At 44.5% G+C, this 72089-nt stretch overlaps 1 protein-coding gene across 2 annotated transcripts; it reads left to right on the forward strand.

The window, feature by feature from the left end:
- The first annotated feature begins 3191 nt into the window (after window positions 1-3191).
- Window positions 3192-48870, forward strand: LOC143982544 (cytochrome P450 2G1-like). Of its 2 annotated transcripts, XM_077481382.1 has the most exons (9): window positions 3197-3632; window positions 3747-3909; window positions 18668-18817; window positions 24375-24535; window positions 29696-29872; window positions 35257-35398; window positions 37277-37464; window positions 40444-40585; window positions 48450-48870. In XM_077481382.1, exons 1-9 carry the CDS (start codon window positions 3321-3323, stop codon window positions 48629-48631), a joined length of 1617 nt encoding a protein of 538 aa, XP_077337508.1. In that variant the 5' UTR covers window positions 3197-3320; the 3' UTR covers window positions 48632-48870. The 2 variants fall into 2 exon arrangements, with proteins under 2 accessions (XP_077337516.1, XP_077337508.1); XM_077481390.1 differs by lacking the exon at window positions 18668-18817 and having other exon boundaries at window positions 3192-3632.
- The last annotated feature ends 23219 nt before the right edge of the window (window positions 48871-72089 follow it).

Raw genomic sequence — 72089 nt, forward strand, 5'->3', positions numbered from 1 at the left:
ATAAGGCGAAACGTTCGCCATCCGTCTTGGCGGGTCGGATGAGATCTGATGAAAATGGACACGCTGTTTGTTTTTGTCCAATCTCTCCATAGAAATCAGCGGTGCTCTGACAGGCCCCTCCCCGCTCAGTGAGCAGAGACGGACCTGTCATCCTCCGGCTCAGCAGAGATCAACAGGGCAATCTCCCGCTGAGCTGGGTGATGCTGCTGAGTGATCCACCTCATGTGGAAAGGGTCTTAAGGCACAACAGTAACCAATATTTAAAATTCATTATCTTTATTTATACATGATTAAAAAGAAACAAAGATTGCATCTATTCTATGTGAGCTGCTGATATCTTTCATGTTCAGGATCAGGTTAACAGATAAACAGGTTGCAGGTCAGGGCACAAGGACAATACCAGGGCAAGGTGTGTGTGTGCACTTGCCGGATATTTATACTATGGCCGCTATCAAAGTCATGTGACGTCTGATTGCAGAAGGTAATACTTGCTTCACACTGCCAGGATCCCTCCGCTGGTGGCGCCAGTACTGCGGCCCAAAGATGACATAATTTCAGCAGGAAAAAGCTCTTCTGACAGCTCCAAACTGCTAGGAGACACCTGTTGGTGGATCTCAGTACTGCATGCCAAATGACGGATATTACCAGCGGATGGAACCTTTCCTGACAGTATTATTTTAATTAGGAGTGGGGCATTTATTTGTAGGCGTGGCGTAGTAGGAGAAAAAATTGCGGCGCAAATCATACTGCAGCACAAAATGGGCGTAGTTTAAACTATGCTAAATGTTGGGCGTGGCTTAAAGTGGTGTGGTTACATATAGTCTGAGATGAAAGAGGGGTGGAGAGAGAAGAGGAAGAGAGGTATGGAGAGAGAGAGAGAGAGAGAGAGAGAGATAGAGAGAGAGAAAAGCAAGCCAGGGGAAGGGGAGGAGAAAGAAAGAAAGAAAGAGGGGAGAGAGAAAATGAAGTAGGGAAAGTGCAGAAAGGATGAAAAGAGAAGGAAGGAAAGAAAGAGAGATGGAGGGAGGGAGAGAAAAGGAAGGAAAAAAAAGAGCATCCTACACCTCAATAGCAATATGTGTATTCCAGAAAGTTTAACAGACACATACTGAGAGACAGAGAGACGTAAAGAGTCAGACAGACATACAGACACAGAGACACAGGCAGAGAGACAGAGAGAGACAGACACAGACAAAGAGACAGAAAGACAGATACAAAAAGTCAGACATACATACAGACACAGGGAGACAGACACTGACAAAGAGACAGACACTGAGAGACAGACAGACAGACACAACAAGTCAGACAGACATACAGACACAGGGAGACAGACACTGACAAAGAGACAGACACTGAGAGACAGACAGACAGACACAACAAGTCAGACAGACATACAGACACAGGGAGACAGACACTGACAAAGAGACAGACACTGAGAGACAGACAGACAGACAGACACAACAAGTCAGACAGACATACAGACACAGAGAGAAAGACACTGAGAGACAGACAGACACAACAAGTCAGACAGACATACAGACACAGAGAGACAGACACTGAGAGACAGACAGACAGAAAGACACAAGTCAGACAGACATAAAGACACAGAGAGACAGACACTGAGAGACAGACAGACAGACAGACACAAGTCAGACAGACATAAAGACACAGAGAGACAGATGGAGAACCAGACACAGACAGAGAAACAGACAGAGAGACAGGCACAGAGACAGATACACAGATACAAAGAGTCAGACAGACATACAGACACAGAGACACAGGCAGAGAGACAGAGAGAGACAGACACAGACAAAGAGACAGAAAGACAGATACAAAAAGTCAGACATACATACAGACACAGGGAGACAGACACTGACAAAGAGACAGACACTGAGAGACAGACAGACAGACAGACAGACACAACAAGTCAGACAGACATACAGACACAGAGAGAAAGACACTGAGAGACAGACAGACAGACAGACACAACAAGTCAGACAGACATACAGACACAGAGAGACAGACACTGAGAGACAGACAGACAGACAGACACAAGTCAGACAGACATAAAGACACAGAGAGACAGATACTGAGAGACAGACAGACACAAGTCAGACAGACATAAAGACACAGAGAGACAGATGGAGAACCAGACACAGAGAAACAGACAGAGAGACAGGCACAGAGACAGACACACAGATACAAAGAGTCAGACAGACATACAGACACAGAGAGAAAGACACTGAGAGACAGACAGACACAACAAGTCAGACAGACATACAGACACAGAGAGACAGACACTGAGAGACAGACAGACAGACAGACACAAGTCAGACAGACATAAAGACACAGAGAGACAGACACTGAGAGACAGACAGACAGACAGACACAAGTCAGACAGACATAAAGACACAGAGAGACAGATGGAGAACCAGACACAGACAGAGAAACAGACAGAGAGACAGGCACAGAGACAGACACACAGATACAAAGAGTCAGACAGACATACAGACACAGAGACACAGGCAGAGAGACAGAGAGAGACAGACACAGACAAAGAGACAGAAAGACAGATACAAAAAGTCAGACATACATACAGACACAGGGAGACAGACACTGACAAAGAGACAGACACTGAGAGACAGACAGACAGACAGACAGACACAACAAGTCAGACAGACATACAGACACAGGGAGACAGACACTGACAAAGAGACAGACACTGAGAGACAGACAGACAGACAGACACAACAAGTCAGACAGACATACAGACACAGAGAGAAAGACACTGAGAGACAGACAGACAGACAGACAGACACAACAAGTCAGACAGACATATAGATACAGAGAGACAGACACTGAGAGACAGACAGACAGACAGACACAAGTCAGACAGACATAAAGACACAGAGAGACAGATGGAGAACCAGACACATACAGAGAAACAGACAGAGAGACAGGCACAGAGACAGACACACAGATACAAAGAGTCAGACAGACATACAGACACAGAGAGACAGACAGAGATACAGAGACAGACAGACACAAGGAGACACAGAGTGACAGACACATGATGGCAGTGTGTGTGACATGCACACCATGACAACGTGCAAGCAGGATCTCCAGGAAGGACGGCTCCAGGATAGAGACACTGATATTTGGCAGTGCAGAGGAGACATCACATTCAGGGAGTCCATGATATACAGTACTGCATCTATGTAATCTGTACATGCACACAACCCCCCTAGTGGGGCCCCTTTTGGCTCCAGGCCATAAAGGAAATGTGAGAAGCACCAACCCCTTACATACTTCCTTGTTTTATGTCATACACATTATTATCAGTAAAGCTGCCAGAATGTAAAGCTCATACAAACAGGCAGGACAGGACAGGCCGCAGATGCAAACAGGCAGGCGAGGACAGGACGCAGACATTTGAATTTGTCACCATCAGGATGGCGCTGGGAGTAGGGACAACACTTCTGCTGGCTACTGGAGTCACTCTTCTAATTTACCTTGTGTCATGGTGGAGAAGGATAAAGCACAGTAATCTCCCCCCAGGGCCCACACCTCTGCCTCTGCTGGGAAATGTAATGCAGCTGAGCATCTCAGAGGTGCCCAAATCTTTAGTAAAGGTAATATTGTTTTGTATGTTCATTATCTCTGGTGATGGGAGGAATGTTTAACAGCAGTCTTTTCACTTGCTGCTCTTTCATTCTGGGCACAACATATGCTATCCTGGCATACAGATAAGTGAGACCTATGGACCTGTGTACACCTGCTACATGGCCAACATCCCTGTGGTTGTGCTGGTTGGATATGATGCGGTGAAGGAGGCATTGGTAGATAACAGTGATGTGTTCAGCAACCGGGGAGAGTTCGAGGTGCTCACTATGTTATTCAAAAATTATGGTAAGTAATTACATTTTATGGTAAGTACATTCTTTTTTTTTATTATCTTGCATGCTTCATGGAGGAAACCGCAGTGCCCATGCATTTTGTGTAGTCTTTGATTGGGGGAAGCTTGCATACTAATAACTAAGCTGCTTGTTAAAAATGCATGTTGATTTTTTGTTACCAAATCAGAAAATGAACACTTAAATTGTTACTAAACCAAGGACCCTGCATTCACTATATCTGGTCTCCCACAGTATGCAGAACATGGGAATGCAACATTTTCGTAAATATAAACTGCTAAATAACTTTTTCCATCAGCGGTATATAGCAGTCTTATGACTTACTTGAGCGCTGTAAAACGCATTAAAAACACACTGGAATGCACCAAAAACACACTGGAATACATATGTCCTTATTTAAAGTTAAGAAAAAAGAGGGGGGAAAACAAAAAAACTCTCTAGCAATACACACCCAACTGAGCATGTGCAGCCTGACTCCTAATGCTGTGTTCTATCACAAGATGGGTTGGAGTCAGTTAAAGGAAAGGAGAATCAGAGAAGACAGGATCACATAGCCTTTATACACAGTGCAGAAGATTAACCCCTTAGGTTCCACAGTGAGTATAACAAGCATGCTTTACTGCATATACAAACTGATTTTACTGTTGTGGGTTTAGTAACACTTTAATAATTTAAAATTATAAAAAAAAAAAACTGAGGTCATTTCAAAATTCTATATCATTTTATTGTACATCCAAAATGTGTGAGCACTATATGTGTAGCACTTCAACTTTGCAGTGCTGGAATACTGGCTGTGCGTTCCTCTGGGGATTCTTACTACATGGAGTTTGCATGTTCTTACTATGTTTGTGTGGGCATGCCCTGTTTTCCTTCTGCAGTGTAATGCCCCGTATACACGATTGGAAATTCCACCAGCAAAAGTCCGATGAGAGCTTTTGGTTGGAAAATGCGATAGGTGTGAATGCTCCATTGGACTTTTGCTGGCGGAATTTTGGCCAGCAAAAGTTTGAGAGCAGGTTCTCAATTGTTCAATCAGAAAAAGTTCCGCAAAATTCATACACATGCTCGGAAACAATTTGACGCATGCTCAGAAGCATTGAACTTAATTTTCTCGTATTGTTGTCGTATTGTACACCGCGTTCTTGGCGGTCGAAAGTTCAGTGAGCTTTTGTGTGACCGTGTATAGGCAAGCCAAGCTTGAGCGTCATTCCATCGGAAAAACCATCCAAGATTTTTCAGTAGGAAAATCCACTCGTGTGTACGGGGCATTAAAGCATCATAACCTTGTACAGGTAGAACTCTCCATCCTGTTGTTACAGCAGCATATTTTTTTTGCCAATCTGTATGTACCAACAATGGAAATGTTTACCTGTATTCTGTCTTAGGGTCAGTTTACACCACATGCAGTCCAGTGCGTTTTTTTTTTCTGCATTAAAAACACAAGGAAAGTAAGTTATATGATTTTCAGTGGCATAGTTCACACCAGTGCTTGCAGTTCCAGAAAAAAAAAAGTAGAACATGCACTGAACTGTACTTGAGCACTGTAAAACGCATTAAAAACACACTGGAATGCACCAAAAACACACTGGAATACATACGTCCTTATTTAAAGTTAAGAAAAAATAGGGGGGAAAATGCACTGAACTGCATCAAAAATGCACCAAAAACACACCAAAAACGCATCAAAAACGCGTCAAAACCATGCATGCAGAAAAACATCTGAAATGCATCCGGACTGCATTTTTAAAGTGTGAACCGGCCCTTAAAGATTGTTAAGACCTGCTCCACTTGAATTTCCCGCTCGCCTTTGCAGTCTACTGGTGAATCAGGTGCCTGGTTTTATGAGCCTATCTCCGCTCTGCATCCACAATCATCATCCAAAAAAAAAAAAGTCTGCACACTGACATCACTCTAGTAATGTTTATTCTACCAACCAACTTACTGGTGGTCCCTGCCTATGCCCATTCCCATCAAACCTTCACCTCTACGATTAAAGCGGAGGTCCACCCTAATGTGGACCTTCCGCTCATTGGAATCCTCCCCCCCTCCGGCGCCACAATTGCCACCTTTCAAGGGGGAGGGGGGTGCAGGTACCTGTACAGTACAGGTATCTGCACCCACTTCCGGCGTAGATTCTGCAGAAGGTATGCCCCTTTTCCGCAGAATCTACGCCCCTTTCTGAAAGTCCCCCGCTGCCTGCTGGGAAACACACGGATCCCAGAGACAGTGGGGACTATCCTTATTGCGCAGCGCGACTCGCGCATGCACAGTAGGGAACTGGGAAATGAAGCCGAAAGGCCTCACTTCCTGATTCCCATACCCAAGATGGCGGCGGCAGCACCCGAGAGACGATCGAGAGATCGGCTTCGGGTGCCGACATCGCAGGCACGCTGGGCGGGTAAATGTCACTATTTTAAAAGTCAGCAGTTGCAGTATTTGTAGCTGCTGGCTTTAAAAAAAAAAAAAAAAACGCGGACTCCCGGCGGACTCCCGCTTTAAGCCCAATAGGGTGTAATGTGTGAGAGAAGATCACAGAGGAATGGCCTTAGACGAGGACCACCAGTAAGCTGGTTGGTACAGTAAATATTAGTGGAGTGACATTATCAGTATGCTGACTTTCTTGGATGATTGTTTTAATTTGCATTAATCACCCTTGTACAGGGGTTGACAAATTTGCTTGGAATCTAGGAGCCAGCTAAAAAAGTTAGGAGCCGGGTCCGTGATGGCGATCCGGACCTGTCCCTGGCCTGACATGGAGACAAGTGAGGGGAAGATAGCCCCCAGCCCCCCACCTGTCTCCAAGTCATTGCCCCCCATAGCTCTTAGAGGGACATTTTATTTATTTTTTTCAAATGACAATTTTTTTTTTTAAATTGCATTTTAGTGTAAATATGAGATGTGAGGTCTCTCTGACCCCAGATCTCATATACAAGAGGACCTGTCATGCTTTTTTCTATTACAAGGGATTTTTACATTCCTTGTAATAGGAACAAAAGTGACACACATTTTTTTTTTTTTTTTTTAAAGAACAGTGAAAAAAATAAAAATAAAAGTTAAAATAAAAAAAAAATATTTTAAACGCGCCCTGTCCGGCCAAGCTTGCGTGCAGAAGCGAACGCATATATGAAAGCGGTGTTCAAACCACACATGTGAGGTATCGCTGCGATCGGTAGAGTGAGAGCAATAATTCTAGCCCCAGACCTCCTCTGTAACTTAAAAAGTGCAACCTGTAGAATTTTTTAAATGTCGCCTATGGAGATTTTAAAGGGTAAAAGTTTGTCGCCATTCGATGAGCGGGCGCAATTTTGAAGCATGACATGTTTGGTATCGATTTACTCGACGCAACATTATCTTTCACAATATTAAAAAAAATTGGGCTAACTTTACTGTCTTATTTTTTTTTTTTTTATTAAATACATTTTCCCCAAAAAAGTGCGCTTGTAAGTCCGCTGTGCAAATACGGTGTGACAAACAGTATTGCAACGACCACCATTTTATTCTCTAGGGTGTTAGAATAAAATATATATATAATTTTTAGGGGTTCTGAGTAAAGGGAAGAAAGATAGGCTGGCAGACAGGGAAAATTAGCATTACATCCATTAGCATTGCTGGTTGTAATTCCAACGGCCACCACAAGAGGGCGCCAGATTACAGAAGGAACCATAGGATCGTAGAAGGCCTCAAAGCCGGGGGCTAAATTACCGGCCGGCGGCGGCGCGGCCCGACGCGATCGCGCCGGGGGGGGCCACGGAGACAGCATACCCCCAGCTGTGCTGCCCCAGGCGCCAGGTCTGGAATTCTAGTCGCAAATGCGACCGGGCGCCCGGGTTTTGTCGAGCCCTGCCCTTGTAGTACCACTTACATTGTACAAAGGGAGCAGATCCCACTATATAAAACAGCAGTATTAATAAATAGCTACTTACTAGAATGTTCATAGGATGCATCTCCTGCATATAGAAAGACATGGCAATCTACTTTGTTGCCAAAAAATAAAAAAATGGTCACTATTGGTCAGTTACCTAAAAGGATTAGCACTGACATAAACCTGAACTCTGGGTATGATGTTATTTACATATAGAGCTACGCGATTCTGGTTAAAATGAGAATCACAATTTTTTCGCTTAGAATAAAGATCATGATTCTCGTGGCATAACATCATCTTTCGCAATATAAAATCGTTTTTTTTTTATTCATCAAAGTTTATTCTTTCCCCAAAAAGTGCATTTTAAACACCATTGCGCAAATACAGTGTGACATAAAGTTGTGCAACAACCGCCATTTTATTCTCTAGGTTCTCTTATAAAAATATATAGAAAGGCCAGTATGGTGGCCTGAAATTATGGGAGGAGCCCGGTGGAGTATATAACCAGCCCGTTCGCCTGTCTTCCTCGTCGGTTCCGGTGCGCGATATCTGATACGTCAGACATCAAGGGCCGACTATCCAGACCAGATGCAGTGAGCCTGTTCGTGAGTTCCCGCGTTATTCGTTCCGTCTCGACAACTCGTCTTCCCGTACATCAGCGTCCGTGGGTTTCGCCGTCGGAGTGTCGTCGTACCCATCGAATTTGTCGTTTCACGTTGGGCCGGCTGTCGCAGGTTTGGCTTCGGCATCCCCTTTTCAATTATGTATTTCGATGTACCATCAACATTCCCTGTACTCTCGACCCGCTCGCTTCTTTTAAATCGAATGTTTTACTGTGGCCCTCGTACGCATGTCACTATTTTCTATTTTCGATGTAGTCGTTATCACTTTTCGACACGTTCGATTACGCCACGTCAGGCGATTCATTCGCAGGTACGGCATTCGAAACCATTCGTCTGCCCGAGCATTTCTATTAGTATCGGTCGAATCGTTCGACTCACAGCCGACTGCTTGTTACGACAAGGCAAGCAGTCCACACGTTTTGCTTTGTCTGCTCCAGTTCGAATATATGTCTCTTCATTCATGCAGTTATGTTATGTATCTTATTTTATCTCATGTCAAATCATTTCACTCCCAGTCATTTCTACCGTTTCAAATCATTTCTGTCACTAGTCGCGCTCCGGCGCGAATCTTGTCGCACCTCTGGTGCACCGATTCGCTTTGAAGTGCCCCAGGGTTCGGCCTCATTTCTGTACATGCTCCAGAGACTGAATCACTCGCAGGTTCACGCACTGATTCTCGTCTCTGTCATGGCATACCATTTCTGTCACTTATTACGCTCCAAATTCGAATCCTGTCGCATTCCTCTATGCACCGATTCGTCCTGGTGTGCCCAGCGGCTACGCCTCATTTCGGTACATGCTCCAGAGACGGATTCTTTGTAACCTACAGTCCAGTCGTTGAATCCTGTCTCTGTCATGGGACATCATTTCTGTCACTTATTACACTCCAATTCAAATCCTGTCGCATTTTTTATGCACCGATTCGTTCTGGTGTGCCCAGCTGCTACGCCTCATTTCAGTACATGCTCCAGAGACGGGTTCTTTATTGCTACCATCAGTCCAGTCGTTGAATCTTGTCTCTGTCATGGGATATCATTTCTGTCACTTATTACGCTCCGATTCGAATCCTGTTGCGTTTATTTATGCTCCGATTCGTCCCGGTGTGCCCAGCTGCTACGCCTCATTTCAGTACATGCTCCAGAGACGGATTCTTTGTTGTAACCATCAGTCCAGTCGTTGAATCTTGTCTCTGTCATGGCATATCATTTCTGTCACTTATTACGCGCCAATTCGAATCCTGTCGCATTCCTTATGCACCGATTCGTTCTGGTGTGCCCAGCTGCTACGCCTCATTTCAGTACATGCTCCAAAGACAGGATTCATCTGTTTGGTTCAAAGGCTCATCCTCTGATTCTTGTCTTTGTCATGGGTTTTTCATTTCATTTCACCTATCACGTTCCGGTACGAATAGTCACATCGGTGTACCAAATTCGTCTCGGCGTGCCCCAGGAATGGCCTCATTTCAGTACATGCTCCAGAATCCGTTTCGTGCTCGGTCGCAAGTTGTGGCATGGCGATCCGGATCTCTGTCATGGCAGGTTCTCTCATTTCACTGTCACATACCGCTTCCCGGCTTGGGTCCAGTTGATTCTTCAATGTTTGGATGCCTGCCGGGGGGCCTTGCTCCTCGGCCTCATTTCATTATAGATTGCCTTCAAAAGGGAAACACAGCTTCGTTTAGGCGTGTCTCGCTGTTTTCTCCACATACAAGCGCAGACTTCGTGCAATCGTTGCAAACACACATCCAAGCGTAGACTTCTTGCAATCGTTGCAAGCACGCATCCAGACATAGACTTCTCGCAATCGTTAGAAGCACGCATTCGTGCATAGATCTCTCGCACTTATTACTAGCACGCATTCGAGCATAGACCTCTTGCAATCGTTGCAAGCACGCATTCGGGCATAGACCTCTTGCAATCGCTGCAAGCACGCATTCGAGCATAGACCTCTCGCGGTCATTACAAGCACGCATTCGAGCATAGACCTCTTGCTATCGTTGCAAGCACGCAGTCGAGCATAGACCTTTTGCATTCATTACAAGCACGCATTCGGGCATAGACCTCTTGCAATCGCTGCAAGCACGCATTCGAGCATAGACCTCTCGCGGTCATTACAAGCACGCATTCGAGCATAGACCTCTTGCAATCGTTGCAAGCACGCATTCGAGCACAGACCTTTTTGCATTCATTACAAGCACGCATTCGGGCATAGACCTCTTGCAATCGCTGCAAGCACGCATTCGAGCATAGACCTCTCGCGGTCATTACAATTACGCATTCGAGCTTAGACCTCTTACACTCATTACAAGCATGCATTCAAGCATAGACCTCTTGCAATCGTTGCATGCAGGCATTCGAGCATAGACCTCTGGCGATCATTGCAAGCACGCATTCGAGCATAGTTCTCTTGCAATCATGGCAAGCACGCATTTGAGCATAGACCTCTTGCAATCGTTGCAAGCAGGTGTCCAGGCACAACTTGTTGCAATCATTGCTGGCAGGCACTTCTGGCTTGCTCAATAGATTGCTTTAGGGAAGACCTGGATACCTTCCTAAATGTACGTTGTATTACGGGGTACTTATATCTATAGGTGTAGTTGATCCAGGGAAAAATCCGATTGCCTCTCGAGGGGTCAGGAAGGAATTTTCCCCGGCTGTAGCAAATTGGCCTATGCTCTGTTGGGGGTTTTTTGCCTTCCTCTGGATCAGCTGCGGGCGTAGAATTGGGTGTCGGGTTGTGTGATACCTTATTTATTTTGATTTGGTTGGACCGGATGGACTTCTGTCTTTTCCGGCCTGGCTACCCATGAAGCCTACCATAATTCCTTGCAGTCGTTGCAGGCACAAGTCCTGGCACAACTCCTTGCATTAGTTGCAGGCACGCATCCTAGCATAACATCTTGCAGTCATGGCAAGCACGCATCCTGGGTAACATCTTGCAATCATCGCAAGCACGCATCCAAACATGCGTTCAAGCACAACTCCTGTAGTCTTCGCAGTGCACATGCGGTAACACGAATGGCTCACAGTCACTACGTATACATCTCCAGTGACAAACTCCCGGGCAATTGTCGCAAGCACATGTTTAAACACAACTTAGTCACGCCAAGGCTCATGACTTAGCATAACTTCTTGCAATCATTCATTGGCAAGCACGTTCTCAGTGGCACACAAACTGGCTACACGTCTTTTTCAGCAGCACTTAATTGGCCTCTCGTCTCCCGTGGCTTTCTTACAAACCATTCACTGTTGTCTGTCTATCCGTCTCTTCCTTAGGACAGTTGAGTTCAGCTTCCGTCCCGCACCAGGATCATGTTGTCACACGCAACTGGCTTCTTCCTGTAGCACGCCCAGGCTATTTCTAGCCAGCGTTCAACATTTCTTATCCTTACAGTGCACGGAGAGCCATCTGTCGTTACGGCCCATACAGCAAGATCCCCACCTCGGGGCATCCAGAGGCATCAGCCCATAGCCAACGGCAAACGCTCGCCATCACAACTGCCATCTTTAGGGGCATATTATATCCTCGCATATTCTCCAGTCTAGTCGTCCAAAGACACCTACAGTCCCTACACGGCATGTTGAGTTCGCTATGCGCATCATCCCTCAGGGTCGCGCCTTGTGTCACACTTATTGGTTTTACTGTCCCTCTCACAGGATCCAGAGCAAGTCCTCAGCCTGGATCCCGCGGCAATAGCAGTCCTTGCTATGCGGGAGGAATTCCTATCGTCTGGGAATGGCGTCTCCCTGTTCATTCCCTCCGTGTCTTCCCTTTCGCCCCAGTTGATGACCGACGCAGCGGCCTCCACGGGCTTGCGGCTGTTTTTTGGCCACCTCTGGCTCGCAGCTCCCTGGCCTCCCCAGTTACTGGCAATTCCTGGCTGCGCCAAGGCGCCCTCTCTGTTGGTTATGTCCTTCCTACGTCGACTGGTCCAGCTCTTGTTGTTGTTTCAGTTCAACATCCATTCTTCCTTTATCCCCGGTAAAGTCAATCAGGCAGCGGACGCCCTCTCCCGCTTTAACCTTGTCTCGTTTTCGTTCAGGTACCCGGAGCCGGACTAACATCAGCAGCTATCCCGGACTGGTCTCAACTGACCCTGGATTAGCCCCTCACCTCCTAGCGGCTACCCAACTCATTTGATCACTCCCTTTCCCGCAATACCCTCAAAGCCTATCAATCAGCCTGGAGGGCCTTTAACCAACTTCATCACGTATCACAGTACAGAGACGTCCCGTGTCAAGCAAGTCATAGCCTTCATTGCCTACTGCCACTCGCAGTTGGCGTTATCCTTTAATACGATCCGGCTATACCTGACCGGTGTACAACATTTCACGTCCCTCCAGGACCCTACCGTACCCTTCCTATTTTACCACGCCGTTCGGGCTGTTATGCGCGGTATCCAGAAAGCGCCAGCCGATGGCCGGCACCAAAACGACTGCCTGTCACAGGAGACGTTTAGAAATATGTCAGATTTCCTGGCCACTTCACCTTTTCGGTCTCCACATTAGTGTCATTTACAAGCAGCCATACACCTGGCCTTCTACGGCTTCTTACGGCCAAGCGAGTTTTATTTGTTGTAGCCTCACAGCACGCATGCTGTGCGAGCACCACCTGGTCCGATACGAAGACCATTTCGTCTTACACTTAGCAGTCTCCAAGACGCAGCAGCTTGGCTCGGGTTCGGACATACACCTCTATAAGTCCAACAACCGCTGGTACCCGGTCGCCATTCTCACGCGCCTGTCGGCCCTTTTTGGCTGATCAACCAGGAGTTAGTCCTCTTCTGCCATTTCTCACTAAACCTCTGAACGCTGCCCGGTGGAACGTGTCAGGATACTCCCGGGTATCCTTCACCTCTGTCCTACTCACATTATCAAGAAGTTGGGCAGATGGAGGTCCACCTGTTTCGCCCGCTACATACCCAATCCGCAAGCGGAGATGACCCAGGCCTTTGTCGAGCTAACCCAGTAACAAACTTGGATCAATAAAATGCAACCCCTACCTGAATGTTTTTGCCCCCTTATTTTGGTATACCGTACGTCAGACCAGGGCACACTTTCAGGTCCATTTCAAGTAAGCGAGTTTATGTTAACCTTGTTTGTCATCCTTAACCGTATCGGTCAGAGGGCTCCACACCATAAATAGAAAGGCCAGTATGGTGGCCTGAAATTATGGGAGGAGCCCGGTGGAGTATATAACCAGCCCGTTCGCCTGTCTTCCTCGTCGGTTCCGGTGCACGATACCCACCCACCCATCCCCTTTTTCAGGGCATTTCTCAAGCATCATACTCCTCATGAGAGTACTCATTTCACTCCATTCATATTCATTTCATTTATCACCCACTTTCTATCTAAGGTATGCCCCCTTATTTTGGTATACCGTACGTCAGACCAGGGCACACTTTCAGGTCCATTTCAAGTAAGCGAGTTTATGTTAACCTTGTTTGTCATCCTTAACCGTATCGGTCAGAGGGCTCCACACCATAAATATAATGTTTGGAGACACTAAGTAATTTTCTAGTAAAAAATACTGATCTTAACGTGTAAGCAACAAGTGTCAGAAAAAGGCTTATGCCGCTTACACACGACCGGACTCTTTGACAGCAAAGGTCACACGGAACGAGTCCGTCAGACAATTTGATCGCGTGTGTGCTCCATCGGACCTTTGCTTGCCAAAAATCCAGCGGACTTTAGAAATAGAACATGTTTTACATTTTCCCATGTGTATGCTAATCCGACGGACAAAAACCGACGCTAGGGCAGCTATTGGCTACTGGCTATGAACTTCCTTATTCTAGTTCGGTCGTATGTCATCACGTTCGATCCGTCGGACTTTGGTGTGATTGTGTGTGTCCAAGTCAGTTCATTCAGAAAGTCCGCCGAAAATCTGCCGAAAGTCCGTCGGGAAGACTGTCGGACCTAGTCCGTCGAAAAGTCCGGTCGTGTGTACACGGCATTAGTCTTTAACGTGGTTGTAAAGACAGAAGGTTATTTATCTTAAGGCATTCTATGCCTTAAGATAAAAAGCCTTCCGTGTGTAGCAGCCTCCCTCAGCCCCCTAATAGTTAACTGAGCCCCATCCCTCTCCAGCAATGTCCACAAGTGTCTTAGTCGTCCGGGACTCTCGTCCTGATTGGCTGAGATACAACATCAGTGCCATTGGCAACCGCGTCTGTCAATCAATGTCAGTTAACTAATCAGGGGAGAGAGGGGGTCGGGGCTATGTGTCTGAATGGACACACGGAGCTGTAACTCAGCTTTGGTGACCCTATGGCAAGCTGCTTTCTGTGGGGGCACTTGACAGGGGGGAGGAGTCAGGAGCAGCGAAGAGGGACCCAAGAAGAGGAGGATTCAGGCTGCTCTGTGCAAAACCAACTGCACAGAGGAGGTAAGTATAACATGTTTGTTATTTTTTTTAAAACAACAAGAATTTACAATCACTTTAAGTGGTTAAACTGACCTAGTTTACAGACCGAAGTCCATCCCTTTGATCTAAAACAGTAATCTCCAAACTGCGGCCTGAGGGCCAGATGCATCCCTTTGCTTGCTTTTTTTTGGCGCCCGTGGCACTATCACTCCCACTGATACGAGACACTATTCTACTATCTGACGCGGACAATGGAGCATAATTTCTCCCACTGACACCTTTAATGGGGCACTATTCCTCCCGATGATACCAACGATGGGACAGTATTGATTTGGGTAGAGATCCAAAGGGATGAAACTAAGCGGAAAATAATACTGGGAGTATGCCACAGGGCATCTAACCTGAGGGAGGAGGGGGAGGCGGACCTCCTATCACAATTTGGATTGGCAGCAAGGATGGGAAGTGTTATCATAATGAGGGATTTTAATTATCCAGACATAGACTGGGTGGAGGGAAGCACGCATTCGTCTAAGGCTCACCAGTTCCAAAATGTCTTGCAGGAGAATTTCATGGATCAGATGGTAGACACACCAACTAGAAATAAAGCGTTACTAGATCTACTGATTACCAACAATACAGACCTGGGTTCGCTTTAAGAGCATATTAAATAAGGGCATTAGCCAGTGCATCCCATTGGGTTATAAATTTAAAAGAATGAACAAAAGTCCTGGATTGCTTAATGTCAATGTAAAAATGCATATAAAAGCAAAAGAGAAGGCATTCAAAAAAAAAAAAAAAAAGCTTGAGGGATCATCATCAGCATTCAAACTTTATAAAGAATGCAACAAGAAATATAAGTTGCAATTAGGGTGGCTAAGATAGAACAGGAAAGACACATAGTGGAGGAAAGCAAAAAAAAAAAAATCCCAAGAAATTCTTTAAGTATGTAAACAGTAAAAAAGGAGGACAGACCATATTAGCCCCATAAAGAATGAGGAAGGACATCTGGTTACAAAGGATGGGGAGATGGCAAAGGTATTGAATTTATTTTTCTCTTCAGTCATCAAGGAGATCGGGGGCTTCAGTAACCAAAACGGCAGTGTTTATCCTCGTGACACATCACAGGAAGCACCTCCATGGTTAGGAGGGGACAGAATTAAGATTAGACTTGGAAATTTGGCATTAATAAATCACCGGGACCAGACTGCATGCACCCAAGGGTACATAGGGAACTCATAGTCAAAGTACTTGCCAGATCTTTGTTCTTAATTGGACCCCAAATCCCTTCTTTGCACTTAAAAGCATTCAAAACACCAAGTTTGGCTGTTTTGAATGCTGTCATCTTTTTAAATCTGGCGCCACATTTTGAAATAAGGCTTCCATTAACCGGAAGTGATGTCATGACATCGCTTCCGGGTTACTAGATTTGAGACCCGATCAAAGCCGATTCCAGCTTTGTTTGGGTCTCCAGCCATCCAGTGGATGTGCAGGCTGGTTGCTCGAACCTCCTGGTGGGACGAGCGAGCCGCAGAAAGTGGCCGGAGGGGGGAGAACGTCCCCTCTCGCTGCTTGCAATAACTGCCAAGCAGCTGATTAGTTTGTTAGTTGTTATTATAAGAAAGCCTACCATCAGCTTCAGCTGTAGGCAGCAAGGGGTTTAACCCCTGAAGCAGAAGGCTCCATATTTGCGTTATGTCAGCGTGAAGGGGTTAAAGTGATTTGAAACCCTTACATATACCCAGTGAAATGACTAGCCTCGGGTGATACACAGAAATGAAACAAATTATCCAACATATGTTGTGCTTGTTTATCTACAGCAGCAGTAGCAGAGAGAAATTACATTTAGTGCTCTAGATTGAACAAGCACACACTATAGAAGGATATACTTTGTTGATAATTAATGTCTGAGGTTTACAACCACTTTCATATCCATAAAAGCATCTTCTCTGCTCCACTTTGATCCTAGTGTCAGTTTAGTATTAAAAGCCAGATTTCTCCAACTTTAAAGCCAACTCTGTGCCCACAGCTTGGATCCACCCATTCACCATCTCCCTGGGAGCATCCCTATTGACCTCTGTTATTGAACAAACGGATGAGGTGGTGCTTTCTTTAGGGGGGAGCTTAGAACTGAAGCCTGGAAACCTAAACCCTCAGTAAAAGTCACATGAAGATCAGAGGGTGCACAAAAGAGGTTTGAGATGCCAACTCCCATGGCTCAGGGCTCCCTCCCTATGCCTCCCTCCCTCTCCCAAGAGTCCCTCAGTTTATATTTTCTGCTTCTTCTCCAATGGTGGTAATAATGCAGAGAGTGGTGTTGACATCATGATGTTAAAACCTCTCTCTGTATCACTATATTGTGAATCAGGTCCATGACGCCCTGCTCACAGCATGCTCTGAAGGACGTTATTCAACCTTTAGGAAGACGTATTGTAATAGATTTACCCCAGATGACTGTGCCATAGAGGAGGTGGGTATTGCATCCATTACCACACTTTTGGAGTTTGCATGCTCTCCCTGTGCCTGCGTGGGTTTCCTCCAGGTACTCCGGTTTTCTCCCACACGCCAAAGACATGCTGGTAGGTTAATTGGCTTTTGTCCAAAATTGTCCCTAGTATATGAATGGGAGTTGGGTGGTTGAGAGTAGGAACCGATGTGAGTGTGAAATGTATGTGTGGAACACTGCATAAATTGACAGCGCTATATGGGTACCTTAAATAAAACAATAATAATATAATAGATGAGCATCTTAATGAGTCACAATGTACAGAGATAGGGACAATTGTAGACACACACCCACACTCACACAGGTTGAACTGGATGGACTTTATTCAACCTTACTAACTATGTAACTTCTTTTAGGCTGGGTTCACACCGCTGCGGGGGGAGATCCGGATGTGATTCGCACCGCAAATCACATCCGATCTCCGTAGCACTGCGAGTTCAGCCATACAGATAGTATGGCTGAACTCGCAGCGGTCCCGCAGCAAACTCGCACAGGACCCTTTTTTGGGTCCGCAACGGAATCGGATCGCATGGGGGTTCACACCATGCGATCCGATTCCTGTGCGAGTCGGCAGATCGCACTGCGATATGCCGACGGATCTGGGGGTGTCATTAACATAACATTGACACCCCCAGCCGTCCGCATAGGGCAGTGTGAACTGCCGGCGGGAGGTGAGCGATGCGGGAAAACGCCGCGGATTCGCGGCGTTCCCGCATCGCAATAGTGTGAACCTAGCCTTAAACAGAAAGAATGGGTCACACACTGATGAAGTTCTGTAACTCCGGTCAAGTTTATTGAGCGAACAAAGATGAAAAACAGCACACAATGCACTGCACACCTCCCACCACAAGACATCCTACTATCTCTGTCATGGGTAACACCTTAGACGCATGGCCTGAGGTGACAAGTGTGCAGTGTGTGCTGTCTGTCATCTTTACTCAATAAACATGACTGGAGCTCCAGGATGTCATTGACGTGAGCCCCATTCTTCCTGTTTACAAGCAGTTTGTGGAGCAAAAGCGGGCACTTGGGGGTTTCTGCACCCATCTGGACCACAGAATCAAGGAGAAAACTGCCAACTTTTGGAGCAGTGGAACATTTTGGTTAACTGAATTTTTTTTGAGAAATATATTGTGTGACATATCTGCTTTAATGGTGACTGGGTTGTAATAAATAACCAAAAATATTCAAGTTACTTTTTTTTTTTCATTCAAATTTTAAGAAAGAAAGCTAGCATCTGGTGGTTTCCTAAGGCCATAGATATTTTCTAATTCACATGTTTTGAACTAAGGCCACTTGTCTAGTCCCAGGAGATGCATCCAGACTATTCACTCAACCAGATTTCAGAAGTTTTTTGCCAGGGCAGTCTGTAGACAATCACTCTCCTGCAATATTCTAGGGATTGTCATGAGTAATGGAGAAAGGTGGAAGACGATGAGACGCTTCTCTTTAATGACCTTGAGAAATTTTGGAATGGGGAAGAGAAGTATAGAAGAGAGGATTCAGGAAGAGGCTCAAAACCTGAGAGAGCAATTCATAAAAGAAAAAGGTAGGTGACAGAAATGAGGTGAATTTGTCATTATTCTCAGCTGCCATTCCTCAAATGCATAGTAGAAAATACAAGCAAATTGATTGGTTTCCTTTGTTTTCTTTGTTCCTTAACCACTTGCTTACGTAAATGTATTTTATTTGGATTTTATGTGATAGACCAACACAAAGTGGCACATAATTGTAAAGTGGAAGGAAATTTTTTACAAATAAATATGCGAAAAGTGTGACGTACATTTGTATTCAGCCCCCCTGACTCAGTACTTTGTAGAACCACCTTCCACTGCAATTACAGCGGCAAGTCTTTTTGGGGATGTCTCTACCAGCTTTGCACATCTAGAAAGTGATATTTTTGTCCATTCTTCATTTCAAAATAGCTCAAGCTCTGTCAGATTGGATGTAGAGCGTCTGTGAACAGCAATTTTCAAGTCTTGCAACAGATTCTTAATTGGATTTAGGTGTTGACTTTGACTGGGCCATTCTAACACATGAATATTCTTTGATCGAAACCACTCCATTGTCGTTCTGGGTCCTTGTCCTGCTGGAAGGTGAACCTCCGCCCCAGTCTCAAGGCTTTTGCAGACTCTAAAGCCCCGTACACACGAGCGGACTTTTCAACATCCAAAGTCTGACGGAATGATTCCGGCAGACTATTCAATCGTGTGTGGGCTGCAACGGACTTTTGATTCGCAAAAGTCTGACAGACTTTAGAAATGGAACATGCTTCAAATTTTTCCGCCAGAACTCTGCCGGACCCAGTTCCTACCGAAAAATTTGCTTGTGTGTATGCTATTCCGACGGACTAAAACCGACGCTAGGGCAGCTATTGGCTACTGGCTATGAACTTCCTTATTCGAGTCCAGTCGTACGTCATCACGTTCGAATCCGTTGGAGTTTGGTGTGATTGTGTGTGGCCAAGTCCGCTCATTCGGAAAGTCCGTCAGAACTCTGTCAGAACTCCGTCAGAACTCCTTCGGAAGTCTGTCGGACATAAGTCTGGTCGTGTGTACGCGGCATAACAGGTTTTCTTCTAAGATTGCCCTGTATTTTGCTCCAGCCATCTCCCCATCAACTCTGACCAGCGTTCCTGTCCCTGCTGAAGAAAAGCAACCCCACAACATACATGATGCTGCAACCACCATGTTTCACGGTGGTGATGGTGTGTTCAGGGTGATGTGCAATGTTCGTTTTTCACCACACATAGCGTTTTGCTTTTAGGCCAAAAAGTTTAATTTTGGTCTCTTCTGAGCAGAGCACCTTCTTCCACATGTTTACTGTGGCCTTCACATGGCTTCTCGCAAACTGCAAACTGGGCTTTTTATGTCTTTCTTTAAAAAATGGCTTTCTTCTTACCACTCTTCCATAAAGACCAGATTTGTAGAGTACATGACTAATAGTTGTCCTGTGGACAGAGTCTCCCACCTGAGCTGTGGATCTCTGCAGCTCCTCCAGAGTTACAAAGGGCCTGTCAAGAAGGTCAGCCTGATCGTCCGACTTTCTCCAGAGGTTCTATCCGCAAAGTCCTTGGTAAAAGTGCCAGTCCGCGCACGCGGGTGCGCGCTAACGCAGGAGGGCGCACGCGGGTGCGCGGTTGCTCTGATGGGCACACGTGGGTGCGCATCAACATTGGTGGGCACACGCAGGTGCGCGTTAACGCTGGGGGGCGCACGCGGGTGCATGCTGGTGATGTTGGGTGGACGCAGGTGCGTGCGCGGGCGCGTGGTGTGACAGCTCTTGCCTGCAAAAGGGTTATTTAAAGGGACCTGTTACCTTGCCTCCTTGCTGTCTGGTCTACAGCGTTCCTGAAGAGACCCCCCTGTACCTGTTTGATTCCTGCTTACTCTTGTGACTCGGCTTACCCCTGATTACTCCGTGCTTGCTGTCTGCCTACGACCCCGGCTTGTCTGACGATCCTCCTGCCTGCTGATTCGGTGCCTTACCTGCCTGCCTGTTCCTGACCCGGCCTGTCCACGACTACGTCTAGCCTGCTGTTCCTCTACTGTTCCTGCCTTCCAGTATTCTACTCTACCTGCTTGTTGGTCTGCAGAGTGAACCGTACTACAATACACCTTCCCCGCCTCTCCAGTGTGTGTGTGTTCCTGCAGCTCCTGCTTCCTGCTGAACCCAGTTCCAGCCTGCATCTGATCCTCCTCAGTTTCTGGAGCCAGACTAGCCCTTGCACCGGTGTCCTGCTAGGCGCTTGTGCCCCTTCCGTGCTCTCAAACCTCTGTCCTCTCTACCAGGAGTTCCTGAGCTGGAGGAATACGAGTTGCCGCTCCCAGCATCCGTGGGCTCAACCACCAGGTACGTGACAGGGCCTCTTGGCTGCTTCTCTGATGAATGCTCTTCTTGCCCGGCCTGTCAGTTTAGGTGGACAGCCATGTCTTGGTAGATTTGCAGTTGTGCCATACTCTTTCCATTTTCTGATTATGGATTGAACAGTGCTCCATGAGATGTGCAAAGTTTGGGATATTTTTTTTTTCTTCTCCACAATGTTATCCTTGACCTGTCTGGTGTGTTCCTTGGCCTTTATTTAGCGGTTTATTCACTAAGGTTCTCTAACAAACCTCTGAGGGCTTCACAGAACAGATGTATTTCTACAGAGATTAAATTACATACAGGTGGACTCTATTTACTAATTAGGTGACTTCTGAAGGCAATTGGTTCCACTAGATTTTAGTTAAGGGTATCAGTAAACAGGGCTTAATACAAATGCACACTACACATTTCAAATATTATTTATCATTTTCCTTCCACTTCACAATTATGTGCCACCTTGTGTTGGTCTATTACTTAAAATCCCAATAAAATGCATTTACAGTTTAGGTTGTAACATGACAAAATGTGGAAAATTTCAAGGTGTATAAATACTTTTTTCAAGGCATTGTATGCACCTTTCCTAACCAGGCCAATTTTTAGCTTTCAGTGCTGTCACACATTGAATGACAATTACTCAGCCAAGCCACACTGTACCCAAACAACATTTTTAACACACAAATAGAGCTTTCTCTTGGTGGTATTTAATCACCACTGTTTATTTTTTTTTATTTTTTTTTGCGATATAAGAAAAAAAAGAGTGAACATTTTGAAAAAAAATAAAAAAATTTAAATTTTTTTTATAAAATGTTGCAAATTTTTCTTCAGGTGAAAATTTATACTGCTACACATCTTTGGTAAAAAAAATAAGCCAAATCAGTGTATATTATTTAGTCTGCGTGAAAGTTATAGAGTCTACAAACGATGCTTGATCAATCCTGATGTACTGACTGCCTATCTAATTTCTTGAGGCCCCCAAAATGTAGGGAAAGTACAAATACCCCCAAATGACCCCTTTTATAAAGTAAACTATCCAAGGTATTTTGTAAGAGGCATAGTCAATTTTTAAAGTTGTAATTTTTTCCCGCAAATTCTTTGGAAAATTAATCTTTTTTTATGTGCAGTGATGAGGATGCACAGAGGTGCACTATTAAGGTTGTACTAATGGTCGCTAATGAGGCTGCTCTGATGGGCACTGATCGGGCTGAACTGATGGGCACTGATGAGGCTGTGATGATGGGTGCTAGGAAGGTTGCTCTGATGAGTGATGATAGGGCTGCACTGATGGATACTGATGGGCACTGATCAGGCTGAACTGATGAGGCTGTGCTAATAGGCTGAAATGATGGGCGCTGATCAGGCTGAACTGATGGGTGCTGATGAGGCTGCACTGATGAGTGCTGATAGGCACTGATCAGCCTGCACTAATAGGCACCGATGAGGCTGCATTGATGTGCACTACTTAGGTTGCACTGATGTGTACTGTACTAATGCACTGCACTGAGGCTGCACTGATGTACACTGAGGAGGCGGCACTGACCAGCTACACTGATGTGCACTGATGATGCTTCACTGTTGGGGCGGCACTGATAAGCTACACGGATGTGCATTAATGAGGTGCTGCTAATGAGACTCCACTGATGAGGCTCCACTGATGGGGTGGCACCGATAGGTACTGATAAGCGGCACTGGTGAGGCAGCACAGATGGGTACTGGTAAGCAGCACTGATGTGGCAGCACTGATGGGAACTGATAAGTGGCACTGATGGGGCAGCACTGATGGACACTGGTAAGTGGCCCTGGTGAGGCAGCACTAGTGAGGCACCCCATGGGGTGCGCGGGAAGCTTGTTCATGAGAAGACATACATGGGCGTCCTCCTGGAACAAGAGCGATGCTCTGTAGCCGTCTTTCGGCTATGGCAAGGTAAGGACGTGGTTAGTAACATACATGTAGTGGTGTGTCCATTTCCCATAACTCCCTGGCTTTCTGGACATGCCAAGGGATTAACAATTCCTTACCTTCCATCCCTCAGCACCTCAGAGAGACCACATCTAATGAGACAGAGGTAGCTGAGTACATTGTCTGCAGTCAGGTGAGAGGCCCTCCACAGTCAGAACTGGTGAACAGGTAGCCAGACCAGAGCCTAATAACACACAGCTTCTTCAGAAGACTCAGCTTCTCTGATTTGCTACCAGTTCTAGTATTCCAGTTCTATTGGGGTCACCATTTGGCCTTGGATTCCCCCAACTGTGCACCTGTGCTGCCAAAGCTACCTGGACTTCACTGTGAAGGATGATGTTTATGAGAATAATCCCAAGTAGCTGTGTTCTCTACTATTTTACTGAAGAGTTGGTTCTGAGCTTGTCTCTCTGTTGTAAAATAGTCTTAGCCCCTGTACACACTGATTTCGACAACCAAATTTTGTCCGTCGGATCTTGTCCGAAACTGTTGCATACACACGGTCGGACTAAGTTGTCGAAAAATCCGATCTTTCAGAATGTGATGACGTAATTTTGTTACGATGGGACTACATTCAGGCTAGTAGCCAATAGCTTTGATGTAGGAATTTGATCTGAGCATGCGTGGCACTTGGTCCGATCAAAATTCTCTACACATGATCGGAGTATGTCCTATCGAACCGGTTGGTCGGAAAATATTTCCAACAAGTTGGAAAATTGGGTCCGACGGATATTTTGACGGAATCAGTCCGATGCATACCACACACAGTCGGATTATCCGACAACACGGTCCGATAGGACACATTCCAACGGATTCTCCGACCGTGTGTACAAGGGCTTATAGAGACTATGCTATGCAGGCACGTTAACCTGATTTATTGACAGAGGTATGGCCGGTGAAGAGTCCATGTTTGTGCAGCTTTAATTCTTCTGCATTATAGGCATGCTTCTGCCACCCTGAACCTGGTTGCATTATTGCTTCTAATGCTGTGCGTGTTTAGTAAATCGCAGTTACTCTCTATCTGACCATTTGGCAGATTACAAATTATTTTAAATACATTTTGTGAATGTTGTATGAACACTTCTTTCTGTAAATGATTCAGATTTGTCTTGTTACTAGATTTAGACTAGAAACAATAGACGGGTCCTCTGGCTGCCTGGCAGAGCTGGATTGTCAGGAATTTTTGTACAGTATTGCGCACTTGCTTTCACCTTCTTCAACTCAAGCCTATATGACGGTGTATCCCTTTTAAGAGTGACAAACTTTTTCTTTTTCACAACAGACGCTCCATTTGACCCAACATATCTGCTGGGATTAGCCGTCTCCAATGTCATCTGCTCTGTTGTGTTCGGAAAGAGATATGACTATGAGGACAAGAAGTTTATGACCCTTCTGGAATATATCAGAGAGATCTTTGGATGTATGAACTCCATATCTGGTCAGGTGAATAGAGGCAAAGCAGGAATACAATCTTGGACAGCTGCATTGTGTTTGCCATTTAAGTGTGTTTTATAAATCAATGATCCTTTTTTTAATGTGAAAAGTTATTTAGAAAAATTATAATAATTGTCACATAAAGCATTTTATTTTGGTCAGTCTCAGTATTCACATCTATGGGTATCAGCAGAAACAGCTGGGCGACCATTGTTGGAGGAACTAGCAAATGGCTGTGCTTGATTTTGTTTTTAGTTGAAACCTGTGTTAGAAGGGACTGTACTTTAACCCTCCGTAGACACATAATAAGTATGTTTTTGTGCATGCTTTTAGAAATAGAAAAAAAAAAGGTTTTCGGTGTTTTGACCATGTGGTTGGACCTCAATTTAATGGAAAAAACAAGGTAAGCCCAAAAGTTAGGATAATGGCTAAATTCTGAAAAAGATCAAGACTTTGGTAAGGTTTGTTGGCAGAATGCGTTAGGTACCAATTGCTTAGATCTAGGGCTGTATTCACTATATTAGCACTTTTAGGCCAGTCTCTCTGAGTCACTCAACCCAGACCCAGATTCAACCCAGACCCAGATTCAACCCAGACCCAGATTCAACCCAGACCCAGATTCAACCCAGACCCAAATTCAACCCAGACCTGGCTCTCAGCCAAACCAATTTCCCTGCACCAACAAGCCTATTTACATCTAGCACACTAGCTAGAGGGTGTTACAGTACATTAAAGTGTATACAGTGAATAAGTATGTAATACAAATTATAGTGCATATAGTGCAGGAGTCTGTATTGTACAATATATTGTATATAGTGCATAAGTGTGTAACGTACAATATAGCATATACAGTATAGTGCAGGGGTCTGTAATACACAATATAGTGTATATAGTGCAGGAGCCTGTAATGTACAGTATAGTGTACATTATATAGTACAAGAGTATGTAATGTACAATATATTGCTGAGCTTCTTAACTTTTTTACCTTGGAATAGCCCTCATGGAACATTGGTGTGATCAACAAGATGTTGTCAGTAAAATTATTCTTAGATATAGCATTAAATATTCAAATAAATATTAAAATGTGCTATTTTAATGTAAAACGTGCTTGCCTTTTCTGCACAAATGCTCAATTCTGGGTCAAATCTGAAATAATCACTGTACAGGACACAGCGCAAGAGGTCAGCTGGGCAGAGAACATGAGTTTAGCAGGGCAGAGCACAGGGTGTCAGCACGGCAAAATATAGGGGTCAGCAGGGCAGTGTACAGGAGGTACGTATGGCAAAGTATGAAGGGGCAGGAGAGCACATGACATGGGGCATAGCAGGAAATATTACATGGTGAGCACAGGAGGGTACATTACATGGTGGGCACAGGAGGGTTCATTACATGTGAGCACAGGAGGGTACATTACATGGAGACACAGGAGGGTACATTACATGGGGGCACAGGAGGCTACATTACATGGGGGCACAGGAGGGTACATTACATGGAGACACAGGAGGGTACATTACATGTGAGCACAGGAGGCTACATTACATGGGGGCACAGGAGGGTACATTACAAGGGGGGGCACAGGAGGGTGCATTACATGAGGAGCAGCAGTCTGTCCCCCAGTGCAAAGATTACACCCCCCCCCCCCCCACATCAGTCTGTCATTGTGTGCACAATCCCAATATTTCCTCCATCCTCAGACCTCAGATAGTTCTCCTTTCTCTTGGGCTCTTGGTGGTTAGGATGACATCATCACCCCACTCCTAGTGATGACAAACCCTCCCCAGACAGATGCCTGCAGCTCCGAGGCAGCAGTAGAATTTGTGTGAGTGTGAATCACACAGTATACTGTTATAGAAGCCAAGCTACGGCTGTCTTGTTTCGATAAATAGACATGACACTTTATTGTCACCAACAGAAAGCAGTAAGAATATGATACTCCTAAGAACTTTTCCCTCAGGAGGCAGGGACCCTAACCCCATGTCACTGAGAAAAAGGCCCTTAGGCTCCATTCACACCTGAGCGTATCGATTACTGGCATTTTTAGGACTTTTTTTTAAGTTTTTTTGCAGCTTTTTAGAAGCTTTTTTTTTTTTTTTAAAGCGTTTTACAAGCATTTTACAGCTCCAGATGTTTTTGTTTAGCCAATAGAAATCACTGAGGAAAGGAGAGAGAGAGAGGAAATTAGAGGTGGAGAGCTGCTATTTGAGCGTTTTATGAGCGTTGTATGAGCATTTTACGAGCGTTTTACAAGCGTTTCTCTGCTCAAGTCAGGTGTTTCTATTGAAGTATATGGGGCCAAAAACACTTGTAATCTGCCAAAAAGAAGCTCATGTACATTTTTGAGCTTCAGGCATTTTGCTTCAGGCGACAAAACACTCATATGTGAACAAAGGCCATTGAAACGAATAGGATTTTGCTTGTTGAGCATTTTGGAGCTTCAGAGCTGAGCATTTTACAAGCTGAAAAACGCTCAGGTGTGAACAGGGCCTAAGTGTGTGAAACATTATTGATTTCATTTGGTGGCATAAACATGTCCTGTCAGTTTACTTAAACCTGGTGTGCTGGTGATATCTTGGGTTCATTTCTACCAAACACTTTGCCTAAACTGGCCAACCACCTATCAACCTTCCTGAATAGAATCTAATAATGTATCTGATGACATGATACCCTTCAGCGAGAGTTCCAGCATTGAGGCTTATGCTGCGTACACACGAGCGGACTGTATGGCGTACTTAGTTCGTCATACAATCCGACGGACAGTCCGTCGTACTTTCCACTGAACGGACTTGACCACACACGGATGCACAAACAGTCAGTCGAAAGCTTGCGCGATGACGTGTACAGCACGTACGACGGGACTAGAAATAGGAAGTCCAAGACACAGCAAAGCACCCTTCCGTCGTGTAAATCCTTTCTGGGCATGCGCCATTCTTAGTCCGTCGAACTAGCCTACTGACGACCGTACTGTCCGCTGAAACCAAAGTACGACGGACAGAATTTAGAAAAAAACGAAATTCTTAGTACGCCGGACTGCACGCTGAAAAAGTCCGCTGAAGCCCACACACAAGCGGATTGTTCGCTGAAATGTGTTTCGACGGACTAAGTACGCCATACAGTCCGCTCGTGTGTACGCGGCATTACTGTGCCTTGCAAAAGTATTTACCCCCTTGTGATTTTTCATGTTTTGTTGCCTCACAACCTGGAATTAATATGGATTGTTTGAGGATTTGCATCATTTGATTTACAGAGCATGCCCACAATTTAGATTTTTTTTGTTTTTGTTTTTTTTACTGTTAAACAAACAACAAATAGGACAAAATAACAGAAAAAGTCAATTTGCATAACTATTCTCCCCCTAAAGTCAATACTTTGTAGAACCACCTTTTGCAGCTATCACAACTCCAAGTCGCTTTGGATAAGCCTCTATGAGCTTGCCACATCTTACCACTGGGATTTTTGCCCATTCCTCCTTGCAAAACTGCTCCAGCTCCTTCACGTCTGATGGTTTGCTCTTGTGAACAGCGATCTTTAAAGCCCCGTACACACGAGAGGACTTATGTCCGACAGACTTCCGAAGGAGTTCTGCCGGAGTTCCGACAGAGTTCTGACGGACTTTTCGGCTGAGCGGACTTGGCCACACACAATCACACTAAACTCCGACGGATTTGAACGTGATGATGTACGACTGGACTCGAATAAGGAAGTTCATAGCCAGTAGCCAATAGCTGCCCTAGCGTCGGTTTTAGTCCGTCGGAATAGCATATACACGAGCAAATTTTTCGAAGGGACCGGGTCCGGCGGAGTTCCTTCGGAAAAATTTGAAGCATGTTCCATATTCTAAAGTCCTTCAGACTTTGGCGAGTCAAAAGTCCGTTGCAGCCCACACACGATCGAATAGTCTGACGGAATCAGTCCGTCGGACTTTGGATGTTGAAAAGTCCGCTCGTGTGTACAGGGCTTAAGTCTGACCACATATTTTCTTTTGGATTGAGGTCTGGGCTTTGACTAAGCCATTCCAACACATTTACATGTTTCCCCTTAAACCACTCAAGTGTTGCTTTAGCAGTGTATTTGGATTTATTGTCCTGCTGGAAGTTGAACCTCCATCCTAGCCTCAAATCACACACAGAGTGGTACAGGTTTTTCTCAAGAATATCCCTGTATTTAGCACCATCCATCTTTCCCTCAACTCTGACCAGTTTCTGACCAGTTTCCCAGTCCTGTTCTTTGGATGTGATGTGTTGGGTTTGCGCTAGACATAGCGCAAACCCTTTTCTTTGATGGACAAAAAGTTTAATTTTAGTCTCATCAGACCAGAGCACCTTCCTCCATACATTTTGGGAGTCTCCCACATGCCTTTTCGCAAACTCAAAACGTGGCATTTTATTTTTTGCTGAAAGTAATGGCTTTCTTCTGGCCACTCTGTCATAAAGCCCGACTCTATGAAGCGTACGGCTTATTGTCATCCTATGTACAGATACATCAATCTCTGCAGCTCCTCCAGGGCTACCTTAGGTCTATGTGCTGCCTCTCTGATTAATGCCCTCCTGGCCTGGTCTGTGAGTTTTGGTGTGCGGCCGTCTCTTGGCAGGTTTGCTGTTGCCATGTGTGCCATGTGCTTTCCATTTGGTTATGATAGATTTGATGGTGCTCCTAGGGATCATAAAATATTTGGATATTTTTTTTAATAACCAACCCTGCCTTTTACTTCTCAACAACATTGTCCCTTACTTGTTTGGAGAGTTCCTTGGTCTTCATGGCAGTGTTTGGTTAGTGGTGCCACTTGCTTAGGTGATATGCGACACAGATCATGTGACACTTAGATTGCACACAGGTGGACATCATTACTAATTATGTGACTTATGATGGTAATTGGTTACACCAGAGCTTTTTTTTATGGGCTCCTTATTGCCACTCATTCGTTTTTAATTTCTGAAAAATTGTTTTATGTATATATTTTTCCAATTTTACTTAACCAACTTAGACTATTGTGTTCCGATCCATCACATATAATTCAGATTAGAAAAAACATTGTACTGAAGGCTGTAATGCAACACAATAGGTAAAAAGCCAAATGGGGGGTGAATACTTTTGCAAAGCACTGTATATTATCTTCTGAAATACAGGTTGATTTATTGACTTTCATTATTAAAACCACATATATTTTTTTAGATCCTGGGCGTGTTCCCAAAATTGATGAGCAAACTTCCTGGACCCCATCAGAAAATGTTTATCATTTTTGAAAAGCTGAGTTCATTTGTAAGGGAAACAGTGAAGACCCACCGAGAGGTTCTGGATGAGAACAATCCAAAGGACTTCATAGACTGTTTCCTGATAAGGATGGAAGAGGTGAGTCCAGGAATTGACTGAAACTAGTGATGGAATGATTGGGAAACATTTGTCTCTTGTATGTTAAGTCTAAAGAAAAATTCAAACTAGTATTATTTTAAGTAGTAAAAATACTTTTAGCAGATAATCTGAAAAATATTTTCAGAGAGCAACCAAACAGTATACAGAGATACTTTTTTTTTTATATATGTTGAAGGGCTTTGTTGATTTTGTAACTAATTATAGATCTTCAGATATTCAGCAAGGTTGCTGATTTCCTGCCGAAGGCAAGCCATAGATCATGTGATTTTGTTTCCTGCAACCTGTGAAAAATCACATCAATCCACAGTCACGGTCTTGCTGGTCGACAGAACACAATGATTACTGCTAGCGACTATAGCCGCCTGCAGTAAGCACATGCAAAAAATCCAACAGGCTGGTTGTACCAAAGTCAATTGATGGCCGCTGCTCCATGTCTCGATAGACAAACAGAGCTGTGACTTGGTTCGGGTGCCCCCATAGCAAGCTGCTTGCTGTGGGGGCACTCGGCAGGAGGGACGGGCCAAGAGAGCCGAAGAGGGACCCGAGAAGGGGAGGATCTGGGCTACTCTGTGCAAAATCATCTCACAGGGCAGGTAAGTATGACATGTTTGTTGTTTTTAGGCAAAAAAAAAACAGAGTCTTTAAAATCATTTTAAGGCTAGGTTCACATCTATGCTTGTGTGGTGTGTTTTTGATGCGTTTTGAATGTGTTTTGCGTTTTTTTTTGTTTTGGCCAATGGCAAGCTATGTATTGATATTGTTAGTTACTTAATTCGTCAGGAGGAAGGTGGAAGTGTCTGTTGTCATGCAGGAAAATTCATCAAAAGCATGTAAAAAAAAAACTATGTATATATGATTTTGATGGAATTCTATTGAAGTCTATGTTAGCAAAAATGCACCTTGCTGAGTGTTAAAAAGTCCCTGCGCCTTTCTAAAAATTGCATTACAGAATATTGTATAGATGTGACCCATAGGGAATATGGTTAAATGGACTGTAGTGTGTTTCTGCAGATCTAAAGATGAACTAAAAAATGCCTAGATGTGAACCTAGATTAATACACAGATAACCTTTAGGGAGTACCTAAGGGAGTAAGCATATACTTATAGGTGTCAGAACTATGATGAAGAAATAATTTCATATGGATGTTCCAAACTAAATAAGCCCCAGAACAAAGGTCAGATTCAGGACACATTACCTGAGTTTTCAAACAGAGACATCCTGTGTTTTTTTCCCCTATTGGAGGTGTTTAAACAGGCTTTTTGCTGAACTTGAACTGTACAAGCCAAGGATAACTACTTTATATACTCAAGTATAAGCTGGCTTTTGCAGCACATTTTTTATGCTGAAAAAGTCCCCCTTGGCTTATACTCGAGTGAGAGTCTCAAGTGAGGGTGCATCCTCACTGTGCCCATCTGCAGCCGTACCTTTGATACCTAAAACAGTGGGTGTTTTAGGTAACACGTTCCTCCTCATCCGTGATAGATGGAACACAGATACAATGCTGGTAAACTGAATCAGTGTTCTGTCTATCATGAACGAGGAGGAAGCAGGGTTTTGTTACAGTGGACAGCAACCGAACAGACTGCATGATACAGCGGGAGACACATGCTGTTTTGGCTATCAAATTTATAGCTGCAAATGGTCACAGTGAGGCAGCAGATGGGCACGGTGAGGCTGCAGATGGGCACGGTGAGGCTGCAGATGGGCACTGTGAGGCTGCAGATGGGCACTGATGATACAAGTGGGCACAGGGAGGCTGCAAATGGGCACAGTGAGGCTGCAGATGGGCACTGTTTACCCAGTAGCTGCTGCATTTCCCACCCTAGGCTTATACTCAAGTCAATACATTTTCCCAGTCTTTTGTGGTAAAATTAGGCACCTCGGCTTATATTTGGGTCGACTTATACTCGAGTATATATGGTACATTCTAAGTAAAATGTATTTGAAGACCCTTTTATTAGTGATAAAACTCTGAAACACAGTAAACATCAACTGACTTTTCAAGGCCCTATGTATATTCAGGTAGGCTTATGGACAGAAAGGATATTTAAGGCTGGTTATCCAATGACCAGCTATTGTCTCCGCTCTGAGAGAGATAAGCAGAGCAAAACTTGATTCATACAAAGAATTGTTTTTTTTTCTTTCTCTCACAATTTCATACATCCCAGACATCGTTTAAAAATATGTGGACACTATACAACCAAGATTTCACTATGAACATTAACATAAATATTGATCTACAACCTCCATGGTCCATAATATGCCAAAAGGGAACTATGGAATCTTTGTTTATATGTTTAGGATAATATTCTATTGAAAATCGCACCATATCCGCATATATCTAAAAATGTATGAATATAAGACTATAACTTCATGTATTATATCTCATTGAAATAGATTTAGGTCATGATTGTATTATCTGCTGTCATACTAATCATCTAATATGTAATGTTTGCTAGAAAATTACTCATAACCCCCAAACATTATATACTGTTTTTTTTTTCTAATACCATAGAGAATAAAATGGCAGTCATTGAAATACTTTCCGTCATATCGTATTTGCACAGCAGTCTTACAAGCGCACTTTTTTGGGAAAATAATACACTTTTTGTTACTTAAAAAATAAGACAACAGTAAAGTTAGCCCAATTAATTTTTTATATTGTGAAAGATAATGTTATGCCGAGTAAATTGATACTCAACATGTCACGCTTCAAAATTGCACCCGCTCTTGGAATGGCGACAAACTTTTATCCTTAAAAATCTGCATAGGCGACGTTTAAAAATGTCTACAGGTTACCAGTATTGAGTTACAGAGTTCTAGGGCTAGAATTATTGCTCTCGCTCGAATGCTCGTGGCAATGCCTCACATGTGTGGTCTGAACACGGTTTTCATATGCGGGCGCTACTCGCGTTTGCTTTCACTTCTGCGCGCAAGCTCGGCGGGATGAAACATTTTAAATTATTACTTTTTTTTCTTATTTATTTTACATTTTATTTTTTATTTTGACACTGTCCTTTTAAAAAAAAAATGTTGTCACTTGTATTCCTATTACAAGGAATGTAAACACCCCTTGTAATAGAAAAAACGCATGACATGACCTCCTAAATATGAGATATGGGGTACAAAAAAAACTTCAGCTCTCATATTTACACTAAAATGCAATAAAAAAAAAAAAAAACCTAACCGTCATTTGAAAAAAATAAATAAAAAAAAATTCTTCTTTAGGAGATGAGCTGGACATTTTATAGATATAGGCAACTCCTATCCTCATATTGATTGGTGGTTCCAAATTAATAATAACTATCGCAGTAGAGAACAGATACAAAAGATATGCTCAGAATCTTTCCACATAACTGTTCTCCTTTATTATGACGCAATTGAAGGTTTATTATGACACAATTGAAGGTTTTGGTACACATGATTATGTAGGTATCAGATTAATATTACAATTGTATGTTTATGGTAACAAAGGACGTTACATAGGCAGGCTAATCAGGATTCGAAAGAATGCAAACATGTACTGAAAACATTATTAGATCCATGTGCCCAGTGATGGCAGTGTGCAATACATACAAAATAGAATACAATTATATACAGAACTTACAAATTTCCATTACAGAGCATTAGGGGGAAGTGACATTTGATGCTATGGAGCCAAGTGGGGGCCATCTTTTCCTCACTTGGCAGCAATCTAAGCAGGGAAGAGGACTCGATCATATCCGCCACTACCCGGGGCTCCAGTAAGTGCCGGAGATGACCGGAGCATGGTGGGCGGGGGGTCCCTCTCCAGCCCCCGATAAAAGTGATCTCATGGCAAATCCGCCACAGAGACCACTTTTAATTGAAACTAGACCGCTCACTGAAGAAGAGGATATCAGGGTTATGGCGGCTAGCTGCAGCCATAACAACAATATTCCTCTTTAAAGTACCGATGTATAACAACGGCGGGTGGTCCATAAGTGGTTAATCTGATTAGAAATATCCCATTTATAGAGATAGTTTAAGTATACATCTGATTGTGTTTAGAAATATATATCCATATTATTTTCTTCCTCTACTTAAATGTATAATTAATCCTAATATATATATATATATATATATAGGTAAAACATCTCTAATCTTCCTAATCAATATAATTGTGTTTAAAATATTAATGCATTAGAAATATATACTCATCTAATGGCGTTACCAGATCATTATATATATATATATATATATATATATATATATATATATATATATATATATATATATATATATACACACATACCACACTTGTATCATGAGAAAGTGCACAGTCCTACAACAAGTTATTTAGAACAAATATATCCCTGGTCTTAGAAATACACTTGGTGGCTAAGAGAGGAAATGCCTAATCAAATAACAGAATTACTAGTTAACCACATGAGCCGATGATAAGAAGTTCCACCTTCTGGGCTAAGCTTATTAACATTTTTATGAGCTTATTGTCCAGATCGGTATATAGGACCAGGAGAGGAAGCCATTGACACTTCATACACTTCATACAGACTTCACTTCATTCACAAAAGGACACTTCAGGACACCTCACTCCATCACAATTCATACACTTCTCATATGCTTATCATCATGCCTCATCATTTGACACTTTGAGGGTGCCAAAATGCAGCTCCACCTTGATAAGACACCATTTTGGGAAAAGCAGCCATCTTGGGGACTCTGGTAACGACCATTGTAAGCCAGCAGACATTTTGGAAGGGTAAATATTGCACATTGATTTTTTTCATGATATTTTGATTATTATTCCCCCCGATAAAATAACCAGTTTGGATTTTTCTTTAACTTTATTTGTGCTTTTTAAAAATGTCATCATCTTTTGTTTGACGCTATATTAGCGTACCATTTTTTATGTAGTTTAATACTTGCTCGTGCTGCAGAGTAACTGTTGGCTGAGTAAATCATAGACATTTTGTCTGATAGTTAATTATACATACATGGTTATTGTGTCCACAGGGAGAAATTGATCCTTTTGTTCCATTCATATTGTCAAAACCAATTAGAAAGTGTTGCCTAACAATTTTTATTTCATGTAAGATTTTATTTACGTCCATCCATAATCTAACTATTTATTGTGAATACATATTCCATATTTAGTCTGTATTCATATGGTTTGATCTATGTTTTTAAAAAATAAATCCGATTTGTAAAACTATTTATTAGAATTATTGTTCAGGTAATTCCTGACACAAACGCACAACATAGGTATCATGGCTGGCAGCCTTTCTGCCTGCTTTCATATTTTTGTATGCATATATGTATGTTACACAATAAATGTATGCATATATAGACATCTACCTACAATTATGTGTATTTCTTTCAGGAGAAACATAACCCAATTACAGAATTTCATGAGGAAAACCTATTGGGATTAGTCTTTGACTTGTTCTTTGCTGGTGCAGAGACTACAAGTAGTACTCTGAGATATGCTTTCCTAATAATGCTGAAACACCCAGAGATACAAGGTATTACCTTTGCTCTTTATACATTATGTGTTGCTCTAAATCCATCTTTGGAGCTAATGTCCACATAATAGCTTTGTAAAAAAATGTTCTTTATACTAAAAAATGAATGAAATTAAGGTTCATCTAAATAGGAAACAAAAACCATACTGTCTTTAAGTGCTCGTTTTGACTTGCTAATGATATGTCTTGTTTGTAAACCAAAGGCATTTTATATAGTCATCCAGTGTGACGTGTCTTTGTTATGTACACATAGGAGTTAACCTCATCATCAAGTTTTAAAATTACATTCCCAGAATCTCTTATCTGCAAGAACCGAAGTATATACTGTGCATGCATGCCAGCAAAGACTTTACAGCTCAAGCAATAAAATAGAAAAGGTGAGGGATATATAAGCAAAAAACATGTGTTGTTTCTCCCAGTAGAACTTGCATTTACATTTTGCTTAAAGCTCCATTTTAACCAAACTACTAAATTCTAAACCATTCTTTAACCCAAACCTAAATGTAACTTCTAAATATTAATATACAGTAATGGCCAATGCTATTATCACTGTAGCACTTACTCCCTAAAGAACTGCTGATGGATAGACCCCATGATTTCAGATAATAATGACCCTTCTGTTAATGCCACACCCAGGCTGAAGGAGAAGCATGCATTCAGGCTGCACACCCAGTGAAGCAACAACAACAAAAAAGCAACAGAAATAAACAAAGTAAAACAATATTGTAAAACAATACAAAAATGACAATACAAGAACCAAGTATTTGTGGATCCAATCCCCTCTGGGTACCTGAATCCTAAATCTGGGGGGGGGGGGGGGGGCATATGCTCAACTAGAGGTTGAATGGTCCTAAAGTCTCCTTAAACCGCTCCCACTTGCCAGTGTGGTACTAAATGTTGGGACCAAGAGTCCAGCATTGGAGAGCTCAAGATTTGAAATCACAGGGTAAAGGGGGTCTCCAAAGTCTCCAAACTAAGTTCCAAGTAAGGGTGGCACTGTCCTTTTATGAAGGTAATGATGGTAAGGCCAGTGGCCTCTCACTACTTTGGAGTCTGTTGTAAAGGCTCATCCTGTTCTCTAGAGATATGGAACCCTGAGAGTTCAAAAGGTGCTTCCCATGGAAACCTGTGGCATTAGTGGTAACTCTGACCTGTAGCAACAATCTTGTATGAAGCCAATGATACCCCTCTCCTCCAGCCTCTAAACAAGTGCGGCAGCACAGTCCCACTCAGAAACAGTGCAAACTCTGACAGTAAGCAGCATCTTTGACTCAGCAGCACACACCAGCCATCAACTCTCATTCATTTATCCTTTTCCCATGTTCCTATACCCAATACAGTCTGTGATCCTGGTTTTCTTTCTTGGTTTGCATGTTTAATAGTTAAAATGAGCTTGGAAAGGTGATCCCTGTGGGCTAATGGCTATTACCGGATTTGTAACTAAGTGCCACATCCATCCTTCTACTCATGTATCCCTTTTTGGTCTTTGTCTTGTCTATAGGTGATTTTTTCATTTTTAGCTCCCATCCTGTCTGACTATCCACTGAAGCTTTAAACCTTGGTTCTCCCACAGATCTCACATCATGTTTCTGTCATCTGCCTCCCTTGCTCCAACCCTTGAAATTTCTAAGGCAGTATAGAAGTCACCCCTGCAGCTGTTTTATTTTCCAACAGATCCCCTTAAAATGTATGACTCCATAGGTATGGAGCATATAATGTACACATGGATCATGCCTTATATCATTTGTTCTGTCATTTAAACTGTGTGAAAGTGTCCATACTTACAAATTATAAAAGTGCTGGAAGTAATTATTTTATTTTTAATTTTTGTATGAGAAAAATGTCTTATTTATTTCATGATTTTTATACAACCTAAAGAAAAGGTCCATCGGGAGATTGACACTGTGATTGGACAAGATCGCCTTCCATCTGTGGAAGACAGGAGCAAGATGCCATATACAGATGCCGTTATACATGAGATACAGAGATTTGCTGATATTTTACCTGCAGGATTAGTACATGCTGCTAGCAAAGACACCACCTTCCGAGGATACCACATTCCCAAGGTGATGGTAGAGATGTGTGGGAATAATGGTCATAAAGAACATAGTGCAAAGTGCACTCATGTACATAGTTAGAAATCAGTTTTTAGCAAAACTATGTAAAAATGGGCTAGATGATTAGTTGATGATGGCGTAACTATGTTTTGAGTGTTGATCTTTGCAAAATGCTAAAGTGTTTGCTCATACTTTTCTATCAGATAATACAAAAATGGGCTCTTGGCAGCAGGCCAGGTATGTGCTAAGATATCACAGGCTTTGAATTTGTTCACACCTGCATCAATACCCCATGTTTATACAGCATTTAAGCAGCATTTTTAAATCCTTATAGGTGTTAAAATTAATATAAAGTGTGGTGCTAAATCCCCCAATAATTTTCCAATAGGAATTCACAAAAATAACCCTCCAAAAATACCCTAATAATCAAAAACAAATAATAAATATGTAGTGTTGAATCCAGTGAATAATTTTAAATAAATACTAAACATAATCACATCAATAATATTTAAAAAAACTAAAACAAACATTGGTTCTATAAATATATCAAAATCAATACAAAGATGCAATTAAACTCTAAAAAAATAAAATCATCCATTGACTTGCTAAATATGTTAGAAAAAATTGTGATAGATAAATATTCTGGGCAGTGAGTGATCCCGATCACCAGTGCTTTAAATGTTGTGAAATATTATAGGACAAAACATATAAAGTCCCATAAAATCCAGTGTCTCTAATGGTACAATAGCAATTTCTTGATTAGGTGGCTTAACTCCAAAAAGTTCCGTGTTCCACCGATGCGCAATGTATCAGCTCACCTGAATAATGAAAGCATATTCACATCCAGGTCACATTGCACTTTGTATGGACAATAAACAGTCTCATCCCCAAGCTAGCGATGTTATGCTCACAAATCTTACTCAATTTGCCATCACATGTAATAATAAAGGTCCATATAGTGTAGTGATTTTTTTTATAAATTTTTATATATCTTAGTCCAGTCTGAACCCAGGAACCAGATATTATAGCTGAATATTGTACCCAAGATACTAGACAACCCTAGCTTAAATGCAAACTGGAACACACTTTATTGAAAATTCACACAGAATATATAGCACAGAAGATCAGGTGGAACCTGATCACATTAGCCTAACAATGCAAATTGCAAACAGGAACATAATTAACATAGCTAAGGAACAGCCTACAAAAACATAAACATTAAGCTAATTAAACAGCTAGCCACCTAGGTGACTCAGTGCCCACCCAGACCATTCGGCACCAAGCTTACAACCCTGCATACAAAGTACATTACACATTATCATACACATAAACATCCCACAATGGTTTGATAACAAGGTAATCACATTTGCAAGAGATGATCAGACAGACAGAAACAATAGTTGACTCCATTAACAATGCACAATGGGAGAGACATACTTTAACAATAAACACTTAACACCTTAATAAGCAGACTATAGCAGGAGACCCCAATATCAGGTTATTTGAGCTGATCATATTAACATCTGCTCTGAGTATCACAGTCTAAAGCAGTCATTTCTGGTTTGGGCATAGAGGCCCCAGATACTTATCTGGGTTCTACAGTTCCCAGAGTATGTGTGTTTTGGGGAGACATGGACATGGAATGCAAAATAAGACCACTCCAAGGGTCCCCCAAGCACACATCTCCCAAAGAATAGAGTTACCTTAAAAGCAACCGCCCATAGTCATTAAGCAAGAGGCCTCCATGCAGTCACCTCCAAAAGCCCCAGTCCTGGTTGAGCCTGTCACATGTAGCAAAAACTCATATTAAAATTAAACTTATCAGTGAGTTCTCCAGCGCACAAACACTATCTCTTCTAAACTTCCGGTCTTGGCTGTGACTGGAAGTGACATCACCCGGCTGAATATTTTTTGGAATTCCTCTTGGTGAATTATTGGGGGATTTAGCGCCACACTTTGTATTTCTCCTCTTTTGTTGCTGGGTCATTCTTTCCAAAGTTGCTTTTTTTTGTTTATAGTGCAAAAAATAAAAACTGCAGAGGTGATCAAATACCACCAAAAGAAAGCTCTATTTGTGGGAAAAAAAGGACATCAGTTTTGTTTGGGTACCACGTCTCACGACCACGCAATTGTCAATTAAAGTGACGCAGTGCCGTATCGCAAAAAATGGCCTGGTCAGTAAGTGGTTAATTAGCGAAATAATTGCAGGTCCACTGATTAATGCCATTAAAACGTTTAATAAAACATTTCCCCCACTGTCAGGATGAATGCCGCTTCCTCAATATAATTTTGTTTCTTCTGCTGGATCATACGTACTACAGCAATATTTTTATATACCTTAATAATTTGGAATATGGTAAATGCAATGGACTTTGGCCTTCTTTCACCCTTATCTACTATGTTACCACATTTATATTATTTAAATATTTACTAAGGACAAACAGGCTGTTCGGTCACTGTACTAGCAATGGAATTTTCCTTAAGCACAGGTAATGCAAAGAATACTCAATCATGTGCAAAGATAATAAAAAAAAAAAGAAAAAAAGTATTCGACTTGCACATGATTTGATGAGGAAAGTCAGCAGAGCTTCACCTCATTCACTAGGCTAGTGCAAATTCTTTTGCAAATTGCAATTTGCTTTGCAATGTTAATAGCTTATTTTCATTCAGTAATTCAGTCCCATAGAGTACACTTCATAGTTGTGACAAAGACTGAGCATTACATGGGGAAGTTCAAACAAACACAAGGAAACTTTGAGATGGGTAAAGGGAGCTCAGGATACCTGCTCAGTACTTCAGTTTTTCATCCAAACATTGTTGCACTGCACAAGTCCAATGCACTCCATTCTGCCATTAGTATGGTGATCCGGCAACGCGAGATGCTGAAGGAGTCACTGAAGCTTCTGCGCTGCTATATATACTGCCTTATGTAAAAGATGTTTCTCCAATCAGAAAATCAAATAATTGAGTTCTTTATTTTCATTTCAGAACACTGTGGTGGCTCCTATACTAACATCAGTTTTGAAAGACCCTAAATGGTTTAAGAACCCAACTCAGTTTGACCCAGAGCACTTTCTTGATGAGAACGGAGCCTTTAAGAAGAATGATGCCTTCATGCCATTTTCTGCAGGTACTAGAGAACTTTGTAATGATTAAAGAGGCAATCCTTTCTCAGTCCTTGTACACACGGTCGGAGATTCCGACGGAATGTGTCCGATCGGACCGTTTTGTCGGATAATCCGACTGTGTGTGGTCTTCATCGGACTGTTTCCGTCGGAGTATCCGACGGACCAAGTTTTCCAACTTGTCGGTAAAATTTTCCAACAACATGATCCGATCTGACCTTGTCCGATCATGTGTAGAGAATTCCGATCGGACAAAGTGCCACGCATGCTCAGATCAAATTCCTACACCAAAGCTATTGGCTACTAGCCTGAACGCAGTCCTGTCGTAACGAAATAACGTCACGTTCTGAACGATCGGATTTTCCGACAACTTTGTCCGACCGTGTGTATGCAACAGTTTCGGACAAAATCCGTCGGGCAAAATCTGACGGAAAAAATCCGACGGATTCGGTTGTCGGAATTTCCGACCGTGTGTACAAGGGCTTAGACTTGTATATAGTTACATAGTTCATAAAGTTGAAAAAATACAAAGGTCCATCCAGCTCAGCCTGTGTGTGTGTGATTTTTATTACACAGTGGCTCTAATCCAAAAAAGCAATTACATTCAAGCCTCAACAACATGTCCTTCCCATTATAGCATAGTATGGATGTTGCACTGTAATATTACATCTGAATGTGAGTAAAAATATAAATATGTATTGAAATTAATCCCACAGGGACAACTCTTACTTCACTATCTGCTTTGATTTTTGCTTTTTAACATTTGATCTAATCTCTTTAGTCCAACTTTGCAATCATGTGAGATATTCTCTGGACAGAACTGTAGTCTCATGGCATTCATTTCTGTTCTCAAATCGTCGGTGTCATAATTTTCCTCTCCATAATCAAGAATGTGCTATGATCATGGCAAATTTAATTTTGTTTTCCATCCAGTACCCCCCATCTAATCCATCCTGCCAACTGATAGTTTATTCTTACCTGGTGAAGTCAATTATACTTACCCTAGTCTCCCATCTAAATCCCTTGCTGACACTCTTTCCAGCTGTAGGGACTGCTAGTTCATTGCCCACCTATTAACCTTTGCAAGCTGGCTCCCTTCACCCCCCCCTGTGCTGACTGTTTACGCAGTGCTTTACAACATGAGGGTAGACAGTACAATACAATTTAATACAGTAGGCTTGTTAGAGCTTACAATCTAATCAGGCCTCTTCTGGATCCTAAGAGGAAGCCATCTCAAAGAAAGACCTTCCAGGAAATAAGCAGCAATGAGAAGTTCCCGGCGTTGGATGATCATATGGCTTAGGAGTGGAAAAATGGGAATTTAGAATTGTTTTTTCTTAACCCAGCAATCAGACAGAGAAGGATGTGAGGGAGTTTACAATAATCCTTATGTTGGGCTTGAAAAGGGTTGGTAAACATGTATTTATTTATTTATTTTAAATAACAAACATGTCTATACTTACCTGCTCTGTGGTTTTGCACATAACAGCCCCGATCCTCTTCTTCTGGGGTCTCCTTCCATTGCTCCAGGCCCCTCCTCTTTATCGTTTGCCCCCATGGAACTCAGCCCCACTCCTGTGTCACAGCTTTTGATTGACAGCAGTGGGAGTCAATGGCTCATGCTGCTATCAATCTGTCCAATAAAGAGAGCGACAGCAGCTGGAGACACTTTGCTCATGCATTTTGCTGGATTGGAGTGAGCTCATGAAAGAAAAAGGGGGAGGTCTGAGGGGGAGTTCTGGGGGGGGGGGGGGGGGTAGCTGCAGCAGAGAAGGAAAAGCATAGAATGCATTAAGGTGAAAAACTTTAAAGCTTTACAGCCACTTTAAGTTACAAAGTTGTACAGAATGTAAAAAAAAGAATAAAAAAAAAGAATAAAAAAATGTAATTACATTGTCTGCAAAGAAACTCTGATACATAGATTTGTAAAGCCCTGGCCTTCCACGTCATAAGCATAGAATGAGGTATTCCTGGGCAATGGGTACTGACAAAATAGGATTTTTAGAACAGTTTTCCTGTAAAATCCTTTTCTTTGATGTACATCAGGGGACACAGAGCCATAGTAATAACTATGTGGGTTATATCGGCGTATCAGGTGCTGGACACTGGCACACCCCTTAAGGCGTGAGCTTCCCCCATATAACCCCTCCCATTACTGGGAGTCCTCAGTTTTATAGCCAAGCAATCAAAGTGTATAAGAAGAAGAAGGGAGGGACCTCTGTATCCCCTGATGTACATCAAAGAAAAGGATTTTACAGGTAAGCTGTTTTTAAAATCCTATTTTCTTTTCTTACATCAGGGGACACAGAGCCATAGTAATAACTTTGTGGGATGTCCCATAGCAATGGCAACTGAAGGGGGGGGGGGGGTCAGAATCAAGGAAACAGGAGGCCAGAGGTCTCATACTGCAGCCTGCAGTGTATGCTGTCCCCAAAGGCAATATCGATTTGATAAAATCGGATAAACGTCTGCACCGAAGACCAAGTTGCGGTCTTCCAGATCTGAGCCATAGAGGCCTGAGGATGCACCACCCAAGAGGCACTAATTGCCCTGGATGAGCATGCTCTTGATCTGAGAAGGAAGAATTTTCTTTAAGCTGAAGCTTGATCAATCACTTGACAAACCCATTTGGAAAATAGTGGATCTTGACGCTGCCTGTCCATATTTTGGACCCTCTGGCAGTACAAACAAAACCTGTGTTTTGCGAACCTGAGCGGTCGCCTTTAAATCGATTCTGATTGCTCTTACTACATCAAAAGACTGTAGTGCTTTCTCTTCCCCAGATTAAGGCTTCTGGGGAGAAAGAAGGAAGATTATTATCTTGGTTTATATGAAAACCTGTTACCACTTTTGGTAAGAATTCAGGATGAGGCCATCAAACCACCTCATCCTTATGTATGTTGAAATATGGCTCTTACAAGACAGAGCCGTTAGTTCCGATACTCTTCTAGCAGAAGAAATGGCAAGCAAAAAAGATTATCTTTCTTGTCAAAGAACCAAGAGAATTTCTCAAACGGTAAGGTTCAAACGGCTGATTCAGCAAAGCCGAAAAGACCAATTTTAAATGCTAAGGATTTAAAGGTGCCTTGATAGGGGGATAAACCATGTTACCCCCTGAATAAGCTACTCACCAAGAGTGGGAAGCAAGAGGCCATAGGAAAAGACATTGACACGGCCTGGATCTGGCTCTTGATAAAAAAAATCAAGGCCAGCTTCATTTCAGATCCCATATGCAGGAATCCTGCCTATTGACATATTTCCTGGGGTGCCAACCCCTGGATCCATACCATGAAACCTATGCCTTCCAGATTCTATAGTAAGTGATTCTGGAAGCCGGCTTCCTGGCATTAGTCAAAGAAGACACTACTGAAGGAGATTGCCCACGATCTTTTATAGAGTGGGATTCAACAGTCAAATCTGTTAAACTCCTTGTCTGAAAATTAGGATGAAATACCGGACCTTGTACAAGAAGGTCTGGCAATAATGGCAGAGTCCAAAGGCATGTAAGTAGCAGAGCGGATCCCTTGTTTGACATAAAGTTGTCGACCTTATTAATGAATCTGAACGCGAATAGGTCCATGTCCGGAAGTAACCCATCTGACATATTGTTAGGAAGATGTCGGGGTGAAGAGATCATTCTCCCGGAAATAATTGTTGCCGTCTCAAGTAGTACGCCTGAAATATTAAAATTGTGATTGATGTAAGCCACCGCCGTGGCTCTGTCAGACTGAATCCTGTCAGGACAGTCCGGTAATCTGACCGCCAAGATTCTATGGCCAGATGTATTGCCTGAAACTTCCAACAAAGTTGATAGGCAAGGTCCTCTAACCTGGACCATCTCCCCTGGACAGAATCTTCTTCCAGGGCTGCTCCCCAGCCTAGAAGGCTGGCATCTGTTGTTAACACCTTGCAGGATAAAGATTTTCCCTCCTGCTGGATAACAACCACCAATTTAGGCTCTGACCTAAGTTGGGAGCCAAGCGTATTGGAAACATACAAGGCCTGAATCCTCTTTATTCCAGACTGACAGGATGGTGTCTTGAAGCAGTCTTTGAATAAAACTGTGCGTAAGGGACGGCCCTGAAGGAGGCCACCATTTCCCCTAAAAATCTCCTGCAGCCGAATGAAGGAATTTTCCCTTATCTTGAACTTGAATTAGTTCTACAATGGAACTGATTCACGTCTGGGGTAAGAATATCTTCTTCTGTATGGTATCTATAACCAGCCCCCAAGTAACCTCCTTGATGGTTTTAAGGAGAATCTTCCTAGGCTGAGAATCCAACCTAGAGATTTCAGATATCTACAGCTGAGATCAGACTCTGTTTTTAGACCTGAGACTGAATGATCTATTAAAAGTAGATCCTTTTAATAGGCTAGGACCATTATGACTTGAGCCCTTAACCTGGCTAAAGGAAGTGGCAGAATCTTTCAGAACACTCGTAGTGCTGTGGCTAAGCCGGGTGGCAGTGCCACGATTGAAAAAATGATTTTATATTTCAAACCGCAGAAATTTGGGGTAATCAGGAAACTTTGGCATATGGAGATATGCAACTCCCCCCCTTGCAGGATGGACACGAACATCCGATCCTTTCATAATTCGATAGTCTAAGTGCCGATTCAGATCTCCGAGATCTAGAATGGGTCTTACCTTTCTGTTTTGGCTTAAAAGGTTTGCACCAAAAAAAACCTGTTCCACTAAGGGAATCTCAGATATCAGCGACTGGGATAACAGCTGATCCAGAGGCCAGAAAGAGACACTTCTCTTCTTTCCTTATTTTTTTTTTTCTGGAACCTTAGGAGCATTGTTTGAGGAGATGGACACTCTTGCATAAAGACTGCCACATCAGCAGCCCCAAGGACCCCACAGGCAGCACCAAAACAGTACCCAAACCCCGGACCCTCAGATCGAAAGCCGACTGGGCCATCCGGGCCAGTCAGCTCTTGAAACTCTAGATGTAACCTAGAGAAGAAAATCGCAGAAATCCCTCTGCTCTTAACATTGTTCCTGCCAGACTTTAAGAATCTCAGGACCTTCCCCTCACCCGAATGAGTGGGGGTGCTCCTTCATGAGAAGGCCTTAGCATTCTTCTTTATGGGCTTTCTGCCCCCAAGATCCTGGTGTTGCCCCTGGGAACTAAGGCATAGGAGAGACTGCACGATTAAAGGAGAACTGTCTGAACCTACTTTTACTGGTAAAGAGAGCTTTACCCCTTTTGGATGTACTTATCCATTCTAAATAGTTGTACCCCAGAAAGGGACACAGACTGGCTAAGGGTTTTCACCTGGTGCTTCGGCTGATTAATATTTCAGCCACGGACCTCTGCAAAAATGCACTAGTCCAAAGTATAAGCCATAGGGCTTAAACGATCGAGTCCTTCATAGCATCTGTGAGACACAGTGCGTCAAATACATCAGCCCCTTGCCGGACCTGCTGATCAGGCAGAACTTTCAGGTATCTCACTCCTGTTTCTTAACTCCTTGGAGTCCATATTCCAATGCATTGGCGTGACTCAAAATGTGCTCCACCAAAATAGTGGAGAAGACGTTAAAGGATTAATGGATCTCCAGTTGCAGCCAGAACTGCAAAAAGACATCTTAGCTTGCTGGATCCTTTAACACCAGTGCATTTTCCACTGGACATGTGAGACTCTGCACACTGAGGTGATTGCAGCATTATTAGCTGGAACCCCCCATTTCTTTCATAGAAATGCTCCCATTCAGAATACATAGCTATGCATGAATAGGAAAAACATCCCCAGGTGGGGGAGGTTCAAATGAACCCTATTAGAGGTAGATACCTCAACAGTCTGTGCTGCAGGCAACAAAAGGGTTAAGTAAGGGTTAAGTAAGGTTTAAGTAAGGGAGTAGACAAACACCTGACTTGTGCGGCTACTCCCTCCCTGTAAGCCCTTGTACACACGGTCGGACATTCCGACAACCAAATCCGTCTGATTTTGTCCGTCGGATTTTGTCCGAAACTGTTGCATACACACGGTCGGACAAAGTTGTCAGAAAATCCGATCGTTCAGAATGTGGTGACGTTATTTCATTATGACAGGACTATGTTCAGGCTAGTAGCCAATAGCTTTGGTGTAGGAATTTGATCTGAGCATGCGTGGCACTTTGTCCGATCGGAATTCTCTACACATGATCGGACAAGGTCCGATCGGATCATGTTGTCAGAAAATGTTATAGCCAAGCTGGAAAACTTGGTCCGTCGGATATTCCGACGGAAACAGTCCGATGGAGAGCACACATGGTCGGATTATCCGACAACATGGTCCGATCGGACATTTTCCGTCGGAATGTCCGACCGTGTGTACAAGGGCTAAGGATCCTCCAAAGAGGAAAAATAAGTATCTTCCAATATTTGGGAAGATCTACCTGATCCCCAGCCTCCTGCACCTCAACAAAAGGGCCCAGAGGACTAGATGGGAATCTGCTATGTTTAGTCCTACTATGGAGAGACATCATAGTAATAATCTTTTAAATGGTAGAAGAAAAAACCTGTTTGTATGAAATACACAGGGACAGAAGTTTTCTACCCAGCTCATCTGACTGGCCATATTTTTCTTTTTACCTTTCAGGGGAGGAAGACATTCTTTTGGAAGGGTTTTTAGTTTGTTGTATACCATTAACCCCTTAGAACCCTTAGAGGAGTTCCTGGTCCCTTTGTCACTCATAGCTTACAGCACAAAGCAGAGGCAGTACCAGCAAAAGAATGTTACACTTGCTAGGCTATAGTACAGTACAAAAGCTGCTATTAGTCCTAGCATACAGTACAATGTTGTCAACAAAAGGAGGATACCTGTGTCACCAAACCTGACCAGCAACCACTATGCTCTGTACCTCCACCGCCAGACTGCAGCTTTTCCTGTATAGCTTAAATTACTTCCTCCACATGTGGCCGGCGCCTGATGCAGTTTAGCCACGCCCCCGTGGGAAAATGCCCCCCTCCTCTTTCAACAGGGAAGTGTGTGAGCGCCGGCATCATGGCGGGTGGCGGCGGCTGGGGAAATCCTCCGCCTGACGAGCGGCCGCGACCTGCCCTAAAAAAACTTTATTTTTTTTATAAAAAGAGGCAGCTGGCTGGCATTAAAAGGATCAAAAACCACCAATCTGGGGGCCCAGGAAGGGATCAGAACCCCCTTCATTACTCTTGAACAGAGATGAGAGTGGAGTTTCTGCTGTTTCCAGCGTCAGAATGGTGAGTGCTCAATACAGCCTACAGCCTACAGTGGTGACACATAGACATGACATGACAACACAATACATGGAAGGAGAGATTCCTGAGAAAATCTCCTCTACCTTTCCTCACAGCAGGGTTTATCAGCTTGAAAGGAAACCTTCAGGAACAGGGGTACACTCAGGTAATCCCGCAATCCTGGACCTGCGAGAAGACCCTGTCAGTAAACTTTTATTGGCTTTACTATCAAAATGTACTGGATCCCAGGACCCAGCTGTAAAAGCATTCGCAATCAAAACCTTGTGTCTTCGGATGATGAGGCCCAGGTACCATTCATTTAGTCCATTACGGAGACATCAGAATGGATCCGGTCAGGACAGCTGGCTCTCATCAAAGGATTACTGCCTGTGGAGCTCAGTACAACACATTCTTACAAGTGCCCAACAACTTAGACACTGGTGAAAAAACTGAGGGGTTATATGAGGGAAGTTTACGCCTTAAGGGGCGTGCCAGTGTCCAGCACCTGATATGCCAATATAACCCACATAGTACTATGGCTATGGCTCTGTGTCCCCTGATGTAAGAAAAGAAACATGATTTTGCACTGCAGGTTGGGCTTGTAATAGCATTGAAATACTGATTTATTTCTTCTCTTTTTTTTTTTTTTGGTCCTATCTCTCTAGGTAAACGCATTTGTGCAGGAGAAAGTCTGGCTCGTATGGAACTCTTCTTGTTTTTTACTACTATACTGCAAAGATATACTTTAAAACCTACAGTGGACAGGAAGGACCTAGAGATCACCCCAGAACCCAAAACCAATTCTTCAAAAGCTCGGAAATATAAGATGTTTGCCGACCCTCGTTAAAATACTCATCATGCGTTAGTCAAACATGGTGTCACACTAGAAGCTGCCAGCTTTATTTTTGTTTTGTCTGCAAGCATTTTATTGTATATTGCAGTCATTCTAGCCTCACCATTTTGCAAATAAAATAATGTTTTAACTGGATATAGTCTTTAAAATCTTCATGTTCAATATGTTCTGACCGTTGTAAAATTTTATAGAAGAATAAACTGACAATTGTAATAAAAAGAATAGTAAAATAAGTGAAGCCACTTTTTGTTATTCTTGCAGGATCTCTGAAGATTCTGAAATCAAACAAAAGATAAAATACTGAAAGATTGTCCTTTAGCTGTTTTTTTTGGATGATTATGTGAAATTTCTGTTCCTATAAAAATGAAACCATATTAGAAATTTTTTGGCTGTAATTCTGGATCACAGGAGTGTAGTTGGCAGCCCGCTGTCAGCTGATGTCACAAACCCTGTCCAAGCTTTGAAAAGATCCCGAGCATATTGTTTAAATGTTACAAATAATATAACAATGTGTAAAAAGGAAATCAAGGATGCAAAAATTCAAAACGAACAACAGATCGCAAAACATAAAAAGACAAACCCCAAAAGATTTAGCAAATATATTGAAGGGGTTGTTAAGGCAGTGCACACAGCCACTGTCGTCAGCCGCTCTGCTAGGATTACATGATGTATATACTATATGCCATTTTCTAAGATCCCAGTTTTTCTTATCCCCGTGCATCGGTCATGTGACCGACTAGTGCTGTCCTTCTCCGCTGTATGTATTACAGAGGGAGGGGCTGGGCCATCTGCCGAGCGGTCACGTAACCTCCTTCTGTAATACAAACATCGGAGGAAGACAGCGCCGGGCGGTCACATGACTGCTGATCGGGAATAAGAAAAATTGTATTTATAAGAAGAATTGAAGAAATTAGCATATAATATATACATCATGTATTTATTCTTCTATAAAATTGAAGAAAATAGTATATACATTATGTAATCCTAGCAGAGAGAATTGCAGTGATTGGGAGCAGTAATGTGCGAACTGCTTGGAACGGTGATAGAAGGGGAAGAGCGACTCACACACAGAAATGACAGGCAGAGAGTGTAAGGGCTTACCTAGGTTGGAGTCCATGGTGCAGAGATGTATGCTCACCCTTGCAAATACACACAGCCCATGGTAACAAGGTAATAAGCCGCCTGGGCTGTGAATCTGTGCACGGGGGCTTGACAGGAATTTACCAAAGGATAGTCGAGGTAAAGCCGTAGTCAGGGTTTCCAGAAGTCAGAATAAATGATAAGCAGAGCCAGGGTCAGAAGCCAGAGTCAGTCTTGGAACGCTGTAACTAGAACACAGGACCACTGGAATACAGGAACACAGGAAACAAGAGACAATGAACTGACCAAGCCCTCAGAGTGAGGCAGTGTTTTATACCCAACTGTATCGCCCTCAGTACTTCATGCAGAAGTAGGCATAGCTGTAAAGCAGGCTGAAAGGAACTGAGGTTTGGCTCAGAGGCAAACTAACAGGGGCACTAGACAGGTAGTCATATGTTCAATACCCCCTTGATCCACTTGGGGCATGATCATGCCTGGCCCTCTGGGTGTGAACAGGTGGTTCCACATAGGCATAGTCCTCTAGGTCAAAAGCATCCATACCATATGTACCAACAGAAGAGATAGAAAACTTTTCCTTCTTCCCTTTGTTTTTTTTGCTTTAGACATTCTTACTGGGGAGACGTTTGCCTCTTGCAAAGCTTTTTCAAATATCTCCAGATCTTGCTTACGGACCATGGGGCCATTCAAGGCATACGTACAGTCAGGTGGTAGAACTTTGAGCAGGGACACAAGCACTGGAACTTCAAGTGGGGACACAGGCACTGGAACTTCAAGCGGGGACACCGCCACCGGAACTTCAGGCGGGGACACCGCCACCGGAACTTCAGGCGGGGACACCGCCACCGGAACTTCAGGCGGGGACCCCGGAACTTCAGGTGGGGACACTGGCAGTGGAACTTCAAGCTGGAAAGCAGGCAGAGATTCAGGGGTAGCAGGAAGGATCCTAATAGTACCCACTTGAAGAACCTTTGGCCGAGGTGGGTAAGTTGGGCAGAGAGAGATAAAGTGCCCTCTTTCTCCACAGTAGAAACAAAAACCATAGTCTCTCCTCTGCTCTCTTTCACCTTTAGATAGCTTGGACCGAAAGGCCCCAATCTCCATGGGTTCCACATCTTCCAGGGTAGGTGTGTGTGTATCCTCAGGCTATCCTTGGCTTTTTGGGGTTAGAGCTTCATAGCCTGGCACACACTGGAATGGCTCGGAGTCGTATCTGTACAGGGTATTCCTGTCCCTGGATACCCATAGGCCACGTGAACAGAGAACAGACTTGGGAACTCTGGTTTTCTTAGAAACAGGAATCCAGAGCAAACATGAATTTTTCCCAGCTGACCAAGACTGGACTCCTTTCCTGTAAAAGTTGATGAGCCCATGTTTTGCATTGTCCAGTGAGCAGGTTAATGGAAGTCCAAATCTTTATATAGCTGGTTTATAGACTTAAGAGCAAACAGCTCACAATCCATCTTAATGCACGCGAATGATGCTCGGCTACTATCAAACCTCTCTGGCTTTACCACAAATGGCTCAGGGCATGCTGGCACTGGGGCTGGGTGTACTGTACCTTTAAATAACAGAACTTGCTGCAATTCCAAAATTGTCTGGCCCAGGCTGGAGACTTGCAGAACAAGGGAAGTGAGCATCATGTACATCTCTGCTTACTCCATGTTCATTATGTAAGGGCTTACCTAGGTTTGAGTCCATGGTGCAGCGATGTATGCTTACACTTGCAAATACACACAGCCCACGGTAACAAGGTAATAAGCTACCTGGGCTGTGAATCTGTGCACGTGGGCTTGACAGGAATTTGCCAAAGGATATTCGAGGTAAAGCCATAGTCAGGGATTCCAGAAGTCAGAATAAACAATAAGCAGAGCCAGGGTCAGAAGCCGGAGTCAGTCTTGGAACGCTGTAACAGGAACACAGGAACACAGGAACCTTTGGCAAAACAGGAAACAAGAGACAATGAACTGACCAAGCCGTCAGAGTGAGGCAGTGTTTTATACCCAGATGATTAGATAAATTACCTCAGCTGAACCAGGAGTGACAGGTACAATCAGAGTATCACCCTCAGTACTTCATGCAGAACTAGGCGTAGCTGGAAAGCAGCCTGAAAGGAACTGAGGTGTGGCTTAGAGGCAAAGTAACAGGAGCACTAAACAGGCAGTCATAGGTTCAATACCTCTTTGAGCCAGTTGGGGTGTGACCACACCTGGCCGTCTGCATGGAACAGTAGGGACTGGGACAGAGAGGGGAGGGGAAGGAGGACACAGGAGCAAAGAGGAGAGCTGCAGGCTGAGGATGACAGATGCATGTAAACTGACCACAATGTCAGGGCTCATCAGCCATGATACACCATGGTCAGTTTACATAGGGGAGGGCAGAAACTGGCAGGATCAACCAGGTGTTACAGGGGGCCAAATTACACAGCACAAGTACTGTGCTGTATAACATGCTTTAGAAACAGGGTCACTTTTTTTTTTGTTTGGGTTAACTAACGCTTTAATAGTAAGAAGGTCAGGTCTGAGCATGCAGGCCTTTTACAAAGTAATCTGGAGTGGGTGACTGGGGACAAAGAGAAGGAAATTTTATTAAATATCTTCTTCAGCTCTATGTATACAAAGGAGCAAGGGAGAGCACAAGTCCATAATGGGGATGGTATTGACACGAATGATCTACAATGGGTCAAAAGTGATATGGTCCAACAATATTTAGACAGAATAAAGGTAGATAAAACACCTGGACCAGATGACATCCACTCACAGATCCTAAAATAATTGAGCTCTGTCATTTCAAAGCCATTGTTTCTAATATTTAGGGACTCATTAATGACTGGAATGGTACCACTGAATTGGCAAAGGGCCAATGTGGTTCTCATATTTAAAAAGAGATGAAAGTCTTTAACAAATAACTATGGACCTAGTTTAACCTCTATAGACGGGAAAATACTGGAGAGTTTAATAAAAGACCACATAGATGAGTTCTTACTGAAAAAAAATATTTTAAACAACAGACAGCATGGATTGATGACAGACAGAAGTTGTCAAACAAATTTCTTTTTATGAAGGAGGTAAGTAAAACCTTGAACAGAGGGGTGGCTGTGGACATGATATACTTGGATTTTGCAAAAGCGTTTGACACAGTTCCCCACATATGGCCACGGCCATCTTTAATATTGATTAAACCCTGGGCAAACATTTTCTTTGGGTCCCCCCATGCAATTTCGCCCCCCCATCATTAAACAGGACTCCCGCCCATACTACCCAAATCCCTGCATAGGACCCCCATTCCTCATAGTACCCCCATAATCACAGGACCCCCTCCCACATTATTAAACAGTACCCCCTCCCCCATACTGTGCCCATCACTACACAGGCCCCCTCCCCCATACTACACCCCACTATTACACAGGATCCCTCCCCCATAATACCCCCATCATTATACAGCCCCCCAATCCCCCTCCATACTACATTACCATTCATTAACCATCAGCGTGCTGCTGTTTTTGCAGAAAGGAAGGGTATTGCTGTGGGTGGAGAAGCAGGGGGGGGGGGTTATTGGGGGTGGAGAGGCAGAGATTAGGGTTATTGTTGGGGGTGGAGAGTCAGGGATTGTGGTTATTGTTTAGGGTGGAGAAGTAGGGAGTGGGTTATTGAGGGTGGAGAAGTGGGGAGGGGGGTTATTATTTAGGGTGCAGATGTGGGGAGGGTTTATTATTGAGGGTGCAGAAGTGGGGAGGGAGGTTATTGGTCAGGGATTGGGGTTATTGTTGGGGGTGGAGAGGCAGAAAGAGGGGTTATTGTTGAGGGTGTAGAAGTGGAGATGGGGGTGATTGTTTAGGGTGGAGAAGTGGGGAGGGGGCAATTTTTGGGGGTGGAGAGGCAGGGAGAGGGGTTATTGTTTAGGGTGGAGAAACAGGGAGGGGGTTATTGTTTAGGGTGGAGAAGCAGGGAGGGGGATTATTGTTTAGGGTGTAGAAGCAGGGAAGGGGTTATTGTTGAGGGTGGAGAAGCAGTAGGGGGTTATTGCTGAGGGTGGAGAACCGTGGATGGGGGTTATTGTTGAGGGTGGAAAAGTGGGGAGTGGGTTATTGTTGAGGGTGGAGAAGCAGGGAGGGGGTTATTGTTGAGGGTGGAGAAGTGGGGAGGGGGATATTGTTGAGGGTGGAGAAGCAGGGATGGGGTTATTGTTGAGGGTAGAGAAGCAGGGAGGGGGGTTATTGGTCAGGGATTGGGGTTATTGTTGGGGGTGGAGAGGCAGAAAGAGGGGTTATTGTTGGGGGTGGAGAGGCAGAAAGAGGGGTTATTGTTGAGGGTGTAGAAGTGGAGATGGGGGTGATTGTTTAGTGTGGAGAAGTGGGGAGGGGGCAATTTTTGGGGGTGGAGAGGCAGGGAGAGGGGTTATTGTTTAGGGTGGAGAAACAGGGAGGGGGGTTATTGGGGGTGGAGAGGCAGAGATTAGGGTTATTGTTGGGGGTGGAGAGTCAGGGATTGTGGTTATTGTTTAGGGTGGAGAAGTAGGGAGTGGGTTATTGAGGGTGGAGAAGTGGGGAGGGGGTTATTATTTAGGGTGCAGATGTGGGGAGGGGTTATTATTGAGGGTGCAGAAGTGGGGAGGGGGTTATTGAGGGTGGAGAAGCAGGGAGGGGGGTTATTGGTCAGGGATTGGGGTTATTGTTGGGGGTGGAGAGGCAGAAAGAGGGGTTATTGTTGAGGGTGTAGAAGTGGAGATGGGGGTGATTGTTTAGTGTGGAGAAGTGGGGAGGGGGCAATTTTTGGGGGTGGAGAGGCAGGGAGAGGGGTTATTGTTTAGGGTGGAGAAACAGGGAGGGGGGTTATTGGGGGTGGAGAGGCAGAGATTAGGGTTATTGTTGGGGGTGGAGAGTCAGGGATTGTGGTTATTGTTTAGGGTGGAGAAGTAGGGAGTGGGTTATTGAGGGTGGAGAAGTGGGGAGGGGGGTTATTATTTAGTGTGCAGATGTGGGGAGGGGTTATTATTGAGGGTGCAGAAGTGGGGAGGGGGTTATTGAGGGTGGAGAAGCAGGGAGGGGGGTTATTGGTCAGGGATTGGGGTTATTGTTGGGGGTGGAGAGGCAGAAAGAGGGGTTATTGTTGAGGGTGTAGAAAAGGAGATGGGGGTGATTGTTTAGGGTGGAGAAGTGGGGAGGGGGCAATTTTTGGGGGTGGAGAGGCAGGGAGAGGGGTTATTGTTTAGGGTGGAGAAACAGGGAGGGGTTATTGTTTAGGGTGGAGAAGCAGGGAGGGGGATTATTGTTTAGGGTGTAGAAGCAGGGAAGGGGTTATTGTTAAGGGTGGAGAAGCGGTAGGGGGTTATTGCTGAGGGTGGAGAAGCGTGGATGGGGGTTATTGTTGAGGGTGGAGAAGCGGTAGGGGGTTATTGCTGAGGGTGGAGAAGCGTGGATGGGGGTTATTGTTGAGGGTGGAGAAGCGGGGAGTGGGTTATTGTTGAGGGTGGAGAAGCAGTGAGGGGGTTATTGTTGAGGGTGGAGAAGCAGGGATGGGGTTATTGTTGAGGGTAGAGAAACGGGTAGGGGTTATTGTTGAAGGTGGAGAAGTGAGAAGGGGGGGGTTTAGAGTGGAGAAGCAGGGAGGAGGGTTATTGTTTAGGGTGGAGCAGCGGAGATGGGATTATTGTTTAGGGTGTAGAAGCAGGAAAGGGGTTATTGTTGAGGGTTGAGAAGCAGGGAGGGGGTTATTGTTGAGGGTGGAGGGGGTTAATGTTGAGGGTGGAGAAACGGGGAGGGGGTTATTGTTGAGGGTGGAGAAGCAGGGAGGGGGTTATTGTTGAGGGTGGAGAAGTGGGGAGGGGGTTATTGTTGAGGATGGGGAAGCAGGGAGGGGGTTATCGTTGAATGGGAGAAGCAGGGAGGGGATTATTGTTGAGCGTGGAGAAGCAAGCAGGGGATTATTGTTGAGGACCGAGAAGCGGGGAGGGGACTATTGTTTGGGGTGGAGAGGCAGGGATTGGGGTTATTGTTGGGGGTGGAGAGGCAGGGAGAGGGGTTATTTGGGTTGGAGAGGCAGGGATTTGGGTTACTATTTAGAGTGGAGAAGCGGGGAGGGGGTTATTGTTGAGGGTCGAGAAGAAGGGAGGGGGGTTATTGTTTAGGGTGGAGAAGCAGGGAGGGGGTGATTGTTGAACGCACAGCTGTCAATCACTGCCGTGCACTACAACACCCAGCAGCACTGCACTTCTCCCCTCCCTCCAAGAAGTTCTGCAGCAGCAGCCAATCACTGCCCTGCACTACAACACACAGCAGCCCTGTACTCCCCCAAGAAGTTCTGCAGCAGCTGAGACTCCCTGAAAAGTTACCAGAGGTGGTAGCAGGGGGAGCCGGTTTAGGACAGCACACAGTGTCTCTAGGGGAGACAGTATACTCACTGAGCAGAGTGATGTAGTCCGACAACCCGCAGAGGAGGGATGGGAGGGACGGAATGCAGCACGTCGCTGGGGAAGAGACTCAGTCCACTCAGACTGAGATAAGGGGAAGGGGAAGACCATACCTCTCAACTTTTTGAGATGGGAATGAGGGACAAAAAAAAAAATCAAGATTGGTTAAAGCCACAAGTGCTTTTTTGCCACTACTATTCCTTTATATTGGCTTTTGGAATTTACAAAAAAATGCAGAAATTTAGAAATCAAATGAAAGGTTTAGTGCTGGAAAACACTTTTTGATAGATAAAAAGTGCATTTTAAAAACAACTATATAGATCAGCCCAAAATGAGGGACAAATGAGGAGGAATAAGGGACATTGCTCCAAATCAGGGACAGTCCCTCGAAATCAGGGACAGTTGGGAGCTGTGGGCAGACCAGTAGAAGAGACACTGCTGGGACGTGACTTCATTTATCCGATGCCCAGATGGATAGAATGGAGAAGAAAACAAATGCACTCGACTTATCGGTGTTTGGGGCCCTACAACAATGAATAGGCCCTGGGCAGATGCCCCATTTGTCCTGTGCTAAAGACGGCCCTGCACTCAATTTGTAAATAGTTGTAAAACTGGCTAGAAGACAAAATTCAGAGAGTAGTGGTTAATAGTGATGGCCGAACGGTTCGCCCGGCGGTCGTTTCGCGGCGAATTTCCGACATTCGCGGTCCGCACGTTCGAACGCCTTTTTCCGTCGTTCGCCGCGGCGGACTTACGTGTTTAATGTATACAAGAACTTTAACCTTTGGTGACACGTTTATCATGTGATACAGGACAGCCAATTGAGACATGACAGCACATGGACACTTGTACATTCCCCCTAACCTATAAATACACCCGATCCGGTGGCCATTTTACATTCTTTCTTCTGTTAAGATAGGGACAGGTTCCTGTGTGGAGTAGGGAGAGATAAACCACTAGCTATTTGGTACACAAAAGTTCTTTTCAGGACTGGTATAGGTGTTAGGTGTTGATAGGTTTGCTGTGCTGCTGATTCTTGCAGCAGCCTGAGTGTCTTTTGTTAGTTTAGAGAAAGGGAAAGGACGGTGTATGCTACAGGGACAGCCAGATTAGTCTTTCATCATCATCATCATCATCATCATCATTAGCTGTTACTATCAAGGTCCACAAAAGAGCTGTTCCAGTAACCACTAATCGTTCTCTTTTTTTGCCAATTTGTATAGGGACAGGAAGGAAGCAGTGTTGTCAGGCAGTGAGGGTAATTTTAAAGACTTGCTGTTATTATTAGTTCCACAAAGGTTCTTTTCAGGACTGGTATCAGTGGTACAGTAATAGGCTTGTACATGTATAATATTCTTTCTTCCAAATATAGAAAGGATATTATACTTGACTGCTGCCCTTCTGCTGCAGTCTGCTAAACATTCACAACTCACTTGTTCCACAAAAGTTCTTATAAAGGACTGGTAACTTGGTATAGGGTGCTACGGTACATAGGCTTGAGTGCGGTACAGTCTGCTGTTCTGTAAGGACCGCTATCGGTCCACAATAGATAGGGTTGACGTGCACCACTGCTGACCGCTGCCCTATACTGCAGCAGTCCTTCAGCGGTATAGGGACTGACGTACAGTCTGCTAAAAACTAATACACAACCTGCTTGGTCCACAAAAGTTCTTATAAGGACTGGTAACTTGGTATAGGGTGCTACGGTACATAGGCTTGAGTGCGGTACAGTCTGCTGTTCTGTAAGGACCGCTATCGGTCCACAATAGATAGGGTTGACGTGCACCACTGCTGACCGCTCACCTATACTGCAGCAGTCCTTCAGCGGTATAGGGACTGACGTACAGTCTGCTAAACACTAATACACAACCTGCTTGTTCCACAAAAGTTCTTATAAGGACTGGTAACTTGGTATAGGGTGCTACGGTACATAGGCTTGAGTGCGGTACAGTCTGCTGTTCTGTAAGGACCGCTATCGGTCCACAATAGATAGGGTTGACGTGCACCACTGCTGACCGCTGCCCTATACTGCAGCAGTCCTTCAGCGGTATAGGGACTGACGTACAGTCTGCTAAACACTAATACACAACCTGCTTGGTCCACAAAAGTTCTTATAAGGACTGGTAACTTGGTATAGGGTGCTACGGTACATAGGCTTGAGTGCGGTACAGTCTGCTGTTCTGTAAGGACCGCTATCGGTCCACAATAGATAGGGTTGACGTGCACCACTGCTGACCGCTGCCCTATACTGCAGCAGTCCTTCAGCGGTATAGGGACTGACGTACAGTCTGCTAAAAACTAATACACAACCTGCTTGGTCCACAAAAGTTCTTATAAGGACTGGTAACTTGGTATAGGGTGCTACGGTACATAGGCTTGAGTGCGGTACAGTCTGCTGTTCTGTAAGGACCGCTATCGGTCCACAATAGATAGGGTTGACGTGCACCACTGCTGACCGCTCACCTATACTGCAGCAGTCCTTCAGCGGTATAGGGACTGACGTACAGTCTGCTAAACACTAATACACAACCTGCTTGTTCCACAAAAGTTCTTATAAGGACTGGTAACTTGGTATAGGGTGCTACGGTACATAGGCTTGAGTGCGGTACAGTCTGCTGTTCTGTAAGGACCGCTATCGGTCCACAATAGATAGGGTTGACGTGCACCACTGCTGACCGCTGCCCTATACTGCAGCAGTCCTTCAGCGGTATAGGGACTGACGTACAGTCTGCTAAACACTAATACACAACCTGCTTGGTCCACAAAAGTTCTTATAAGGACTGGTAACTTGGTATAGGGTGCTACGGTACATAGGCTTGAGTGCGGTACAGTCTGCTGTTCTGTAAGGACCGCTATCGGTCCACAATAGATAGGGTTGACGTGCACCACTGCTGACCGCTCACCTATACTGCAGCAGTCCTTCAGCGGTATAGGGACTGACGTACAGTCTGCTAATCACTAACACACAACCTGCTTGTTCCACAAAAGTTCTTATAAGGACTGGTAACTTGGTATAGGGTGCTACGGTACATAGGCTTGAGTGCGGTACAGTCTGCTGTTCTGTAAGGACCGCTATCGGTCCACAATAGATAGGGTTGACGTGCACCACTGCTGACCGCTGCCCTATACTGCAGCAGTCCTTCAGCGGTATAGGGACTGACGTACAGTCTGCTAAACACTAATACACAACCTGCTTGGTCCACAAAAGTTCTTATAAGGACTGGTAACTTGGTATAGGGTGCTACGGTACATAGGCTTGAGTGCGGTACAGTCTGCTGTTCTGTAAGGACCGCTATCGGTCCACAATAGATAGGGTTGACGTGCACCACTGCTGACCGCTCACCTATACTGCAGCAGTCCTTCAGCGGTATAGGGACTGACGTACAGTCTGCTAATCACTAACACACAACCTGCTTGTTCCACAAAAGTTCTTATAAGGACTGGTAACTTGGTATAGGGTGCTACGGTACATAGGCTTGAGTGCGGTACAGTCTGCTGTTCTGTAAGGACCGCTATCGGTCCACAATAGATAGGGTTGACGTGCACCACTGCTGACCGCTGCCCTATACTGCAGCAGTCCTTCAGCGGTATAGGGACTGACGTACAGTCTGCTAAACACTAATACACAACCTGCTTGGTCCACAAAAGTTCTTATAAGGACTGGTAACTTGGTATAGGGTGCTACGGTACATAGGCTTGAGTGCGGTACAGTCTGCTGTTCTGTAAGGACCGCTATCGGTCCACAATAGATAGGGTTGACGTGCACCACTGCTGACCGCTCACCTATACTGCAGCAGTCCTTCAGCGGTATAGGGACTGACGTACAGTCTGCTAATCACTAACACACAACCTGCTTGTTCCACAAAAGTTCTTATAAGGACTGGTAACTTGGTATAGGGTGCTACGGTACATAGGCTTGAGTGCGGTACAGTCTGCTGTTCTGTAAGGACCGCTATCGGTCCACAATAGATAGGGTTGACGTGCACCACTGCTGACCGCTGCCCTATACTGCAGCAGTCCTTCAGCGGTATAGGGACTGACGTACAGTCTGCTAAACACTAATACACAACCTGCTTGGTCCACAAAAGTTCTTATAAGGACTGGTAACTTGGTATAGGGTGCTACGGTACATAGGCTTGAGTGCGGTACAGTCTGCTGTTCTGTAAGGACCGCTATCGGTCCACAATAGATAGGGTTGACGTGCACCACTGCTGACCGCTCACCTATACTGCAGCAGTCCTTCAGCGGTATAGGGACTGACGTACAGTCTGCTAATCACTAACACACAACCTGCTTGTTCCACAAAAGTTCTTATAAGGACTGGTAACTTGGTATAGGGTGCTACGGTACATAGGCTTGAGTGCGGTACAGTCTGCTGTTCTGTAAGGACCGCTATCGGTCCACAATAGATAGGGTTGACGTGCACCACTGCTGACCGCTGCCCTATACTGCAGCAGTCCTTCAGCGGTATAGGGACTGACGTACAGTCTGCTAAAAACTAATACACAACCTGCTTGGTCCACAAAAGTTCTTATAAGGACTGGTAACTTGGTATAGGGTGCTACGGTACATAGGCTTGAGTGCGGTACAGTCTGCTGTTCTGTAAGGACCGCTATCGGTCCACAATAGATAGGGTTGACGTGCACCACTGCTGACCGCTCACCTATACTGCAGCAGTCCTTCAGCGGTATAGGGACTGACGTACAGTCTGCTAAACACTAATACACAACCTGCTTGTTCCACAAAAGTTCTTATAAGGACTGGTAACTTGGTATAGGGTGCTACGGTACATAGGCTTGAGTGCGGTACAGTCTGCTGTTCTGTAAGGACCGCTATCAGTCCACAATAGATAGGGTTGACGTGCACCACTGCTGACCGCTGCCCTATACTGCAGCAGTCCTTCAGCGGTATAGGGACTGACGTACAGTCTGCTAAACACTAATACACAACCTGCTTGGTCCACAAAAGTTCTTATAAGGACTGGTAACTTGGTATAGGGTGCTACGGTACATAGGCTTGAGTGCGGTACAGTCTGCTGTTCTGTAAGGACCGCTATCGGTCCACAATAGATAGGGTTGACGTGCACCACTGCTGACCGCTGCCCTATACTGCAGCAGTCCTTCAGCGGTATAGGGACTGACGTACAGTCTGCTAAACACTAATACACAACCTGCTTGGTCCACAAAAGTTCTTATAAGGACTGGTAACTTGGTATAGGGTGCTACGGTACATAGGCTTGAGTGCGGTACAGTCTGCTGTTCTGTAAGGACCGCTATAGGTCCACAATAGATAGGGTTGACGTGCACCACTGCTGACCGCAGCAGTCCTTCAGCGGTATAGGGACTAAGAGTTTTGTCACAGGGTCATTTAAAAAATGACATGCAGAGGAAGAGGCAGGCCCTTCCGCAGGGGTGGTAGGGGTAGGGCAGGAGCAACAGGCTTGAGCCAAAGTGGGAAGTTGCAGAAGGTGCGTTCAATTACTTTAAAGGATGCACCAGACTTGGTTGAGTGGCTCGCTCAGCCTTACTCTTCTGCACCCTCCTCATCCTCTCGATCTGCACCCTCTTCTTCACTCTCTGCTATGTGCACCCCCAAAGACACTACCACCAACAACACGACCACCACCACCACCACCACATACCTTCCGCTTGAGTCACTGGAATTATTTTCCGATCCATATCAAGAGGACATTTCTGATGCGCAGCCACTCTTGGTATTGGATCAGGAAGAGGAGGTAGCAACAAGCGCTACTCAGCAGTCTGACGCCAGTACCCAGATCAGCCCAAGGAGGAGGTTGGTCCCCGGTGTTGCTGCCTACTCCGAGATCTCTACTTATAGCGGTGGGGAAGGTGACGTTGATGATGACGTGTCTAGTGATGTCACGTGGGTGCCCACAAGAGAGGAAGAGGAGGGGAGTTCAGAGGGAGATATGGACCAGCAGATAGGGAGGAGAAGCAGCAATGACTTACATTGCACAGCAGGGACAAAGCAGACTGCAAATGTATCAGGAGCGAGTCATCGACCATGTACGGTCACATCTGGCGCTCCCAGGACACCGGCACATGGCTCCGCAGTGTGGGCTTTTTTTAACGTGTCCGCTGCTGACAATAGCGTTGCCATCTGCAATCTTTGCAGTCAACGCGTTAGTCGCGGTAAGCCCAATACTCACCTAGGGACGACCGCCTTAAGAAGGCACATGAGCAGCCATCACCGAGCCCAGTGGGAGCAACGGAACACACAAAGCCACACTGCAGGCTCTCACCGTCCAGCCTCGTCTTCTACTTCTCCTTCTCCTCTCTCCTCACAATTGTCCTCCACTCCACCTTCCATCACGCCAAGCTCACATTTTTCTGCAAAAAGGCAGGCTTCCGTGGGCCTAATGTTTGAGCGTAAAAAAATGATGATGCCGGATAACCCTCTTGCCCAACGGTTGGCGGCTGGCTTGTCAGAACTCATAGCCCGCCAACTACTGCCATATAAACTGGTGGACTCGGAGGCCTTTCGCAAATTTGTGGCCATTGGAACACCACAATGGAAGGTCCCAGGAAGGAAGTATTTCTCAGAGAAGGGCATCCCAGAGCTATATGGCCATGTTCAGCGGCAAGTGAATGTATCTCTGGCACACAGTGTCGGTGCCAAGATACATCTGACCACAGACACGTGGTCTAGCAAACACGGGCAGGGAAGGTATATCAGTTTTACTGCCCACTGGGTGAACCTTCTGACGGCCGTCAAGCATGTAACCCGTGGCACCCGTGTAGATTTGGTTTTACCGCCACGGATTGCATGCAGGCCTGACTCTTCTTCTCCTCCTCCTACTCCATCCTCCTCCCTCTCCTCCTCAGCTGCCTCCTCCTTTTCCGCTGCTAGCGTCTCTTCCACTGCACCGCCCAAGCTCCCCAGAACCTATTCCACATGCCAGGTGAGACGTTGCCATGCCGTGCTGCGTCTGTTGTGCCTGGAAGCAAAGAGCCACACTGGCCCGGCACTCCTTTCAGCTTTGCGTTCACAGGCAGATGAGTGGCTAACACCGCTCAATTTGACAGTTGGTAAAGTGGTGTGTGACAACGGTGCCAATCTGCTTAGCGCATTGAAACAGGGCAAAATCACGCACGTGCCGTGCATGGCACACGTCTTAAACTTGGTCGTGCAGCGATTCCTTGTCAAATACCCTGGGGTCCAGGACATCTTGCGGCAGGCAAGGAAAATCTCGGCCCATTTCAGAAGATCTTACACGGCCATGGCTCGCCTTGCTGACATTCAGCGGCGACACCATCTGCCGGTCAGACGTCTTATTTGCGATTGCCCGACGCGATGGAACTCAACCTTCTATATGCTTGATAGGCTGCTCCAGCAGAAACGTGCAGTTAACGTCTACCTGTATGAACTCTGCGAAAGAAACGGTTCTGGGGAGCTGGGTTTTTTTTCACCGCGCCAGTGGCTGCTCATGCGCGACACATGCAGACTTCTGCGGCCATTTGAGGAGATCACCAAACTGGTCAGTCGCAGCCATGGCGCCATCAGTGACATGGTACCTTATGCCTTCTTTCTGGAGCGTGCATTGCGTCGTGTCATTGATCAGGCTGTGGAGGAGCAGGAGCGGGAAGATGAGGAAGTCGCAATGCTGGATGAATTCCCAGGGGGGGCTACTCTATCTGAGACAAGTCAACAACAGGAGTCTGATGAGGAGTCAGAGGAGGATGGTGCCGGGGCGGATGAGCAGGAGCAAGAAGAGCATGCTTTAAACCTTTCTGGGATCCCTGTTGTGCGAGGATGGGGAGAGGAGAATGAAGAGGACGACATTATCCTGGATGATGAGCAGGAGCCAGGCCACCACACCGCTTCCACTTTAGTGCAAATGGGGGCCTTCATGCTCCAGTGTTTTAATAGGGACCCCCGTATAAAAAGCATGAGGGTCAAGGACCAGTACTGGGTGGCAACGTACTTAGACCCCCGGTACAAACACAAAATGGCGGAAATGTTACCGCCGTCGCAGAGGGCTGTCAGAATGCAGCACTTCCAGGCCTTGCTTCGAGAAATGCTGCATTCTGCTTTTGCGTGCGCTGGCAGAGGAGCAATTCCCACTCCCAGAGAAGGATTTGCGGGTACCAATCCAACAGCGCCTGCAAGAAGAGGCCGGTTTGAAGATGTGTTGGTGACTTCGGATATGAGGTCATTCTTTCAGCCGACCCATCGACAGGTGTCATCCGGATCCAGCATCAGGGAACGCCTAGACCGTCAGGTGTCCGACTACATTGGGTTAACGGCCGATGTGGACGCTCTGAGGAGTGATGAACCCCTAGACTACTGGGTGGGCAGGCTTGACCTCTGGCCAGAGCTTGCCCAATTTGCAATCGAACTGTTGGCTTGCCCCTCATCCAGTGTCCTGTCCGAAAGGACGTTCAGCGCAGCAGGGGGGATTGTGACCGATAAGCGTACTCGCCTAGCTCACCACAGTGTTAACTACCTCACATTTCTAAAAATGAATGAGGCATGGATCTCGGAGGAATTCAACACATGTGACCAGTAGACCATGTATATGTCTATAAACTATTTTTTTAATCAAGCACACAGACCTTCTTAATTCATTTGGCTCACTTCCTTGACCCAAAAAAGCACACCGTACTATATGCCCCTACCCTCCTCTTTGAAGAGGTTGAGCGGTGTCATATTTCTACTGGGGCTGCTTATGATATCCCTGTGCTGTGCTGACTTCCTCCTGGGGGTTCTTATTATGAAGGGATCACACTATCCCTGTGCTGTGCTGACTTCCTCCTGGGGGTTCTTATTATGAGGGGATCACACCATCCCTGTGCTGTGCTGACTTCCTCCTGGGGCTGCTTACGGTGCTGCTGTCAGTGCTGTATGTCACGGTGCTGCTGTCAGCGCTGTATGTCACGGTGCTGCTGTCAGCGCTGTATGTCACGGTGCTGCTGTCAGCGCTGTATGTCACGGTGCTGCTGTCAGCGCTGTATGTCACGGTGCTGCTGTCAGCGCTGTATGTCACGGTGCTGCTGTCAGCGCTGTATGTCACGGTGCTGCTGTCAGCGCTGTATGTCACGGTGCTGCTGTCAGCGCTGTATGTCACGGTGCTGCTGTCAGCGCTGTATGTCACGGTGCTGCTGTCAGTGCTCTGTATTACGGTGCTGCTGTCAGATGCCTCTATCACGGTGCATGTGTCATTCCGGTATGTCACGCTGCTGGTGATCATCTCCTGCACCCTCTTCTTTGCCTACCCTGGTCCCTGACCTTCCCTCTCCTCCATTGCCTTCATTAGCTCCATAGTCCTGAATTGTTAGAACAATTTCCCAAATAAAATAAAAATGCTTGTAGTTATCGATCCCAAATTCACCTCATACATGTATTATGTCATTGTCCAGATGGTGGGACTACGTTTTACCCCCTAATAATTACCACGTGGCCGCAAATTCGACATGAAGGTTTGCAAAGTTCGCCTCCCATTGAAGTCAATGGGGCCCGCGGCGAACGGTCGGTTTCGCGAACGTTTGGGTCCGTTCGCATTTCGCGTTCGCGAAACGTCCCGTCGGAAGTTCGTCCATCACTAGTGGTTAATGATTCTTACTCTGAATGGTCTAAGGTTATCAGTGGTGTACCCCAAGGTGCAGTGTTGGAACCCTTACTTTTTGTTATCTTTAGAAATGATATTGGGTCTGGGATCAAAAGTGCCATTGCAGTCTTTGCAGATGACACGAAACTATACAGTGGAATAGCGTTCTTACAGGATGTCTCCAACTTACAAGCCGACCTGAATGCGGTGTTTAATTGGGCGACTATGTGGCAGATGAGGTTTAATAAAATGTAAAGTTATGCACTTGGGGGCTAAGAATATGCATGCATCATACATACTAGGGGGAGTACAACTGGGGAAATTAATGGTGGAGCAGGATCTGGGGGTTTTGGTAGATTATAAGCGTAATAATAGCATGCAATGCCAAGTTGCCTTTTCCAAAGCTCTTTCTTGTATTAAGAGAGGTATGGACTCCAGAGAGAGAGAGATGTAATTTTGCCCCTATACAAATTAATAGTAAGACCTCATCTGGAATATGCAGTTCAGTTTTGGGCACCAGTTCTCAAAAAGGATAACGGGGAACTGCAGAGAAGGGAAACCAAACTGATAAGAGGCGGAGGAGCTCAGCTATGAGGAAAGATTTGAGGAACTGAATGTATTCACTCTTGAGAAGAGGAGATTAAGAGGGGATTTGATCAACATGTACACATACATAAGTGGTCCATATAGTGAACTTGGTGTTGAGTTATTCACTTTAAAGACATCACAGAGGACAAGGGGGCACTCTTTACCTCTAGAGGAAAAGAGATTTAAAAATTGAAAGGTTTGTTCTCAGTAAGAGCTGTGAAAATGTGGAATAGACTCCCTGCAGAGGTGGTTCTGGCCAGCTCAGCAGATTGCTTTAAAAAATAAACTGGATTCTTTCCTTAATGTACATAATATAACTGGGTACTAACATTTACAGGTAAAGTTAGTCCAAGGAATATCCGATTGCCTTTCAGGGGATTAGCAAGGAATTTCTTCACCTGTTGTAGCAAATTGTATCATGCTTTGCTGGGGTTTTTTCGCCTTCCTTTGGATCAACTGTGGGTATAAGATTGTATATATGGAATTATATGATTTTTTTTTTTTTTTTATTGGTTGAACTTGATGGACTTGTGTCTTTTTTCAACCTGCCTAACTATATCAGCGGTGATCAGAGGTGTTTGATCACTCAGTTCACTGTCTTAGCCCACACACGGTCGGACATTCCGACAACAAAATCCGTCGGAAACTGGTGTTGCATACACACGGTCGGACCCAGTTGTCGGAAAACGAAAACGATCGTTCATAACGCGATGATGTTATTTAGTTATGACGGGACTACATTCAGGCTAGTAGTCAATAGCTTTGGTCTAGGAATTTGATCTGAGCTTACATGGCACTTTGTCCAATCGGAATTGTCTACAAAAGATCGGAAAAAGTCAGATCGGATCATGTTGTCGGAAAATTTTATAGCCCAGCTCTATAACTTTGTCGGTCGGATATTCAGACGGAAACAGTCTGATGGCGCCCACACATGGTCGGATTATCCGACAACAAGGTCCGATCAGACATTTTCCATCAGAATGTCCGACCGTGTGTACAAGGGCTTAGAGGTGGCAGGGGACAGCTGCATATCAGCGGTGATCAGAGGTGTTTGATCACTCAGTTCACTGTCTTAGCCCACACACGGTCGGACATTCCGACAACAAAATCCATCAAAAACTGGTGTTGCATACACACGGTCGGACACAGTTGTCGGAAAACAAAAACGATCGTTCGTAACGTGATGATGTTATTTAGTTATGACGGGACTACATTCAGGCTAGTAGTCAATAGCTTTGGTCTAGGAATTTTATCTGAGCTTACATGGCACTTTGTCCGATCGGAATTCTCTACAAACGATCGGAAAAAGTCAGATCGGATCATGTTGTCGGAAAATTTATAGCCCAGCTCTATAACTTTGTCGGTCAGATATTCCGACGGAAACAGTCTGATGGCGCCCACACACGGTCGGATTATCCGACAACATGGTCCGATCAGAAATTTTCCGTCAGTGTACAAGGGCTTAGAGGTGGCAGGGGACAGCTGCAGCCATCTAGGTAAGTATAATTGTTTTTTATAATACCATACTACTCTTTTGGGCTCCATTCACACCTGAGAGTACTAGAATAGTGGGAGGAATCGCATGATTCTCTCCACGATTTCAGAATCAAGGAAAAATATGGGACGCTTTTACAATGCCATTATTTCTTAATGGCACCCCAAAGGTAGTGTGATTTTTGCAAAATTGCACCATCAAACGCTCCTGGTGTCTGACGCTCCTGGCTCTGTGCCAACAATTGGTACATGAGCTTCTTTGGAGCGTTTTTGGATCGGAGGGTGAATAGTGCCTCTCCAAAACCGCGGCACAAAAAAGCTAAAAAAAAAAATGCGGTGTAGTAGCTGTGTGAATGGAGCCTAAAGAAGGCCAGCAACAAGGATACAAAAAAGTAAAAGATGTAGTGTAAAACATTTTTAGCATTAGTTCAGCTTGGGTTAGATTTAATGTGAACCTTTGACCAGATCACACTAAGATACTTATATATTCTGAACAAACAGTAAGAGCATCTTAAATCAAGCCCTCAATTATCTGTTCATCTATAAGAATTGTGGAGAGATTTAATTTGGAAAGTAGGGACAAATATTCTGTGACAATTTTAATGCCACGTACACACAATCAGACTATCTGAAGGGAAATGTTTGATGTGAGCTTGTTGTCAGAAAGTCCGACCGTGTGTATGCTCCATCGAACATTTGCTGTCGGAATTTTCGCATACAAATGTTTCAGAGCAGGTTCTCAATTTTCCAACAACAAAGGAAAGACTGATCGTGTGTACACAAGTCCGACGCACAAAAGTTCACGCATGCTCAGAATCAAGTACGAGACGGAAGCGCTCGATTTTCTCAAACTAGCGTTCATAATGGAGATAGCACATTCATCACGCAGCAAATTTTTTAATCCTTCAATGCAGCACATTCTCGTCTTCTTTATAAAGCTAGAATAATGAAGTCACTTTGCTGCTGATATTCACACAGAGTTCTATCTAATTGTTTTTGTTGTTTTTTTTATCAAGATCTCCAGAATAATCTTTTTTTATTCTTTATAGTGATCTTTAAAAAAAAAAATCTCCAGATCTCCAGAATAACTTTTTTTTCTAGTGATCTCCATAATATTTTTTTTGTCATTTTGTGCGTCAAGTTACCCCAACACCATTATTATCTTGTATTTTTTTTACCTCAAATAGGTTGGTTGGTGTCCCTTGTTAATTTGACATTGTATTTTTTTAATTTACCTGCCTAGTCACCAACAAACTGTCCTGTTTGAAGTAAAACACATAGCCAAGCATTAAATAAGCAGGACAGCAACCCTGGAGAAACAGTTGGAATTGTTGAAACCTTTGTACCCCAGGGCAGACATCAGTTATTTGACAGGCCAAATTGGTAACCTGAGGAGTCCATCTAATATGGAGTACAATGCTCCAAGAGATCGGGAGCAGCAGCAGATGACATACATGTTTCAAGGCTGTGGTCTTACAACAGCCTGCGTCTTTGGCAGACCACAACAAACCCAAGCCATCTCTCTCAACACTTCCTTCCAGGCTTCTGCCATGGGTTGGGTGGCTATGTTCTTGGAGGTGTTGCTGGAGGTGGTGTTTCTGGAGGTGGTGGCGTGGCTTTAGTTGTGAGTTGGTCCTTCATCCCCTTGTTTAGGACCTGAAGCATTACCTCCTCACAGAAGACAGAAGAAACGTTGGCCCTCTTCCATTTGTTCCAGTTTACTGGCTGTCAGATGATACCATATGACTCGGGGGCCACCAGGGGTTGTTGTGAGGACCACAGTAGCCTGCCAAATCAAAACAGTCGCTGACTCCTCCAGGTTCTTCGCCTTCCTGGTCCTTTTTGTTGGAAGGCTGAGGGGAGGAACCTGGGATTCGGTCAGGCTGCTGGGCATGTCCACCCCCTGGCTGCCACTTTCCATGGCCTCCTCCTGGCTGAGACTTTCCTGTGTATAAAAATGGGGCATAATTTTAGTCTTTTGGTCATCAATCACACACAATTTTGACCCAGGTTGGACTTCTGAAGCCTCATCTGATGTGGAAGGAAGTGTGGAAGGAAATGTGGAAGGAAGTGTGGAAGGAAGTGGGGATAGCGATGGCCTGGGTTTACTGTGGTTTGACAAAAAACGCAGTCTGTCGTAGTACCACAGCCTGGGGACATAAACGTCATCTGCTGCTGCTCCTGATCTCATGGACCTTTTTGCGTTCCCTATTATATGTTCTCTTCAGGCCACAGTGGAACTCACCGGCTTCACCAATTCCAACAGTTTCTCCATCGCTGCCTTCCTCTTTAGCTTGTTGGAGTATTCTCAGTTTTTGACTTGCCAGAGACGTGGCAGCTCCCTGTACATGTCTATGAAGTTTGGCAGGAAGTTTGGTTCAGTAAATGAATCCATTTTCTCTGCAAGACACAACACAAGACAAACCCTAATGCCAGGCTAAACTCTCCTAATTTTGTCCCAATATAGGCCTCAATCTAAAAGCAGCATAGGCCACTAACCATTGATGCCCCAAGTTAAAATTGTACCTTCCTTTGCACAATTGGTGCTTACGCTACTCTGTCCTCCGCTCACAGATTGTACGTACGACGCACGCTTGTTATGTGTTATATACACTGCGCATGTGTGAAACTCTGCCCCCGACCTTCTTTCTAGTGTATTCCCCACCCCTTCTCTTTCAGCGCAGTGGGAGAGCACATGATGGAGAGACAGCAGGTGCCTGCAGAGAGCAGCAATGAGGACGACAACAAAAGCCCGGAGCAAGGCAGTTCACGATCCAGGAGGAGATATAAGGCCTCAAATATGTCCTTTGTAGAGATGGTGGAGATGGTGGACATCTTGAAGAGGGCTGACTATGATGGGAAGTATGGACCATACAGCAACCCAAATGTGAAAAAGGCCAAGATCATGACTAAAGTTGTGAGAAGTCTGCACAGGAATTTTAGGCTACGACAATCCAAGGAGCAATTGAGGAAACGCTGGTCAGACCTGAAATTGAGGGAGCAAGATAATTTCAGAGGGATCAAGAAAGTGCTGCAAAAAAGTATTTGTTGTGTGTTCCTATTGTTAGTTTTAGTGCTGCTCCATGTGCTTTTCTTTACTGTTGTACAGTTTAAAATGGCAAGTTTGAGGTTCGTGGGCACAGTAATCGTTCGTAGTAGACATCGTTTGTTCGCCCACTAATACAATGTTTTTTCTCAGATGCAGGTTAACTACATTTGTTCATGCCTATTTGTATTAAAAGAAGTTTACTACATTGTTGTCTAGATGGGTTTGTAACTAGCATGAAATGCAAACTTGATTCAGTGTAAGGAGAGGACACTCAGCAGCTGTTTACACATCTGGATGCAGGAGCACTAGTGTGGGACACCAGAACACCCTTTTTAGGGTGTCCCACACAGGTGCTCCAGTGGATACTAGGGGTCTCTCCATGTGTGAAACTTTAACAAAAAAAGTAAGTATTTCAGCTTTAGAAAGGAAAAAAAACATGTTTTGAGCTTGGAACTCTGCCAAAACAGAGGTCAAATCCATGTAAACAAGTAAAAAAGTCCATGAAGCAGGCTAGGGGTCAAATCCGTATGAGCAAGGAAGCAAGTCCGTTGGGCAGGCAGAGGGTCAAACACACGTAGGCAGATGGGGCAAAGTCCGTTGAGCAAGTCGAGGGTCAGATTGAGGAGAGCAGCAGCATAGTCAAGAACAGTCCGGGTCACAGCAGGAAATCAGATGGCAAAAACTGGAAGCAGGTATAAACGGGAAGCTGACAACAAACCAGCAACCCGTTTAGACGCCAGAGCCACCTGAAATAGCCAAGCCAAGCCATAGCATGTGCCACGGCACACACTTGCGAGCCACTGAGCACCAATCCGGCGTGCATACACGCAATAGCATGGTGAGCATGGGTGGAAAAAGTCCTTCTCCGACACCATCAAAACGTCATTATTTCCTTGTTCATGAAAAGGAAAACCATGCATTTTAAAGCACATTTGAAGAGTGTATTATATATATACATAGAAGGCAGATATGAAAGCACATAGGGCTATATATATATATATATATATATATATACTATATATATATATATATATATATATACTGTATATATATATATATATATATATATATATATATATATATATATATATAAAAATAAAAGCAAATTCCAGTTAAAAGTGATAGAATTGGTCCATCATCAAGGGACACCCCAGGGATGTGGGGGGGTTAATGATATAAGGGGGAAACCTTTATATCAGTGCCCCCTTATATTATTGTATTCACTCCTCCTTACAACAGTGACCCCT

This window comes from Lithobates pipiens, unplaced genomic scaffold (genome assembly GCF_037356315.1).
Source record: "Lithobates pipiens isolate NorthernLeopardFrog02 unplaced genomic scaffold, aLitPip1_a1.2 Scaffold_1, whole genome shotgun sequence".
Taxonomy (NCBI): Eukaryota; Metazoa; Chordata; class Amphibia; order Anura; family Ranidae; genus Lithobates; species Lithobates pipiens.

Excerpts from the sequence above, each read along its gene's own strand:
- LOC143982544 (XM_077481382.1), top strand. The coding sequence starts at position 3,321 with ATGTCATACACATTATTATCAGTAAAGCTGCCAGAATGTAAAGCTCAT. Across the intron at positions 29,873-35,256 it reads TCCTGATAAGGATGGAAGAG|GAGAAACATAACCCAATTAC; the intron begins GTGAGTCCAGGA and ends TATTTCTTTCAG. Across the intron at positions 37,465-40,443 it reads GAGGATACCACATTCCCAAG|AACACTGTGGTGGCTCCTAT; the intron begins GTGATGGTAGAG and ends TTTTCATTTCAG.